General features: G+C 37.1%; 4 protein-coding genes and 2 pseudogenes across 4 annotated transcripts; 1 reads left to right on the forward strand and 5 right to left on the reverse strand.

Annotated features, from left to right (window-relative positions):
* The first annotated feature begins 6530 nt into the window (after window positions 1-6530).
* LOC102807742 (uncharacterized) lies at window positions 6531-8300 on the forward strand. Its single transcript, XM_006821716.2, has one exon. It carries the CDS (start codon window positions 6531-6533, stop codon window positions 8298-8300), a length of 1770 nt encoding a protein of 589 aa, XP_006821779.2.
* Window positions 8301-8709: 409 nt separating this feature from the next.
* Window positions 8710-9122, reverse strand: LOC100373065 (histone H3.3 type 2-like; annotated as a pseudogene).
* A 9838-nt stretch (window positions 9123-18960) lies between these two features.
* On the reverse strand, window positions 18961-19374 carry LOC144355620 (histone H3.3A-like). Its single transcript, XM_078010680.1, has one exon. It carries the CDS (start codon window positions 19372-19374, stop codon window positions 18961-18963), a length of 414 nt encoding a protein of 137 aa, XP_077866806.1.
* Window positions 19375-32231: 12857 nt separating this feature from the next.
* Window positions 32232-32645, reverse strand: LOC146740910 (histone H3.3 type 2-like; annotated as a pseudogene).
* A 5929-nt stretch (window positions 32646-38574) lies between these two features.
* Window positions 38575-38988, reverse strand: LOC100372430 (histone H3.3A-like). The gene has a single exon (XM_002736389.3). It carries the CDS (start codon window positions 38986-38988, stop codon window positions 38575-38577), a length of 414 nt encoding a protein of 137 aa, XP_002736435.3.
* Window positions 38989-42534: 3546 nt separating this feature from the next.
* LOC100313640 (kisspeptin receptor 1) lies at window positions 42535-55133 on the reverse strand. Its single transcript, NM_001168101.1, is given in 4 exon segments — window positions 42535-43679; window positions 44611-44746; window positions 46747-47167; window positions 55091-55133. Coding segments are annotated over 3 exon segments (1155 nt in total). The 5' UTR covers window positions 47116-47167; window positions 55091-55133; the 3' UTR covers window positions 42535-43029.
* Window positions 55134-72089: the final 16956 nt, after the last annotated feature.

Raw genomic sequence — 72089 nt, forward strand, 5'->3', positions numbered from 1 at the left:
CCATTGGTATTGATAATTCTATAATATAATAATGAATCATGTGTAGTCGTCGTTGGGGGCAATGCGTGGTTTCAATAATTAAAATACCGGACTTATCATCCGTTATTTCCGACACCTGTCACCACACTATTTACTAAACACAAAAACAACTAAACCTCAACACTTGGATCTGGTTAATAAAATTATCTAAAACAAGTCGATTGAAGGAAATTAAATTGAATTAACGTTACATTATAAACACTATTGTATCATATATGTGTACCAGCGCCGATATGACTACTTAAATTCAAGTCAAATCACTCAAAAATACCCAGTTTGTTCATACCGTGTCCATGTGTGGCGCAATAACCACTGCCCTTTAAGTATGTACAAATGTATAATTGTGTCCCTATATTAACGTACATTAGAAACTTGATGTGATGTCACTCCGGCTACAACATCCACCACCTCATCCCACCCTCCCTAACGGGCAGCACCATATTATCAGGTCGTGATACCAATATTAGTAAGTGGAAAGCCATGTATTGTCTAATGAGAATATCGCTGTAATTATATTTCTTATTTCTCATTTATTGTCTTTGGTAAAACTGTATCTGTGTCGCCATAATGATTCACGCACATTGCGTTGTCGTTAGTTCGCGAGTTGAATTACCACGACTTAAAAAATAACACCTACACACCGTCCATTCAAGCAGTGAATGCTTACCACCCATGTGGGCCACACTAGTGTATATACATGCAAACACGACGTGTGTACGATCATCGACAAATTTACGATGATAATAGTCACTCGGACAATGGCGAGCTATCGCGAACAGGTCACTGTGTACTACACTCTGTTTCACCGTAGCACAATGGGTTCTGGTAAGCGATAATATGTTTTATCTCTCAAATCAATCTCTCATTGGCTGGATTATTAATTTTATAAAATGCATTTTCCCTATAAATCGCGCTCTTTAGCAATGTGACTTTTTTGCGACGTCAAAATAAGATACATGCGGGTGAAAGCAATGTCGTTCAATCAACAATTGTGTTTTATGCAGACGTTCATCGTCTATAATACAGCCACATCTTTCAAAACCATAATCTGCATCGACCAACGCTTTAAATAGCCACAGTGACACCAAATAACTCCACCAAAGCGCTTTGTCACTAGAGGGCGCAACGTAATAAAGGCGTTAATGACACCAGTGACCTAACAACGTACATTCAACAAAGAATGATAAACCATACTTTCAAAACATTATGAATAGATATTAAATGAAAACATGGTGATCAATGGTGGCAATAATGTGCACACATAACAAAGGTATAATAATTGGAGCTCTAATGATAGTTCAACTATTTCTGTTCAAACTGTAGTAGATTGGAAGTAGAGCGGTAGTAATATATCTGTAGCGATTCGGACGTCTATTAATGATACTGTAAAGGGGTTAATTATTCACTGGGTTTTAATGGTAAATCAGCGAAATTTAAATCCAGTGACAATTAGACATTTTACAGTAACTTAAATTTTGTTGACGAGCATTTGATATTCACAGCGTTCAAAGGTTCAAGTTGAATCACTAGGGTATTAAATCCATGTCCATATCACTATCTCCACTCGTCGCGCACTGCACAAACAGAATGATAAAACAAGCATGGGAAGAGGAAGGGATGTGCACGTGCACAATCCGGGTAATCATGTTTCAGAAACTTCAGCAGTTTGTTCTGAGCCGGGTAAACAAAAACAACAACGCTACGTCACGGTGAAAGTCACATGGTATAACTGTTATTTGTTAACTAATAATACCATCGGTCATCATTTCTCAGTACTCCACTGATTACTTGGCGTAACAATTTGCCATAATCTTTGCCACGCGCATTCTGATTATCCACAATTTCCTAACGAATGTTTGGCGAGATTTAACGCATCACGTTAAATTTGCTTTCCTTCTGGACTCGTCGCCGCTCACGACGGTTCAGAACGATGTAAATCACATTATATAAAAACAAACTACCTGATTTTTATTTCATAAAATTGTATCTAAGACCCCCAAAACATTATATTCTCGACATTGTGTGTGTCAGTTTGAAACCGGCGTCTAACACATTTAGTTTTGTTTTCTTTTCTTTTCTTTTGCTATTTTTCGTACCGGGGAAATGCGCTTCATATGGTAACAAATGGGAAATGCAAATGTGTGTCTTAGAGACCAGAAGCAATATCTTTTAGGGGGTTACATCACTAACTGTAAAACTGTCATTATAATAATAATAAACGTTTGAGAGACTTTAGATTTGATGTGGTACGCAAATAAACCGTCGTGACTCGTATCAATACGTAAAAATAAACCGTCCGTAATTTGTGTTATTTTTAAACCTAAAAATTGTCGCGAATTAAGGATTTTTTTCACCAATTTGTTATACTTCTAATACAAACACCCACCATGCTTGGTGCTGTATGGTTCCACAAATGTGTCTGATTTCAAGTTATAATCCGTCAAGTTGTCAAAGCTTTCCTTCATATATGCGTAATAATTCTCATGGTGAACGATTCATATTCATATTCATATTTTTTCAAATAGTAAGCTTTGGTATTGTACCATTACTATTTATGTATTGTACAATGGTAGATATTTCACATTAGCACCTGCCATTGATGAGCCATGGTAGAACTAATGTATTTATTGGTTACAAAGCCGAAGCCTATAGAGGTATTTCAAAATATTGTGCAATCAGGTCACGTGATTCAGCTTATAGAGAGAGTTAGTTGTCTGACAGCAGATAAGACTTGACTAAGACATTGATAGTCTAGACACCGGTTATTGTACGTTTGAGTTTGCCCATTTAGCTAATGCCTGATGACAAACAAGTGCAAATACGACGATTATTCATTACAGTCACCCGGACAATGGTGAGATGTCGTGCACACATTATCGTGTACTACATGCTAACTATTTCACCGTAAGACAATAAAGCCACATTGGAAGGTGTTTATCGACCTTCCTACCGACCTAGGCTGCGGTATTTTTTTTCGAGATAGGTTTATTATAATGTTGCCAAACCTATCAAATTCTCCGCAAAGAAATACAATGTACAGTACAAAATATGCTAGTTTCTGGGCATGTTAGACTTTACCCCAGACGCACCCAGAACGCGCCGTTGCAGTTTGGTTTGGTTTTTCTCAATTTTGATCGTTTTATATATTCTTGCTTCAATTGCTACAAACTACGGGGAAATAATGATGATATAGAATAATAGCCATGACCACGTTTAAGTAATGTATATCACTCGGCATTGCACAATTCACTGCGTGTAAGTCGCAAATTGTGAGAGGTGCGCATGCGCGAGTGAATGAGTTATCGAAGCCGATCGGCTCCACAAGAATTGAATAATTATACAGGAATATCTCTCCAACATCAAAGTTTGAATGCAGTATGGCGAGTAACAGGTCTAGCAGCAAAGAGAAAGAGAGAAAACTCGATCAGATGATACAAGCAACGGGGAGAACAGCAAGAAGGAACACACCTGACCGGGAAAAAGATAAAGATGGCGGACAGACAGGCGACATTGATGTGATGTTGGACCTACCCACTGATCAAAAAGTAACGATTATTTTGAAAAAGATATTCGAAATTAAATCAGAGGTAGAAAAGATAGAGCCATTAGCTCGGAAGATTGAAGAAATAGAAGGGAAAGTTTCGGATATCGAGAAATCAGTTGAAAACGCGCACGAGAAAATAGAAGAAGGGATGAAAGACGCCGCTATGAAAACAGAAGTGATGGAACTAAGACAACAACTCAAGGAAACTGAAATAGAAATAAAGAAGATGAAATGGAAACAAGACGATCAGGAAAATCGAGGAAGAAGAGTCAACATAAACTTCAGAAATATACCAGAAGGAGCGGGAAAAGGAAGCAACGGAAGTGTGGACTTTATACGTAAATTTATAGTGGAGCACATGGGAATTGAAGAGGCGGCAAATGTAGCAATACAGAGGGCGCACAGAGACCCGCCATTTTTGGATGCAACGAGAAGAAACGTAGCAAGAAACCGACCCATAAAGGTAGCCTTCGTAAGTGCAGGAGAAGCAAGGAACATACTAATGGCGGCACCACGAAAATTGCGAAACCACCCATACAAGGGAAATCACATTTTTGTAACTGATGATGTGAGCGCTGTGGTACAAGCTGAACGTAGGCGGCTGGTTGAGTACAAAAAGTTATTCAAAGCTAAAAATCCTGATAAAACCTGCTTCGTAGCATAGAGGATCCCAGCCACATTAATGGTCGAAGACGCCCAAGGAAAGCTTCAACCCATGACAGTCAAAGACATTTAAGTAAAGGTACTCTCTTTCCATATGTATATACCGGTAATTAACGGTACAGGACTTGAGACTGCCCAGTTGAGGAGACTCTAAACTGAACAAATCGAAATCAAATTGTTTGTGGAGTTGGTTGGCACCTGATTGCGACTCCCCCTTATCCTTTCTGTGCTTTGGGTAGTAGTATGTCAAGATGTGCCTTCCTGTTTGTTATTTCAATATTCATTTTGTGTTTTTATTACTCCTTATTTAATTTTGTTATGGTCATAAAATGGGCAAAGGGTAAACAGATGGTGGGACACTGCAAACGAGGTGTAATGTACAATATACATGTTAATATATGGAAATTAATGTACTAACATTTAATGCTAGGGGATTACGAGAGTATAACAAAAGGAAAAAAATGTCTATTTGGTTAAACAGAAAAAAAGCTAATCTGATTTTCCTACAAGAAACACATAGTGTACCGAGGGACGAAATGTTTTGGTCCATGCAATTTAAAGGGCAATGCTGGTTTGCCCATGGAACAGGGTCCAGCAGGGGTGTTATGGTGATAGCCAGGAATCTAAATTTATCTATTAAGAAATGCGTACATGATCCAAATGGAAGGTATGTTCTGCTCCATGCCGTGATTGATGAAAAACCTTACATAATTTTAAATACTTATGCGCCAAACCAAGAAATAGATCACAGTAAATTTGTATCAGAAATTCGCCAGTTGCTACTAGACAACTTATTTGAACCTGAAAGTGCAATTATCTGGGGAGGTGATTTAAACTGTGTCCTTGATATTAGTTGGGATAGAGATGGAGGGAATCCTAAAAGTTGGAAAAAATCTATTGATATCATAAATGACATTATGTAACATTTTAACATGGTAGACATTTGGAGGTTATATAATCCAAACCAAAAAAGATTCACATGGCGAAGAAGGAAGCCATATGTTATACAGAGTAGACTTGATTATATTTTGATTGGGGATAATATACAAAATGATGTGGATAAAATAGAAATAATTCCAGGTATTCAATCAGACCACTCCGCAGTCCAACTTAAATTAAAATTTACACAAACTAGACGCGGTCCGTCCCATTGGAAATTTAATGCGAGTCTCACACAGGATGAAATGTATGTGAATAGTATAAATGAAAAAATTAAGAATTGGATGGAAGATATAAAAGGAAAAAATCCAGGCCTCATCTGGGACTATGTTAAATTTAAAATAAGAGAGTTTTCAATTAAATACAGTAAGAAACAAGCTAAAAATCGTAAAGAGAAGACAAAAGAATATGAAAACAAAGTTAAAAGTCTGGAAGAAAAATGCTCAGAGGCGCCGAATGAAATAAATTTTAATGAACTAGAGGAAGCCAAAATGGAGTTGGATAAAGAATACAACTACATCACAGAGGGGCAAATTTTACGATCAAGGACTAACTGGTTTGAAAAGGGGGAGAGAAATAATAAGTACTTTCTTAATTTAATAAAAATAAACACAAGCAAATCATCAATTAAAAAAATTAAGAAAAATGATATAATTATAGAAAATCAAAAGGATATCCACTGTGAAATTAAAACCTTTTATGAAAACCTTTACAAAGAAAAAGTTAACAAATCGAATGTTAAATGATTTCCTAAATGACAAGGTACCTAATCTGAATGAAAGGTCGAAAGCACATTGCGAGGGCCTGTTCTCTAAAGGGGAAATTCATACAATCTTAAATACACTGCCAAAAAACAAAAGTCCGGGTAACGATGGTCTGACATCGGATTTCTATAAAACCTTCTGGCCTTCTGTGGGACAATTGGTGGTTGATTCACTCAATTTTGCGTTTGAAAAGGGACAATTCTCACCTTCGCAACGACAGGGAATAATAACCTTAATAGAAAAACCAGGAAGGGACCATCGGCTCCTTAAAAACTGGCGCCCAATAACTTTATTAAATGTAGACATGAAATTAGCTTCCAAATGCTTAGCAAAGCGAATTGAAAAGGTATTACCGGAAATAATAGGCCCAACACAAGTTGCGTTTGTAAAAAACGGCAAAGTAGGTGATTACATTCGGCTAATTGATGAAATCTATAACTATACAGAGGAGCAGAATTTGCCAGCCATATTAATGGCAGTGGACTTCGAAAAAGCCTTTGACATGGTTAATTGGAGTTTTTTTACTGAAAGTCTTGCACAATTTTGGCTTTGGAGAAAGTTTTATAAAATGGGTAAAAACAATGTACACCAATGTTGAAAGTAGCGTAATAAATAATGGCTACGGCACAGGTTACTTCTCAGTCCAAAGAGGTGTACGGCAGGGGGACCCACTGTCACCAGCCCTCTTTATCTTGGTACTGGAAATCCTGCTCATCAGTATACGGGGTAACAGAAATATTGCTGGCATCACCATAGCAGGAAAGGAGGTCAAAGAATCTGCATTCGCGGATGACATGACATGTTTTCTATCCAATAGTGAATCAGTTGACAATTTAATGCAGGTGTTGAAAAAGTTCCATGAATGTAGTGGGTTAAAAATTAACAGGGATAAAACTGAGGCAGTCTGGTTGGGAAAATGGAAAAACAAAAATGAGGAAAAGTTTGGGGTCAAATGGCCCACCTCGCCTATCAAAATTGTGGGAGTACATTTTTCGTATGACAAAGAAGAAATGCAAAAGATAAACATTGAAAAACCATTAAATAATTTGAGGAAAGTTTTAAATCAGTGGAAAAGCAGAAAACTGTCAATATTTGGAAAAACTCAAATTATCAAAACGTTTGGATTATCCCAGTTTACTTATATTCTGGCAAATACGTATGTTAAAAATGGTGTCTTAAAAGAGGTGCACAAAATAGTATATAATTTCATATGGGAAGGAGTTGATCGTATTGCAAGGAAAACCATGATAGGCGGGGTGGGCAAAGGGGGTATAGGAATGGTAGACTTGTATGTAACAAAGAAAATACAAAGAATATTATGGCTAAAGCATACAATAAGCAAGGAGACAGATCACCCCTGGAAATATTTTGTGAAAGAAAAATTAAACAAACTAGGGGGAGATATGTTATTAAAATGTAACTATTCCACCAGACTGCTTCCAGTGAAATTTTCGGCATTCATGACAGATTGTTTAGATACATGGGCAGAAAACAAAGGTATGCAAGACAACATGGATCAGGTTCTCTGGAACAACAAATTAATTTTGATAGGCGGAAAATCAATATTTTACCAAAACATGTATGATTCAGGAATTAGATTTATCTCGGATTTGTATATTGATGGTATACTGAAACCATGGAATGAATACAAAGAGAAGGGCCTATCGCTTATTGATAAACTAAAATGGATTGGAATATGCAATACTGTTCCGGATGAACTGAAACATTGTCAAGTACTAGAAAATAGGGAAACAACTATCGTTATAAAAAACAAGCAAATTTTGTTGGAAGACTTGACCAAAAATATGCTTAAAACAGAATTCATTAGCAAAATTGTTGTGAAACCAATAAGTGAATGTTCTTTAGAGAGAAAACTTAATCTGGAAATTGAATGGAAGGAAATGTATAAAATGATTACAAGGTTATCAATTGACACAAAATCCAGAGAATTTCATTTCAAGTTATTACATAACATACTGTATACAAATGACCATTTACACAAAGTAAATCCAGAACGCTTCCCTGAATACCAATGTACTTTCTGTAACGAATATAGTGAAACATATGAACACCTTTTTATGACATGTAAATTTACTGAATCCCTCTGGCATGATGTTATCAAGGAACTGGGAAGACTACTGAAAATTATAGAAGTACCTGGTAAACTTTGTGTGATACTAGGGGACCCGGAGTACGATTGGCCGGTAAACTTTGTTTGCTCACTGATCAGAAACCACATATACTACTCAAAATGGAAGAAACAGAAACCTAACTATGCAAATTTTATTAATTTACTTAAACATCATTTTCAAATTGAGAAGTGGTCTTCCCTGATACCATATTTAAAGTAACATCTTCATATGGATTACTTGAAGTGCTTTTAAATGTGTATTCATGAAATGTATTGTAAGCCCAAGAAAATAAATAAGTTACAAAAAAAAAAAAAAAAAAGTCGCAAATTGTGCAATATGACGCCGTCATGTACGCAACTTTGGAGAGGGTTATTGCTTAGTGTTACATATATCACAATGATATTATCATGTACCAGATTCCTCATAATGCCTCAAAATTATGCCATAAATTATTTCTAAATTTATTTAAATGACCCACGATAGCTATACTGATGTGTTGTGGGAATTCGTTTAGTATTGGGGAAGTGTTACGGTAGTTCCCTTTTTGGAGGGTGTGGTGGCTCTGAAAAGAGCCGTTTTGTTCGGTTGGTTGGCAGGAATGACATGGTATTGTCAGGTCTGTCGTTGGTTAAGCCCGTTCGCCTCTGATACGACGAGCTAGCTGCATGTCCTTTGGCATGATGGTGACACGTTTTGCGTGGATAGCGCAAAGGTTACAATCTTCAAACAGGCCAACCAAGTAAGCTTCGCTGGCTTCCTGTAAAGCGCCGATCGCTGCTGACTGAAATCGAAGATCAGTTTAAAAATCCTGAGCAATTCTCGAACTAGGCGTTGGAATGGTAGCTTACGGATCAGCAATTCTGTGCTCTTCTGATAACGACGGATTTCACGAAGAGCGACGGTACCCGGCCTGTAACGATGGGGTTTCTTGACTCCACCCGTCGAAGCAGGTGCACTCTTACGAGCGGCCTTGGTTGCCAACTGCTTGCGTGGAGCCTTTCCACCAGTAGATTTACGTGCGGTTTGCTTGGTACGAGCCATTTTACGCAGTTTGCTCTCGGCTGAGTTCAAAATGTGAATTGCAGTTTTAAGCCAATATTTATACGGCAAAGATGAATACAATTGCTGTCACGTGATCATACTGGGGATTACATTGGCCAACCAGCGGGCTTCAAGGAAAACATATTCTATGTCAATGGTACTCTTTTACACATTTGTGGAAACGAACCCCCAACCAGGGAGGGCATTAACAACCAACATTGTATTATGACGTCACAGTCAATGGAATGTCATCAAAGACCATCCACAGCATGAACATATTTTTTTTTCAATTTTCACTCAGTAACAATTACAATTATATTTTTTCATCTCTGTTACTGAGAACCCAACAATTGACAGATCTATGCGTAGTCAACACTGTAACTAACTAAATGAGTTTTAAAATCTCTCAATGGGAATGGTCTAAGTTTGTGCAATGCGGAATTTACTCCAATCTTTTGGGATTAATGGCTCGATCGTGATAACGAAAAAGTAGCACGATGAGTGGGTTACTCAGGCTGAAATGATTTGTAATTCATTACAGCAATTTTGTCCAGATCTAGGGTCTAGTTTTGATTAGGATTTGTTAATTTCTTTTTAATGATTGTCACTGTAAGAGGTTAATATTTTTTACAAGTTTAGTGTGTATGACATTGTTCCTATAATTACGTGCATGAGGAACTTGATGCGATGTCATACAAGTTTCTACCCTCCTCCGGCGGACATCACGGAAATATCAGATCGTAATACCAATCTTAGTCAGTAAAAAGCCATGTATTGCCTAATGAGAATATCGCTGTAATTATATTTCTTATTTCTCATTTATTGTCTTTGGTAAAACTGTGTCTGTGTCGCAATAACGATTCACGCACATTGCGTTGTCGTTAGTTCGCGAGTTGAATTACCACGACTTAATTAATAACACCTACACAACGTCCATTCAAGCAGTGAATGCTTACCACCCATGTGGGCCACGCCAGTGTATATACATGCAAACACGACGTGTGTACGATCATCGACAAATTTACGATGATAATAGTCACTCGGACAATGGCGAGCTATCGCGAACAAGTCACTGTGTACTAAACGCTAACTGTTTCACCGTATTATAATGAAGCAACGATGGGGGGTGCCGGTAGCGCGATAATATGCATTTATCGTCCCTATCTCTCAAATCAACCTCTCATTGGCTGGATTATTAATTGTATTTCCTATAAATCGCGCTCTTTTAGCGATGGGACGTTTTCGCGACGTAAAAATGAGACACATGCGGATGAAAGCAATGTCGTTCAATCGACAACTGTATTTTGTTAAGCAGACGTTCATCGTCTATAATACAGCCACATCTTTTAAAACCATAATCTGCATCGACCAACGCTTTAAATAGCCGCAGTGACACCAAATTACTCCACCAAAGCGCTTTGTCGCTAGAGGGCGCAACATAATAAAGGCGTAATTGCACCAGTGATCCAACAATGTAATTAAACAAAAATTTGATAAACCATACTTGCAAAAACATTATGAATAGATATTAAATGAAAACATGGTGATTAATGGTGGCAATAATGTGCACACGTAACAAAGGTTGGTGTCGCGTTGAAGTGCAATTATTTCAGTTCCAACTGCAGAAAGTACAGCGGTAATAACTTATATATCGGTAGCAATTCGGACGTCTTTTAATAAAAACTTAAATTGTTTTCAAGGAGCATTTCATATTCACACGTTCAAAGGTTCAAGTTGAATAACTTGCATGGCGATTAAATCCATGTCCATATCACCATCTCTACTCGTCGCGTACTGCACAAACAGAATGATAAACTTTGAAACAAGCATGGGAAGCGGAAGGGGTGTGCACGTGCACAATCCGGGTAATCGTGTTTTAGAAACTTTATCAGTTTGTGTATCTAGTTCTGAGCCGGGTAAATAAAAACATACTGTTATTTGTTAACTAATAATATCATCGGTCATCATTTCTCAGTACTCCACTGATTACTTGGCGTAATGATTTCTCATAATCTTTGCCACACACATTCTGATTATCCACAACTCCCTAACGAATGTTTGACGAGATTTGACGCATCACGTTTCATTTGCTTTCCTTCTGGACTCGTCGCCGCGCAAGATGGTTCAGAATACTCCTAATACAAACACCCACTATGCTGTATGGTTCCACAAACGTGTCTGATTTATTATCCGTCAAGTTGTCAAAGCTATCCTTCATATAGGCGTAATAATTCTAAGTTAAACGATTCATATTCATATTCATATTTTGTCAAATAGTAAGCGTTGGTATTGTACCATTACTATTTATGTATTGTACAATGGTAGATATTTCACGATAGCACCTGCCATTGATGAACCATGGTACAACCATGTATTTATTGATTACAAAGCCGAAGCCTATACAGGTATTTCAAAATATTGTTCAATCGGGTCACGTGATTCAGCTTATATAGAGAGTTAGTTGTCTGACAGCACATACGACTACACTAAGACACTGATAGTCTAGACACCGGTTATTGTACGTTTGGGTTTGGCCATTTAGCTAATGCCTGATTACTAAGAGTACAAACAAACCGACTCCTGTATAAATATCTACAGTTACAAAAAACATAGTTCTGTCAGTACTGTGTTGAAGAGTCGACACTCTAATAAAATGTCCAATTTGTTACACATTTAGATCGAGTGTCGCTAAGTCTAATATCATGCCAAAGCTAGGTACAATTCTCATTGGCCAATTCAAAACAGCCGTCCAAGCCCATACTACCATGACCGTTCAGCGCCCTCACAGGCGAAACACTGCAAATTATTCAACAGCAACAGAGTGAGTTCGACAACTCTGTGATTGATAACCCTCTTCTATTAATAATTGTCAAATTTCTCACGTATCTAACGTATTCACTCATTTGAACCATATTTTTGTTTTTAATATACGATATTGTGTGTGCAAAAATTGACTGACAAGGGATTTTGTCCGCGCAGTGATGCCAACCGTGTAATTGGTTAAATCTCCAAACGATTTATAAAAAACATGTCCATTTATTACATTATCTACACATTTATACATATCTGTTTACATGTGACATTCAAATATTTGATCATATTTATAAATAGTGAATAACATATGTATATGTGCATATTGTACAATCGTTAGCAGGCGATGTGCTACTTATATTGAGCTCCGTGGGTTGCATCGGTGTGACTCAACAACATGACGAAATCCGTCTCGATATCGGGTTTGTATAGAAAGAGGGCGTCCTCATTGAAGCGCTCTAATTGTGAACGAGAAAGGACTGTCGCTACGGTTCGTATGTGTTACATCATTTGGAATACGAGCGTTTCTGTGCAAATGTGAGAATCGATTTTTATTGAAGTGTCCTTCACAGCACAGTCACTCTCCTGGTAGAATGACTGTGTTCACAGTATCGTAGTGTACTGTACTATCTGAGTGCATACTTTGAGGTATTCTCGTAATAACCTCATATTCTAATAATTTTAAATACTTTCCCATCAATGTTGTTTTTTTAATAACTTATAATATAGGCCTTCCCTCCATACCCTGTCAAAAGCCTTGGCAAAAGCTACGAAACATACATCTTGAATTTATCTGAATTCGATAGTATGGATAGAAAGCTATAGGTGTCCTCGCTAAGAGGCATATACAGTAAATGCGGGGGCAGCTATGGAAGGTAGGATTAAACTTAGGATTAGGGGATACAATAGAATGTGATCCACATAGAAATGATCAGAGTTGTTGAACAAATGATAACTACGGCAGAGGCGACGGCACAAAATTTTTTATGGAGGAGTGAGATCTGCTCATCAACCCTCGCGCCTGAAAATGTTGAAAACTAGACGCTCTCAGGCTGAAATTGCCATCCCCTGAATTGGTGGGGGGCAATTTTGCTAACACAAGGGTTTCATCTTGATTTTCGAGGGGGCGACCGTCCCCCCTGTGCCGCCACAACTGTACGGTATGCATACATGCATAAATGGCAACTAGATCTGTTGTTTTCCGGACAGCTTAAAATTCCTTTTCAAGAACAGTTTTAGATAATACTGGTGACTTTATTAAACGAATGTAAGTTTAGGAATAAATCGACAACTCTATGTTGTTGTACATGTAAGAGCTAATTCTGGTCTGTCATACATGTACCAAAAATGTTTTCGATTATTATGCAGGCGTTTGATCTCAGACTGCATTACAGCAACCGCTTAACATGTGTGCAGTTCAAAGTAGTACAGTAAATAGGTTATACAGCAGTAAAATCGCAGACAAACGAGTGTACGCATTTTCCATTATCGACCCTGTTGCTCAAATATTACGATTAAATGCTCCCACTTACTATGAATGAATGAAATCTACTCCGACTCAATCAATCATACTCGGCCATATTACTGATTAGAAATATCCAATATATGTAATGCCTTTGCCGTACCCCCTAAGCTAGTAAATAAATGTTACCTGAAGTTCGTACAAACTTTGCAAGATTAACAGAGTAATGGAAGCTAGAACAGCGATTAAAGTGAAGGCATCGTCAGTAAAGAATTGAAAAACACTGCAGATCGGTATTGTACATAATATAAATATTAACAACTTGATACTTCAATCACAATCTCTTTATTTCGTACTGTGGCCATTGGCCTTATGTACAGATACAAATAAATACATAATAAATTATATTGGAATGGTCGCTGAAACAAGTAAAGAAAAACAAATATAAAATCATAATACATAACATTTGCATTAGTAAGTGTTCTCTCCAAGCATAAGTTGTCGTACTTGAAAACTATAAAATATAAATTTACCAAGGTTTAATTGTATATATGGGGTTTGATTCTGAAATAATGAAATAAACTTTATCTCTGTAGGTGGGGAGTAGTAATACTGTGCAATAAACTTCAACCTTAGGGAGTTATATTTGGGACAAACTAATGTAAAGTGGTATTCGTCCTCAATTACACTACAGCCAAAAGGACACAACCTCTGGTTACGTGGAGTACCACTGGCCCTACCCTTTTCAATTTGTAGTACATGGGACGAGATCCTTAATCTACATAAAGCATTTCTGTATATTGCAGAAGATTGACCAATATTTCTGAGATATTTCTCACATGTTAATTCATGTTTCACCTTACAATAAGTTACAAGTTTGGGACTTCTATTAATTTCAGAGCTCCAATCTTGTCTGGAAATATCAAAGCACCTCTGTTTAAACAGTTCCAGAAATACAATAGAATTACTTACATATTGGTCAATCCAAATATCTCCAAAACCATATTTATAGAGAAGATTTTTAACTGTCAAAGCCCAGCAGATAGTACCTGCTCCTGTCATATTAAGTTGAAATTTATACGATTCTTTTAAAATATGTGGAGAAACATCACTTATTAATTTTAAGCCAAAACGAATAATTTCAACATTTACATACACTCTAAGATAATGCCGACCCAATTCTCCCCTAACAGCGGAATTAGTGGCAACAAAACTAACACTTAGCAAAATTTATTGTGTATTCCACATCATTAATATCAGAATGTGTGCTCCAAATAGCACTACCGTAGAGGAGAATTGGGAGGATTTTACAATCAAATATACGAAAAACATCAGGCGGCACATCACCCAGATTCTGTAACTTTTTTCCCAAACAAAAAAGTGCTTTACTAGCCTGTTGAGAAACATATTTTTGTGCCTGGTACCACTTTCCAGAACTGGAAAGTATAACCCCTAAATAATTATATTTTGAAACATTTTCAATGCTTTCACCCTTCCAAAACCATTTTTCACTGTTTTTTAAACGACCCCCTTTCCGAAAAACAATAATTTTAGTTTTCTTAAGGTTCAATGTAAGTCTCCACTTTGAACAATAGTCTGCCAAATTATTCAATAATCGTTGTAAACGAATAGGTGTACTACTAAACAGAGCCAGGTCATCTGCATACAATAGGTAACACAATTTCAAAGCACACAGGTAAACTACAGTTTCATGACCTTGTTGAAAAGTTCTATGAAGATCATTAATGTAGAAACAAAATAAAAGAGGTGAAATCACAGAGCCCTGTTGCAAACCCATATTAATATTAAAGTAGTTAGTTACCCCAAGGGAGTTTTCACTGCTGCCTTTACATGCTGGTACATTGAATATAAGGAATTAAATAATTTGACTTTGAGACCGGTTTTCGATAATTTGTAAAACAATGAGCTATTATGTACCCTATCGAAGGCCTTCTCATAGTCTACAAATGCACAATAGAAACGACCTTTTAACTGAAAGACATATTTGTCCACAAGAGTACGTAAAATGAAAACATTATCTAATGTGCTTCTATGTTTCTGGAAACCACTTTGTTCTTCCACAATTTCATTAGAATGTTTTAACCAGGTATTTAACCTATTACTTAATATACTTGTATAAATTTTACTTATGACGTTTAATAACATAATACTCCTATAATTACCAGGGTCATCCTTGTTTCCCTTCTTGTATACAGGCGATATTAATTCCCTACCCCATTCATCAGGAAAGATTCCCTGGTCAAATACCTTGTTATATAAAACAAATAACATTTCATGGATTTCTATGGGAGCATTTTTCCAAAATTCTGTGGGTATGCCATCTGGTCCTGGTGCTTTATTTGTCTTTAATTTACTTAAATTTTCCCTAATTTCATCCAAAGAAATAGGCCTATCAAATTCAGAAACATTAAATTCGGTATTTAACACCACATTATCTTCTAAATCATCCATGTAGTTTTTGATTGATGCGAAAAACTCTTTTTGATTTTCGTCCTCTATCAAGGTTAGTGGGTTAAATAAATCATTAAAATAGTTAAACCATTCAACCTCTGATATACTGTCTGGCACATTGGGCCTATTAGATTTCAAACTCTTCCAAAATTGTTTTGAATTAGGTTGTATCGCCATTTTTTAAAAATTCATCACGTTTTTTTCTTTGATAATTCGTTTTCTTATCACGAACTAGTTGCCTGTATGAGTATTTAGACTGCAAATAATAGTCTAAGGTAGCCTGACTTCTACTATTTCTGAAACGATTCAATGCTTGATTTACTTCTCATTTAGTAGTACAAAATTCCTTGTCAAACCAGGAGTTAAAATATGACCTGCCAACATAATTAGGTTTGTGCATCATATGTGTATTACAAGCATATATAATATCAACTAAATTATTTGCAGCTTTACTTACATTTCCCTGCCTAATATTATCATGAAAATCATGGCGCATCCCCTCAACGTGTTGTAAATTAATATTATTATAATACTTTGGTTTTCCCTTGGTGTCCCACCTTAGTTTAGTAGTAGAATAATTGACACTATGCTGGAAGTCATTGACATTCGCAGAATTGGAAACATAAGCAAGTGATATAGCAAACTCAAGTGGCATATGATCAGAATCAACCCGGGCTCCAACTGTAAATACATTGAACAATGGAAACGCATTTGGAAATGACAAAACATAGTCAACAACACTTGCCCCAACCTCTGAAATAAAAGTAAAATTTCCACTACCAGTGTTTTTTATAAACCCTACCATTCACAATTCTAAGGACAGTGCTAATGCAAAAATCCAGAAGTTCACTACCATATTTATTGATCTTATTACCCATCGACGCCCTTAAAGGTATATCATTACTTTGCTCTAAATCATCTATTGGCAAATACATTGTATTTAGATCAACACTATCACCATAGTTACCAGTTCTACTATTTAAGTCGCCTACAATTATGACATTACAACCAAATTTTGCAGAATATACAATCAGATCTTTTTCTAATTGATCAAAGTATTTTTCATGTGCAAATATTGAACCCTCGGGAGGTATGTACACTGTTGCAAATACTAGTATTGTTTGATCATTGCTTATAATCCTAGACCAAACACAATATGGATATTTAGAAATATGCTTGATTTTAAATTGACCTGTGTTCTTTTTACGAAAAAACACAGAAATTCCACCAGAGGCTCTTCCATATTTTTTCTTTTTTAGACCACTAACATGTAGTTCCTCATACCCTTCAATCTTAAAATCAAATACTTGATACTTCAATAAGAATACAAATATTGTTAGATTATGCGGCAATCAATTTCAACAGAAAATAAGAGGACACTTTTGAAGTCGAGAACACTTTTGAATGTAACCACGCCCTCAACTTGTTATTCCGTAAATATACGTATGTCATATTTATTTAATAAATAACGTGTAGTCGTCGTTGGGGGCAATACGTGGTTTCAATAATTAGAATACCGGACTTATGATCGGTTATTTCCGACACCTGCCACCACACTATTTACTAAACACAAAAATAACTAAACATCAACACTTCGATCTAGTTAATAACATTAACCTAAAAACAAATCGTTTGAAGGGAATTAAATTGAATTAACATTAAATTATTGTATTATATATGTGTACCAGCTCTGGTGACTACTTTGAAACTTCACGTCAAATCACTCAAAATTACCCAGTTTGTTCATATCTTACCCATGCGTGGCGCAACAACCACCGCCCTTTAAGTATCAAATGTATAATTGTGTCCCTATATTAACGTACATTAGAAACTTGATGTGATGTCACTCCGGTTACAACATCCACCACCTCATCCCACCCTCCCTAACGGGCAGCACCATAGTATCAGGTCGTGATACCAATATTAGTAAGTGGAAAGCCATGTATTGCCTAATGAGATTATCGCTGTAATTATATTTTTCATTTCTCCTTTATTGTCTTTCGTAAAACTGTATCTGTGTCGCCATAATGATTCACGCACATTGCGTTGTCGTTAGTTTGTGAGTCGAAATACGACGACCGAGTTAATAACACCTACACAAAGTCCATTCAAGCAGTGAATGCTTACCACCTATGTGGGCCACGCTCGTATATATACGTGCAAATACGACGATTATTGATTACACTCACCTGGACAATGGTGAGATGTCGTGAACACATTATCGTGTACTACATGCTAACTATTTCACCGTAAGACAATAAAGCCACGTTGGAAGGTGTTTATCGACCTCATCGTCCAAATCAAGTCATGGTAAATAGATCATAATCGACCGTTATCCATGGGTCATAGTTTCGAAGTTATGCCCTATGTAAATGATTACTAAACGATTGAGTGGAGCGTTGGGTGCAGTATTTTTTTCGAAATAGCTTTATTATAATGTCGCCATATCTATCAAATTCTCCACAAAAAATACAATTTGAACACGAACTTAATTTCAACAACGGCATGTTAAAATTTACTCTGGCCTCGGTATATCTCAAATGGAAAAATGCTAGTTTCTGGGCACATTATACTTTACCCCGGAAGCACCCAAAACGCGCCGTTGCAGTTTGATTTTGTTTTTCGCAATTTTGTTCGTTTTATTGCTATTTTCAACGCTAAAAACTATGAGGAAATAATGATAATATAATACAATAGCAATGATTATGTTATGTTAAGTAACGTATATCACTTGGCAATGGACAAGTCACTGCGTGTAAGTCGCAAACAGTGCATTATGACCTTGTGGTGTACGCAACTTTGGCGACGGTTATTGCTTACATTTATCACAACGTTATTATTGTGTATCAGACTCCTCATAATGCCTCAAAATTATGCCATAAATTATTTCTAAATTTATTTCCATTAAATCTTTCTAAACGAGTGAAACAAATGACCCACGATCATAGCTATACTGATGTGTTGTGGGAATTCGTTTAGTATTGGGGAAGTGTTACGCTAGTTCCCTTTTTGGAGGGTGTGGTGGCTCTGAAAAGAGCCGGTTTGTTCGGTTGGTTGATAGGACTGACAAGGTATTGCCAGGTCTGTCGTTGGTTAAGCTCGTTCGCCTCTGATACGACGAGCTAGCTGCATGTCCTTTGGCATGATGGTGACACGTTGTGCGTGGATAGCGCAAAGGTTACAATCTTCAAACAGGCCAACCAAGTAAGCTTCGCTGGCTTCCTGTAAAGCGCCGATCGCTGCTGACTGAAATCGAAGATCAGTTTTAAAATCCTGAGCAATTTCTCGAACTAGGCGTTGGAATGGTAGCTTACGGATCAGCAATTCTGTGCTCTTCTGATAACGACGGATTTCACGAAGAGCGACGGTACCCGGCCTGTAACGATGGGGTTTCTTGACTCCACCCGTCGAAGCAGGTGCACTCTTACGAGCGGCCTTGGTTGCCAACTGCTTGCGTGGAGCCTTTCCACCAGTAGATTTACGTGCGGTTTGCTTGGTACGAGCCATTTTACTCAGTTTGCTCTTGGCTGAGTTCAAAATGTGAATTGCAGTTTTAAGCCAACATTTATACGGCAAAGATGAATGCAATAGCAGTCACGTGATCATATTGGGGATTACATTGGCCAACCAGCGGCCTTCAAGAAAAACACATTCTATGTCAATGGTACCATTTTACACATTTGTGAATACGAACCCCCAACCAGGAAGGGCATTATCAACCACCATGTTATTATGACGTCACAGTCAATGGGATGTCATCCACAACATGAACGTATTTTTTTTCTTTCAATTTTTCACTCAGTAAAAATTACAATTATATATTTTCATCTCTGATACTGAGAACCCAACGATTGACAGATCTATGCGTCACATAGTCAACACTGTAATTGACTAAATGAGTTTTAAAATGTTGTAAATGGGAATGGATTAAGTTTGTGCAAAGAGGAATTTACTCCAATCTTCTGGGATTAATGGCTCGATCGTGATAACGAAAAACTAGCACGATAAGTGGGTTACTGAAATGATTTGCAATTTATTACAGCAATTTTGTCCAGATCTAGGGTCTAGTTTTGATTAGGATTTGTTAATTTCTTTTTAATGACTGTCACTCTAAGCGGTTAATATTTTTCTTTGAAGCAGAACGCAAGTGTCAAATTTGTTACAAAATGTGTAATTTATAATTGAGTATTACAAGTTTAGTGTGTATTACATTGTTCCTATAATTACGTGCATGAGGAACTTGATGTGATGTCATACGAGTTACTACCTTCCTCCGGCGGACATCACCTAAATATCAGGTCGTAATACCAATCTCAGTCAGTGAAAAGCCATGTATTGCCTAATCAGAATATCGCTGTAATTATATTTCTTATTTCTCATTTATTATCTTTGGTAAAACTGTGTCTGTGTCGCAACAACGATTCACGCACATTGCGTTGTCGTTAGTTCGCGAGTTGAATTACCACGACTTAATTAATAACACATACACAAAGTCCATTCAAGCAGTGAATGATTACCATCCACGTGGGCCACGCTAGTGTATATACATGCAAACACGACGTGTGTACGATCATCGACAAATTTACGATGATAATAGTCACTCGGACAATGGCGAGCTATAGCGAACAACTGAAGTCACTGTGTACTACACGCTAACTGTTTCACCGTATCATAATGAAGCAACGATGGGGGGTGCTGCTAGCGCGATAATATGCATTTATCGACCCCATCTCTCAAATCAACCTCTTATTGGCTGGATTATTAATTGTATAAATTGCATTTTTTCTATAAATCGCGCTCTTTTAGCGATGGAACGTTTTCGCGACGTAAAAATGAGACACATGCGGATGAATGCAATGTCGTTCAATCGACACCTGTGTTTTGTTATGCAGACGTTAATCGTCTATAATACAGCCACATCTTTCAAAACCATAATCTGCATCGACGAACGATTTAAATAGTCACAGTGACACCAAATTACTCCACCAAAGCGACTTGTCGCTAGAGGGCGCAACATAATAAAGGCGTAATGACACCAGTGATCCAACAACGTACATTAAACAAAACTTTGATAAACCATACTTTCAAAACATTATGAATAGATATTAATTGAAAACATGTTGATTAATGGTGGCAATAATGTGCACACGTAACAAAGGTTGGAGTCGCGTTGGAGTTCAATTATTTCTATTCAAACTGCAGTAGATTGAAAGTACAGAGGTAATAACTTATATATCGGTAGCAATTCGGACGTCTTTTAATGAAAACTTAAATTGTTTTCAACGAGCATTTGATATTCACAGCGTTCAAAGGTTCAAGTTGAATAACTTGCATGGTGATTAAATCCATGTCCATATCACAATCTCTACTCGTCGCGTACTGCACAAACAGAATGATAAACTTTGAAACAAGTGTCATGAATTTGTTTTTGCGTATCTGTTGACCGACTTAATTAACTGATTATTAGCGAATTGCTGTGTTATGTCTGTCATCGTTTAGGTCTATTTGAAGTTTTGGACGGAACTTGGCTCAGTGGTTTGGAACTAATTACAAGATACCGTCGCTATTCTGACATCCATAGTTATTAATGTAGTGAACGATTAATCAAAAGATATGACGTATTCAGTACTTAGTGTGATTGGCTTTATGATTGAAGGTTACGCCCTAGAGTCTTTTTACTGCTTTGTAATTGGTTAGAGTTTTGAAAATGAATAAAGAGAGTTTGAGTTGGTCTTGGCGAATACTCCACGATAGACGCAGTCGAAGGCAGTCCTGGGCAGTCGAGAGTCCGAGAGAGTCCAGACGGAGTCCGAGAGAGTCCAGGGGCGAGCCTTGAGGCAGTCCAGTCTTGGGCGAGTCTTGGGTCAGCCTTGCGAGAGTCTTGGGGATTTTTTCCCCAGGGCGCTGTGTCTGATAGAGTGCTCGATTGATCGACTAAGACGAGAGCTGAAACGTATTCCGTTGTGTGTGTCTTATTTGACTGTAAAGTTAAAGTGACTTTCCCGATCCCGTACCTCAAGGGGACGTGATACAGAGACGAGACGAGTTCCCCCCCCTGAAAGTGTGGAAAACCCGAGAGAAAGAGAATTTACCCCTGATACGTGGTGTAAGAACCCTGGGCATTGCGTCTTACGCACATTGACATCCTGTGAAGAAAAGTGAAATGGCGAAGATGTGTCTTTCTTGTGAACCGAACTAACTAGCAGCGATGGCAGAGACGACTCGGAAACTGCGTTTGACGACTAACGACTTTACCCGAACGACACCGATGTACAACGCTGAAGAGATGAAGATTTCAGAACCCCTTCGGAAGGACCAGTACCGGATAGGACTGTATAATTAAGAATTGAGCGACATTAAAGACAAGAAGATGAAAGAACGACCCGGACTAACGCGATGACAAGAGAAGAGACGCTTATAGACTTTAACTTTAGCTATCTTTGTATTGCTTAGAGAACCGCTCGTTGGACACTGAAACTGACACTGTGTAACCATAGACCCTCTATGGGTCTATGGTGTAACTCAGGACGTTGAACTCTTTTCCAGAATCCTAACCCTATTGCTCAGTAATGTAATGTATTGCTTGCTTTTCCTATTGTTTTTACCGTTTCTTTGAGTGATGTCGAATTGTATGTTATGTAAGCGCCCAGATTTTTGTTTTGAACTGATATTTAGTGACGTGCGAGGTCCTTTATAACGATTTAAGCGCGTTTCAGTGGACAGGTATTTGCAACACAGTGTTTTGAGTCTTATGAAGTTTATAGTGTTTTTATGAGTTAATGAGTACGGATTATGATGGGGAGAGTGATGCCCCCACGTGAGTTTTTCAGAGTTTTGAGATTTGTCGAGTACAGAGATATCGACGTTTTAAGAGTTGTTTTTGTTTACGTGTTGTTTCCGGAATACTTCTGACGCTTTTTGAGTTGAGAGCACTTTGTAACGTTTTTAATGTCCTTTTGAGGTGAGAGTTTGGTGCGCTTATATACGTATTGTTTGATAACGCAAGCTTTTGTTCATGATTGACAGGTTTATGTAACTTAGTAGTTTCTATCGTTTTAGCCTTTTCGCCAGAGGAGTAATGTGTTATGAAAGCGAATTTGTCTTTGCATTCTGTTACCACGCCGTATGACTTTTTGATTAACGACTTGTGAGTTCAGTTGAAGTTTATAAGCATATATGACAGGAGTTTGATTAATAGCTTTTTACTCATTGTTTATTAGTTACCGCTTTGCAATGCTTTAACCGAGAGACGCATCCCTGGTAATCACGTGATCATGCTGTCGACTGCAGCGATTGGCTGATCGCTTGGTTACACCGCCACGCCTTAGTTTTTTTTTTGACCTTTGGATATAGAGTTTGTAACCTTAGTAACGGAGAAAGTGAAGCGACGGGTCAACTCAGCGGACCGTTTTGAGAAAAGTGAGTCGTTTGGTAGCCTTTCTTTTGTTTTTGATTTATAACCGTTGATATTTGTGACTTTATAACCATTGTATTTAGACTTTATAATCATTGTACTTAATTAGTGTTTTACTCTTTCGATTTATACCTTTTATTAGTATTGTATTTAACCTGTATGACGATGAGTAGAGGACGGTATCTTTGATTTGTGAACGTGCAATGCCAAGAGGCATATCTCAGTTTGGGTGAAGGGATGTGTCATGAATTTGTTTTTGCGTATCTGTTGACCGACTTAATTAACTGATTATTAGCGAATTGCTGTGTTATGTCTGTCATCGTTTAGGTCTATTTGAAGTTTTGGACGGAACTTGGCTCAGTGGTTTGGAACTAATTACAAGATACCGTCGCTATTCTGACATCCATAGTTATTAATGTAGTGAACGATTAATCAAAAGATATGACGTATTCAGTACTTAGTGTGATTGGCTTTATGATTGAAGGTTACGCCCTAGAGTCTTTTTACTGCTTTGTAATTGGTTAGAGTTTTGAAAATGAATAAAGAGAGTTTGAGTTGGTCTTGGCGAATACTCCACGATAGACGCAGTCGAAGGCAGTCCTGGGCAGTCGAGAGTCCGAGAGAGTCCAGACGGAGTCCGAGAGAGTCCAGGGGCGAGCCTTGAGGCAGTCCAGTCTTGGGCGAGTCTTGGGTCAGCCTTGCGAGAGTCTTGGGGATTTTTTCCCCAGGGCGCTGTGTCTGATAGAGTGCTCGATTGATCGACTAAGACGAGAGCTGAAACGTATTCCGTTGTGTGTGTCTTATTTGACTGTAAAGTTAAAGTGACTTTCCCGATCCCGTACCTCAAGGGGACGTGATACAGAGACGAGACGAGTTCCCCCCCCCCCTGACAAGTGTGGAGACCCCGAGAGAAGAGAATTTCCCCCTGATACAAGCATGGGAAGCAGAAGGGGTGTGCACGTACACAATCCGGGTAATCGTGTTTTAGAAAATGTATCAGTTTGTCTATTTAGTTCTGAGCCGGGTAAACAGAAACATACTGTTACTGTTAACTAATAATATCACCGGTCATCATTTCTCAGTACTCCATTGATTACTTGGCATATGGCATGTGAAAGTCACATGGTATACTGTTATTTGTTAACTAATAATATCATCGGTCATCATTTCTCAGTACTCCACTGATTACTTGGCGTAATGATTTCTCATAATCTTTGTCACACACATTCTGATTATCCACAATTCCCTAACGAATGTTTGGCGAGATTTGACGCATCACGTTTCATTTGCCTTCCTTCTGGACTCGTCGCAGCTCACGACGGTTCAGAACAATGTACATCACATTTTATAAAAATAAACTACCTGATTTTTATTTCATAAAGATGTATCTAAGACATCAAAAGATCATCAGATTCTCGACATTGCGTGCGTCAGTTTGAAACCGGCGTCTAATACATTTTGTTTTGTTTTTCTTTTTTCTTTATTACATTTTTTCGTACCGATGAAATGCGCTACGTACGGTTACAAATGGGAAATGTGAAAGTGTGTTTTAGTGACCAGAAGCAACATCTTTTAGGAGGTTACAACATTAACTGTAAAACTGTCATTATAACTTGAATAACAATAAATATTTGAAAAACTGTAAATTTGATGTGAAACGCAAATAAACCGTGACGTGGCTCATATCAATAGTACGTAACAATAAAGCGTCCATAATTTGTGCTACTTTTGAGCCTAAGAATTGTCGCGAGTTACCAATCTGTTATACTCCTAATACAAACACCCACCATGCTTGGTGTTGTATGGTTCCACAAACGTGTCTGATTTATAATCCGTCAAGTTGTCAAAACTTTCCTTCATATAGGCGTAATAATTCTCATGACAAACGATTCAACACAAAACCAAACACATATTGTCAAATAGTAAGCGTTGGTATTGTACAATTACTATTTATGTATTGTACAATGGTAGATATTTCACGATAGCACCTGTCATTGATGAACCATGGTACAACCATGTATTTATTGGTTACAAAGCCGAAGCCTATACAGGTACTTCAAAATATTGTTCAATCAGGTCACGTGATTCAGCTTATATAGAGAGTTAGTTGTCTGACAGCACATACGACTAGACTAAGACATTGATATTCTAAACACTGGTTATTGTACGTTTGGGTTTGGCCATTTAGCTAATGCCTGATGACAAACAAACCGACTCATGTATAAATATCTACAGTTACAAAAAAACATACTCTGTCAGTACTGTGTTGAAGAGTCGACACTCTGATAAAATGTTCAATTTGTTACACATTTAGATCGAGTGTCGCTAAGTCTAATATCATGCCAAAGCTAGGTACAATTCTCATTGGCCAATTCAAAACAGCCGTCCAAGCCCATTCTACCATGACCGTTCAGCGCTCTCACAGGCGAAACACTGCAAATTATTCAACAGCAACAGAGTGAGTTCGACAACTCTGTGATTGATAACCCTCTGCTATTAATAATTGTCAAATTTCTCACGTATCTAACGTATTCACTCATTTGAACCATATTTTTGTTTTTAATATACGATATTGTGTGTGCAAAAATTGACTGACAAGGGATTTTGTCCGCGCAGTGATGCCAACCGTGTAATTGCTTAAATCTCCAAACGATTTATAAAAAACATGTCCATTTATTACATTATCAACACATTTATACATATTTATTTACATGTGACATTCAAATATTTGATCATATTTATAAATAGTGAATAACATATGTATATGTGCATATTGTACAATCGTTAGCAGGCGATGTGCTACTTATATTGAGCTCCGTGGGTTGCACCGGTGTGACTCAACAACATGACGAAATCCGTCTCGATATCGGGATTGTATAGAAAGAAGGCGTCCTCATTGAAGCGCTCATTAACCCTCGCGCCTGAAAATGTTGAAAACTAGACGCTCTCAGGCTGAAATTGCCATCCCCTGAATTGGGGGGGGGTCAATTTTGCTAACACAAGGGTTTCATCTTGATTTTCGAGGGGGCGACCGTCCTCCCTGTGCCGCCACAACTGTACAGTATGCATACATGCATAAATGGCGACTAGATCTGTTGTTTTCCGGACAGCTTAAAATCCTTTTCAAGAACAGTTTTAGATAATACTGGTGACTTTATTAAACGAATGTAAGTTTAGGAATAAATCGACAACTCTATGTTGTTGTACATGTAAGAGCTAATTCTGGTCTGTCATACATGTACCAAAAATGTGTTCGATTATTATGCAGGCGTTTGATCTCAGACTGCATTACAGCAACCGCTTAACATGTGTGCAGTTCAAAGTAGTACAGTAAATAGGTTATACAGCAGTACAATCGCAGACAAACGAGTGTACACAATTTCCATTATCGACCCTATTACACAAATATTACGATTAAATGCTCCCACTTACTATGAATGAATGAAATCTACTCCGACTCAATCAATCATACTCGGCCATATTACTGATTAGAAATATCCAATATATGTGATGCCTTTGCCGTACCCCTTAAGCTAGTAAATAAATGTTACCTGAAGTTCGTACAAACTTTGCAAGATTAACAGAGTAATGGGAGCTAGAACAGCGATTAAAGTGAAGGCATCGTCAGTAAAGAATTGAAAAACACTGCAGATCGGTATTGTACATAATATAAATATTAACAACTTGATACTTCAATCACAATCTCTTTATTTCGTACTGTGGCCATTGGCCTTATGTACAGATACAAATAAATACATAATAAATTATATTGGAATGGTCGCTGAAACAAGTAAAGAAAAACAAATATAAAATCATAATACATAACATTTGCATTATTAAGTGTTCTCTCCAAACATAAGTTGTCGTACTTGAAAACTATAAAATATATATTTACCAAGGTTTAATTGTATATATGGGGTTTGATTCTGAAATAATGAAATAAACTTTATCTCTGTAGGTGGGGAGTAGTAATACTGTGCAATAAACTTCAACCTTAGGGAGTTATATTTAGGACAAACTAATGTAAAGTGGTATTCGTCCTCAATTACACTACAGCCAAAAGGACACAACCTCTGGTTACGTGGAGTACCACTGGCCCTACGTATACCCTTTTCAATTTGTAGTACATGGGACGAGATCCTTAATCTGCATAAAGCATTTCTGTATATTGCAGAAGATTGACCAATATTTGTAAGATATTTCTCACATGTTAATTCATGTTTCACCTTACAATAAGTTACAAGTTTGGGACTTCTATTAATTTCAGAGTTCCAATCTTGTCTGGAAATATCAAAGCACCTCTGTTTAAACAGTTCCAGAAATACAATAGAATTACTTACATATTGGTCAATCCAAATATGTCCAAAACCATATTTATAGAGAAGATTTTTAACTGTCAAAGCCCAGCAGATAGTACCTGCTCCTGCCATATTAAGTTGAAATTTATACGATTCTTTTAAAATATGTGGAGAAACATCACTTATTAATTTTAACCCAAAACGAATAATTTCAACATTTACATACACTCTAAGATAATGCCGACCCAATTCTTCCCTAACAGCGGAATTAGTGGCAACAAAACTAACACTTAGTAAATATTTGCAAAATTAATTGTGTACTCTCTCCACATCATTAATATCAGAATGTGTGCCCCAAATAGCACTATCGTAGAGGAGAATTGGGAGGATTTTACAATCAAATATACGAAAAGCAACATCAGGCGGTACATCACCCAGATTCTGTAACTTTTTTTTCCAAACAAAAGAGTGCTTTACTAGCCTGTTGAAAAACATATTTTTGTGCCTGGTACCACTTTCCAGAACTGGAAAGTATAACCCCCAAATAATTATATTTTGAAACAGTTTCAATGCTTTTACCCTTCCGAAACCATTTTTCACTGTTTTTTAAACGACCTCCTTTCCGCAAAACAATAATTTTAGTTTTCTTAAGGTTCAATGTAAGTCTCCACTTTGAACAATAGTCTGCCAAATTATTCAATAATCGTTGTAAACGAATAGGTGTACTACTAAACAGAGCCACGTCATATGCATACAATAGGTAACACAATTTCAAAGCACACAGGTAAACTACAGTTTCATGACCTTGTTGAAAAGTTCTATGAAGATCATTAATGTAGAAACAAAACAAAAGAGGTGAAATCACAGAGCCCTGTTGCAAACCCATATTAATATTAAAGTAGTTAGTTACCCCCCAGGGAGTTTTCACTGCTGCCTTTACATGCTGATACATTGAATATAAGGAATTAAATAATTTGCCTTTGAGACCGGTCTTCGATAATTTGTAAAACAATGAGCAATGGTGTACCCTATCGAAGGCCTTCTCATAGTCTACAAATGCACAATAGAAACGACCTTTTAACTGAAAGACATATTTTCCACAAGAGTACGTAAAATGAAAACATTATCTAATGTGCTTCAATGTTTCTGGAAACCACTTTGTTCTTCCACAATTTCATTATAATGTTTTAACCAGGTATTTAACTTATTACTTAATATATAAATTTTACTTATGACGTTTAATAACATAATACTCCTATAATTACCAGGGTCATCCTTGTTTCCCTTCTTGTATACAGGCGATATTAATTCCCTACCCCATTCATCAGGAAAGATTCCCTGGTCAAATACCTTGTTGTATAAAACAAATAACATTTCATGGATTTCTATGGGAGCATTTTTCCAAAATTCTGTGGGTATGCCATCTGGTCCTGGTGCTTTATTTGTCTTTAATTTACTTAAATTTTCCCTAATTTCATCCAAAGAAATAGGCCTATCAAATTCAGAAACATTAAATTCGGTATTTAACACCACATTATCTTCTAAATCATCCATGTAGTTTTTGATTGATGCGAAAAACTCTTTTTGATTTTCGTCCTCTATCAAGGTTAGAGGGTTAAATAAATCATTAAAATAGTTAAACCATTCAACCTCTGATATACTGTCTGGCACATTGGGCCTATTAGATTTCAAACTCTTCCAAAATTGTTTTGAATTAGGTTGTATCGCCATTTTTAAAAATTCATCGCGTTTTTTTCTTTGATAATTCGTTTTCTTATCACGAACTAGTTGCCTGTATGAGTATTTAGACTGCAAATAATAGTCTCAGGTAGCCTGACTTCTACAATTTCTGAAACGATTCAATGCTTGATTTACTTCTCTTTTAGTAGTACAACATTCCTTGTCAAACCAGGAGTTAAAATATGACCTGCCAACGTAATTAGGTTTGTGCATCATATGTGTATTACAAGTATATATAATATCAACTAAATTATTTGCAGCTTTACTTACATTTCCCTGCCTAATATTATCATGAAAATCATGGCGCATCCCCTCAACGTGTTGTAAATTAATATTATTATAATACTTTGGTTTTCCCTTGGTGTTCCACCTTACTTTAGTAGTAGAATAATTGACACTATGCTGGAAGTCATTGACATTCGCAGAATTGGAAACATAAGCAAGTGATATAGCAAATTCAAGTGGCATACGATCAGAATCAACCCGGGCTCCAACTGTAAATACATTGAACAATGGAAACGCATTTGGAAATGACAAAACATAGTCAACAATACTTGTCCCAACCTCTCAAATAAAAGTAAAATTTCCACTACCAGTGTTTTTATAAACCCTACCAATCACAATTCTAAGGCCAGTGCTAATGCAATAATCCAGAATTCACTACCATATTTATTGATCTCATTATCTTTCGACTCCCTTAAAGGTATATCATTACTTTGCTCTAAATCATCTATTGGCAAATACATTGTATTTAGATCAACACTATCACCATAGGTACCAGTTCTACTATTTAAGTCGCCTACAATTATGACATTACAACCAAATTTTGCAGAATATACAATCAGATCTTTTTTCTAATTGATCAAAGTATTTTTCATGTGCAAATATTGAACCCTCGGGAGGTCTGTACACTGTTGCAAATACTAGTATTGTTTGATCATTGCTTATAATTCTAGACCAAACACAGTATGGATCTTTAGAAATATGCTTGATTTTAAATTGACCTGTGTTCTTTTTACGAAAAAAACACAGAAATTCCACCAGAGGCTCTTCCATATTTTTTTCTTTTTTAGACCACTAACATGTAGTTCCTCATACCCTTCAATCTTAAAATCAAATACTTGATACTTCAATAAGAATACAAATATTGTTATATTATGCGGCAATCAATTTCAACGGAAAATAAGAGGACACTTTTGATGTCGAGAACACTTTTGAATGTGACCACGCCCTCAACTTGTTATTCTGTAAATATACGTATGTTATATTTATTTAATAAATAATGTGTCATCGTCGTTGGGGGCAATACGTGGTTTCAATAATTAGAATACCGGACTTATGATCGGTTATTTCCGACACCTGCCACCACACTATTTACTAAACACAAAAATAACTAAACGTCAACACTTCGATCTAGTTAATAATAATAACCTAAAAACAAATCGTTTGAAGGAAATTAAATTGAATTAAAATTAAATTATTGTATTATATATGTGTACCAGCGCTGGTGACTACTTTGAAACTTCACGTCAAATCACTCAAAATTACCCAGTTTGTTCATATCTTGCCCATGCGTGGCGCAACAACCACCGCCCTTTAAGTATAAAATGTATAATTGTGTCTCTATATTAACGTACATTAGAAACTTGATGTGATGTCACTCCGGCTACAACATCCACCACCTCATCCCACCCTCCCTAACGGGCAGCACCATATTATCAGGTCGTGATACCAATATTAGTAAGTGGAAAGCCATGTATTGCCTAATGAGAATATCGCTGTAATTATATTTTTCATTTCTCCTGTATTGTCTTTGGTAAAACTGTATCTGTGTCGCCATAATGATTCACGCACATTGCGTTGTCGTTAGTTTGTGAGTCGAAATACGAAGACCGAGTTAATAACACCTACACAAAGTCCATTCAAGCAGTGAATGCTTACCACCTATGTGGGCCACGCTAGTATATATACGTGCAAATACGACGATTATTGATTACACTCACCTGGACAATGGTGAGATGTCGTGAACACATTATCGTGTACTACATGCAAACTATTTCACCGTAAGACAATAAAGCCACGTTGGAAGGTGTTTATCGACCTCATCGTCCAAATCAAGTCATGGTAAATAGATCATAATCGACCGTTATCCATGGGTCATAGGTTCGAAGTTACGCCCTATGAATATGATTACTAAACCTGCACAATTGAGTGGTGCGTTGGGTGCAGTATTTTTTTCGAAATAGCTTTATTATAATGTCGCCATATCTATCAAATTCTCCACAAAAAATACAATTTGAACACGAACTTAATTTCAACTACGGCATGTTAAAATTTACTCTGGCCTCGGTATATCTCAAATGGAAAAATGCTAGTTTCTGGGCACATTATACTTTACCCCGGAAGCACCCAAAACGCGCCGTTGCAGTTTGATTTTGTTTTTCGCAATTTTGTTCGTTTTATTGCTATTTTCAACGCTAAAAACTATGAGGAAATAATGATAATATAATACAATAGCAATGATTATGTTATGTTAAGTAACGTATATCACTTGGCAATGGACAAGTCACTGCGTGTAAGTCGCAAAAAGTGCATTATGACCTTGTGGTGTACGCAACTTTGGCGACGGTTATTGCTTACATACATCACAACGTTATTATTGTGTATCAGGCTCCTCATAATGCCTCAAAATTATGCCATAAATTATTTCTCAATTTATTTCCATTAAATCTTTCTAAACGAGTGAAACAAATGACCCACGATAGCTATACTGATGTGTTGTGGGAATTCGTTTAGTATTGGGGAAGTGTTACGCTAGTTCCCTTTTTGGAGGGTGTGGTGGCTCTGAAAAGAGCCGTTTTGTTCCGATTTGGTTGATAGGACTGACAAGGTATTGCCAGGTCTGTCGTTAGTTAAGCCCGTTCGCCTCGGATACGACGAGCTAGCTGCATGTCCTTTGGCATGATGGTGACACGTTTTGCGTGGATAGCGCAAAGGTTACAATCTTCAAACAGGCCAACCAAGTAAGCTTCGCTGGCTTCCTGTAAAGCGCCGATCGCTGCTGACTGAAATCGAAGATCAGTTTTAAAATCCTGAGCAATTTCTCGAACTAGGCGTTGGAATGGTAGCTTACGGATCAGCAATTATGTGCTCTTCTGATAACGACGGATTTCACGAAGAGCGACGGTACCCGGCCTGTAACGATGGGCTTTCTTGACTCCACCCGTCGAAGCAGGTGCACTCTTACGAGCGGCCTTGGTTGCCAACTGCTTGCGTGGAGCCTTTCCACCAGTAAACTTACGTGCGATTTGCTTGGCACGAGCCATTTTACTCAGTTTGCTCTCGGCTGAGTTCAAAATGTGAAAACATGAACGTATTTTTTTTTCTTTCAATTTTTCACTCAGTAAAAATTACAATTATATATTTTCATCTCTGATACTGAGAACCCAACGATTGACAGATCTATGCGTCACATAGTCAACACTGTAACTAACTAAATGAGTTTTAAAATGTTGTAAATGGGAATGGATTAAGTTTGTGCAAAGAGGAATTTACTCCAATCTTCTGGGATTAATGGCTCGATCGTGATAACGAAAAAGTAGCACGATGAGTGGGTTACTGAAATGATTTGTAATTCATTACAGCAATTTTGTCCAGATCTAGGGTCTAGTTTTGATTAGGATTTGTTAATTTCTTTTTAATGACTGTCACTCTAAGCGGTTAATATTTTTCTTTGAAGCAGAACGCAAGTGTCAAATTTGTTACAAAATGTGTAATTTATAATTGAGTATTACAAGTTTAGTGTGTATGACATTGTTCCTATAATTACGTGCATGAGGAACTTGATGTGATGTCATACGAGTTACTACCCTCCTCCGGCGGACATCACCTAAATATCAGGTCGTAATACCAATCTCAGTCAGTAAAAAGCCATGTATTGCCTAATGAGAATATCGCTGTAATTATATTTCTTATTTCTCATTTATTGTCTTTGGTAAAACTGTGTCTGTGTCGCAATAATGATTCACGCACATTGCGTTGTCGTTAGTTCGCGAGTTGAATTACCACGACTTAATTAATAACACCTACACAACGTCCATTCAAGCAGTGAATGCTTACCACCCACGTGGGCCACGCTAGTGTATATACATGCAAACACGACGTGTGTACGATCATCGACAAATTTACGATGATAATAGTCACTCGGACAATAGCGAGCTATCGCGAACAAGTCACTGTGTACTACACGCTAACTGTTTCACCGTATCATAATGAAGCAACGATGGGGGTGCTGGTAGCGCGATAATATGCATTTATCGACCCCATCTCTCAAATCAACCTCTTATTGGCTGGATTATTAATTGTATAAATTGCATTTTTCCTAATAATCGCGCTCTGTTAGCGATGGGACGTTTCGCGACGTAAAAATGAGACACATGCGGATGAAAGCAATGTCGTTCAATCGACAACTGTGTTTTGTTATGCAGACGTTCATCGTCTATAATACAGCCACATCTTTCAAAACCATAATCTGCATCGACCAACGCTTTAAATAGCCACTGTGACACCAAATTACTCCACCAAAGCGCTTTGTCGCTAGAGGGCGCAAAATAATAAAGGCGTAATGACACCAGTGATCCAACAACGTACATTAAACAAAAATTTGATAAACCATACTTGCAAAAACATTATGATTAGATATTAAATGAAAACATTGTGATTAATGGCGGCAATAATGTGCACACGTAACAAAGGTTGGAGTCGCGTTTGAGTTCAATTATTTCTGTTCAAACTGCAGTAGATTGAAAGTACAGCGGTATAACTTATATATCGGTAGCATTCGGACGTCTTTTAATGATAACTTTAATTGTTTTCAACGAGCATTTGATATTCACAGCGCTCAAAGGTTCAAGTTGAATAACTTGCATGGCGATTAAATCCATGTTCATGTCACCATCTCTACTCGTCGCGTACTGCACAAACAGAATGATAAACTTTGAAACAAGCATGGGAAGCGGAAGGGGTGTGCACGTGCACAATCCGGGTAATCGTGTTTTAGAAACTTTATCAGTTTGTCTATCTAGTTCTGAGCCGGGTAAACACAAACACACTGTTACTGTTAACTAATAATATCACCGGTCATCATTTCTCAGTACTCCATTGATTACTTGGCATAACTATTTTTCATAATCTTTGCCACAAGCATGCTGATTATCCACAATTCCCTAACGAATGTTTGGCGAGATTTAACGCAGCACGTTTCATTTGCCTTCCCTCTGGACTCGTCGCAGCTCACGACGGTTCAGAACGATGTACATCACATTTTATAAAAATAAACTACCTGATTTTTATTTCATAAAGATGTATCTAAGACATCAAAAGATCATCAGATTCTCGACATTGCGTGCGTCAGTTTGAAACCGGCGTCTAATACATTTTGTTTTGTTTTTCTTTTTTCTTTATTACATTTTTTCGTACCGATGAAATGCGCTACGTACGGTTACAAATGGGAAATGTGAAAGTGTGTCTTAGAGACCAGAAGCAACATCTTTTAGGGGGTTACAACATTAACTGTAAAACTGTCATTATAACTTGAATAACAATAAATATTTGAGAAACTGTAAATTTGATGTGGAACGCAAATAAACCGTGACGTGGCTCATATCAATAGTACGTAACAATAAAGCGTCCATAATTTGTGCTACTTTTGAGCCTAAGAATTGTCGCGAGTTACCAATCTGTTATACTCCTAATACAAACACCCACCATGCTTGGTGTTGTATGGTTCCACAAACGTGTCTGATTTATAATCCGTCAAGTTGTCAAAGCTTTCCTTCACATAGGCGTAATAATTCTCATGACAAACGATTCAACACAAAACCAAACATATCTTGTCAAATAGTAAGCGTTGGTATTGTACAATTACTATTTATGTATTGTACAATGGTAGATATTTCACATTAGCACCTGCCATTGATGAACCATGGTACAACCATGTATTTATTGATTACAAAGCCGAAGCCTATACAGGTATTTCAAAATATTGTTCAATCAGGTCACGTGATTCAGCTTATAGAGAGTTAGTTGTCTGACAGCAGATAAGACTTGACTAAGACACTGATAGTCTAGACACCGGTTACTGTACGTTTGGGTTTGGCCATTTAGCTAATGCCTGATTACAAACATTGTTAGTTCGTTTTACGAGTAATCGACTCCTGTATAAATATCTACAGTTACAAAAAACATAGTTCTGTCAGTACTGTGTTGAAGAGTCGACACTCTGATAAAATGTCCAATTTGTTACACATTTAGATCGAGTGTCGCTAAGTCTAATATCATGCCAAAACTAGGTACAATTCTCATTGGCCAATTCAAAACAGCCGTCCAAGCCCATTCTGCCATGACCGTTCAGCGCCATCACAGGCGAAACACTGCAAATTATTCAACAGCAACAAAGTGAGTTCGGCAACTCTGTGTTTGATAACCCTCAGCTATTAATAATTGTCAAATTTCTCACGTATTCACTCATTTGAACGATATTTTTGTTTTTATACGATATTGTGTGTGCAAGAATTGACTGACAAGAGATTTTGTCCGCACAGTGATGCCAACCGTGTAATTGGTTAAATCTCCAAACGATTTATAAAAAACATGTCCATTTATTACATTATCTACACATTTATAAAAATCTTATATACATGTAACATTCAAATATTTGATCATATTAATAAATAGTGAATAACATATGTATGTGTGCATATTGTAGAATCGTTAGCAGGCCATGTGCTATTTTGTATTGAGCTCCGTTGCGTGACTCAACAACATGACGAAATCCGTCTTGATGTAGCGTTTGTATAGAAAGAAGGCGTCCCCATTGAAGCGCAATCATTATGAATGAGAAAGGACTGTCGATACGGCTCGTATATGTGTTACATCATTTGGAATACGAGCGTTACTGTGCAAATGTGAGAATCTATTTTTATTGACGTGTCCTTCACAGTGTGGACTGAGTGTACTGTACTGTCTGAGTGCATACTTTGAGGTATTCTCGTAATAACCTCATATTTTAATAATTTTAAATACTTTCCCATCAATGTTGTTTTTTAATAACTTATAATATAGGCCTTCCCTCCATACCCTGTCAAAAGCCGTGGCAAACGCTACGAAACATACATATCATTTTTGTTTGTTCTTGTTATATTTTTTAATCAAAGTATTCATATTGAATTTATCTGAATTCACTTGTATGGGTAGAAAGCTATAGGTGTCCTCGAGAAGGGGCATATACAGTAAATGCGAGGCAGCTAAGGAAGGTAGGGTTAAAGTTAGGATTAGAGGATACATTAGAATGTGTTCCATGTAGAAATGATCAGAGTTGTTGAACAGGCGATCACTACGACAGAGGCGGTGGCACAAAATGTTGCATGGATGGGCGAGGCGCGAGCTTACTAGGGGGAACCATTTTCCCCCTTAACATTGTGAACTCTAGACGCTAGTAATTGACATTTACTGCATTTTTAGCGGGCTATTTTGCTGACTCAAGGGGTTTCAGATTGACTTTCCAGAGTGCGACCATCCTCCCTGTGTCGCCGCAAATGTACGGTATGCATAAATTTATATATGCATAAATGGCGACTAGATCTGTTGTTTTCTTGACAGCTTCAAATTGTTTTTTCAAGAAACACGTATGTCATATTTGATTAATAAATAATGTGTCGTCGTCGTTGGGGGCAATACGTGGTTTCAATAATTAGAATACTAGACTTATGATCGGTTATTTCAGTCCGACACCTGCCACCACACTATTTACTGAACAAAAACAACTGAACCCCAAAACTTTGATCTAGTTAATAAAAATAACCTAAAAACAAGTCGATTTAAGGAAACTAAATTGAATTAACATTAAATTATTAACACTATTGTATTATATATGTGTACCAGCACCGGTGACTGCTTCAAAACTTAAAGTCAAATCACTCAAAATTACCCAGTTTGTTCATATCTTGCCCATGCGTGGCGCAGCGACCAACGCCCTTTAAGTACAAATGTATGAATGTGTCCATATAATAACGTAGAAACTTGATGTGATGTCACTCCAGCTACAACATTCACCACCTCAACCCACCGTCCCTGGCGGTCAGCACCATATTTCCATGTCGTGATACCAATCTTAGTAAGTGAAAGGCCATGTATTGCCTAATGAAAATATCGCTGTAATTATATTTCTCATTTCTCTTTCATTGTCTTTTGGTACAACTGTGTCTGTGGCGCCATAATGATTCACGCACATTGCGTTGTCGTTAGTGTGTGAGTCGAAATACGAAGACCGAATTAATAACACCTACACAACGTCCATTCAAGCAGTGAATGCTTACCACCTATGTGGGCCACGCTCGTATATATACGTGCAAATACGACGATTATTGATTACAGTCACCCGGACAATGGTGAGATGTCGTGAACACGTTATCGTGTACTACGTGCTAATTATTTCACCGTAAGACAATAAAGTCACGTTGGAAGGTGTTTATCGACGTCATCTTCCAAATAAAGTCACGGTAAATAGATCATAATCGACCGTTATTCATGGGTCATAGTTTCGAAGTTATGCCTTATGAATATGATTACCAAACCTGTGCAATGGAGTGGTGCGTAGGGTGCGGTATTTTTTTTCGAGATAGGTTTATTATAATGTTGCCAAACCTATCAAATTCTCCGCAAAGAAATACAATGTACAGTACAAAATATGCTAGTTTCTGGGCATGTTAGACTTTACCCCAGACGCACCCAGAACGCGCCGTTGCAGTTTGGTTTGGTTTTCTCAATTTTAATCGTTTTATTCTTGCTTCAATTGCTACAAACTACGGGGAAATAATGATGATATAGATTAATAGCCATGACCACGTTTAAGTAATGTATATCACTCGGCATTGCACAATTCTCTGCGTGTAAATCGCAAATTGTGCAATATGACGCCGTCATGTACGCAACTTTGAAGAGGGTTATTGCTTACATATATCACAATGTTATTATCGTGTTCCAGATTCCTCATTATGCCTCAAAATCATGCCATATTTTTTTTCTAAATTTATTTAAATGACCCACGATAGCTATACTGATGTGTTGTGGGAATACGTTTAGTATTGGGGAAGTGTTACGGTAGTTCCCTTTTTGGAGGGTGTGGTGGCTCTGAAAAGAGCCGTTTTGTTCGATTGGTTGATAGGACTGACATGGTATTGCCAGGTCTGTCGTTAGTTAAGCCCGTTCGCCTCTGATACGACGAGCTAGCTGCATGTCCTTTGGCATGATGGTGACACGTTTTGCGTGGATAGCGCAAAGGTTACAATCTTCAAACAGGCCAACCAAGTAAGCTTCGCTGGCTTCCTGTAAAGCGCCGATCGCTGCTGACTGAAATCGAAGATCAGTTTTAAAATCCTGAGCAATTTCTCGAACTAGGCGTTGGAATGGTAGCTTACGGATCAGCAATTCTGTGTTCTTCTGATAACGACGGATTTCACGAAGAGCGACGGTACCCGGTCTGTAACGATGGGGTTTCTTGACTCCACCCGTCGAAGCAGGTGCACTCTTACGAGCGGCCTTGGTTGCCAACTGCTTGCGTGGAGCCTTTCCACTGGTAGATTTACGTGCGGTTTGCTTGGTACGAGCCATTTTACTCAGTTTGCTCTCGGCTGAGTTCAGAATGTGAATTGCAGTTTTAAGCCAATATTTATACGGCAAAGATGAATACAATAGCTGTCACGTGATCATATTGGGGATTACATTGGCCAACCAGCGGGCTTCAAGAAAAACACATTCTATGTCAATGGTACCATTTTACACATTTACGGTGAAGACGAACCCCCAACCAGGAAGGGCATTATCAACCACCATTTTATTATGACGTCACAGTCAATGGGATGTCATCAAAGACCATCCACAGTATGAACATATTTTTTTTTCTTTCAATTTTTCACTCAGTAAAAATTACAATTATATATTTTCATCTCTGGTACTGAGAACCCAACGATTGACAGATCTATGCGTCACATAGTCAACACTGTAACTAACTAAATGTTGTAAATGGGAATGGTCTAAGTTTGTGCAAAGAGGAATTTACTCCAATCTTCTGGGATTAATGGCTCGATCGTGATAACGAAAAAGTAGCACGATGAGTGGGTTACTGAATTGATTTGTAATTCATTACAGCAATTTTGTCCAGATCTAGGGTCTAGTTTTGATTAGGATTTGTTAATTTCTTTTTAATGACTGTCACTCTAAGCGGTTAATATTTTACTTTGAAGCAGAACGCAAGTGTCAAATTTGTTACAAAATATGTAATTTATAATTGAGTATTACAAGTTTAGTGTGTATGACATTGTTCCTATAATTACGTGCATGAGGAACTTGATGTGATGTCATCCGAGTTACTACCCTCCTCCGGCGGACATCACCCGAATATCAGGTCGTAATACCAATCTCAGTCAGTAAAAAGCCATGTATTGCCTAATGAGAATATCGCTGTAATTATATGTCTTATTTCTCATTTATTGTCTTTGGTAAAACTGTGTCTATGTCGCAATAATGATTCACGCACATTGCGTTGTCGTTAGTTCGCGAGTGGAATTACCACGACTTAATTAATAACACCTACACAACGTCCATTCAAGCAGTGAATGCTTACCACCCATGTGAGCCACGCCAGTGTATATACATACAAACACGACGCGTGTACGATCATCGACAAATTTTCGATGATAATAGTCACTCGGACAATGGCGAGCTATCGCGAACAAGTCACTGTGTACTACACGCTAACTGTTTCACCGTATCATAATGAAGCAACGATGGGGGTGCTGGTAGCGCGATAATATGCATTTATCGACCCCATGTCTCAAATCAACCTCTTATTGGCTGGATTATTAATTGTATAAATTGCATTTTTCCTAATAATCGCGCTCTTTTAGCGATGGGACGTTTCGCGACGTAAAAATGAGACACATGCGGATGAAAGCAATGTCGTTCAATCGACATCTGTGTTTTGTTATGCAGACGTTCATCGTCTAAAATACATCCACATCTTTCAAAACCATAATCTGCATCGACCAACGCTTTAAATAGCCACTGTGACACCAAATTACTCCACCAAAGCGCTTTGTCGCTAGAGGGCGCAACATAATAAAGGCGTAATGACACCAGTGATCCAACAACGTACATTAAACAAAAATTTGATAAACCATACTTGCAAAAACATTATGAATAGATATTAAATGAAAACATTGTGATTAATGGCGGCAATAATGTGCACACGTAACAAAGGTTGGAGTCGCGTTTGAGTTCAATTATTTCTGTTCAAACTGCAGTAGATTGAAAGTACAGCGGTAATAACTTATATATCGGTAGCAATTCGGACGTCTTTTAATGATAACTTTAATTGTTTTCAACGAGCATTTGATATTCACGGCGTTCAAAGGTTCAAGTTGAATAACTTGCATGGCGATTAAATCCATGTTCATGTCACCATCTCTACTCGTCGCGTACTGCACAAACAGAATGATAAACTTTGAAACAAGCATGGGAAGCGGAAGGGGTGTGCACGTGCACAATCCGGGTAATCGTGTTTTAGAAACTTTATCAGTTTGTCTATCTAGTTCTGAGCCGGGTAAACAAAAACATACTGTTACTGTTAACTAATAATATCACCGGTCATCATTTCTCAGTACTCCATTGATTACTTGGCATAACTATTTTTCATAATCTTTGCCACACGCATGCTGATTATCCACAATTCCCTAACGAATGTAAGGCGAGATTTAACGCATCACGTTTCATTTGCTTTCTTTCTGAACTCGTCGCCGCTCACGACGGTTCAGAACGATGTACATCACATTTTATAAAAATAAACTACCTGATTTTTATTTCATAAAGATGTATCTAAGACCTCAAAAGATCAGATTCTCGACATTGCGTGCGTCAGTTTGAAACCGGCGTCTAATACATTTTTTTTGTTTTTCTTTTTTTTTGGTGCAATTTTTCGTACCGATGAAATGTGCTACGTACGGTTAGAAAAGGGAAATGTGAAAGTGTGTCTTAGAGACCAGAAGCAACATCTTTTAGAGGGTTACAACATTAACTGTAAAACTGTCATTATAACTTGAATAACAATAAATATTTGAAAAACTGTAAATTTGATGTGGAACGCAAATAAACCGTGACGTGGCTCATATCAATAGTACGTAACACTAAAGCGTCCATAATTTGTGCTACTTTTGAGCCTAAGAATTGTCGCGAATTACCAATCTGTTATACTCCTAATACAAACACCCACCATGCTTGGTGTTGTATGGTTCCACAAACGTGTCTGATTTATAATCCGTCAAAGTTGTCAAAGCTTTCCTTCACATAGGCGTAATAATTCTCATGACAAACGATTCAACACAAAACCAAACATATCTTGTCAAATAGTAAGCGTTGGTATTGTACCATTACTATTTATGTATTGTACAATGGTAGATATTTCACGATAGCACCTGCCATTGATGAACCATGGTACAACCATGTATTTATTGATTACAAAGCTGAAGCCTATACAGGTATTTCAATATATTGTTCAATCAGGTCACGTGATTCAGCTTATAGAGAGTTAGTTGTCTGACAGCGCATACGACTAGACTAAGACACTGATAGTCTAGACACCGGTTACTGTACGTTTGGGTTTGGCCGTTTAGCTAATGCCTGATTACAAACATTCTTAGTTTGTATTACGAGTAACCGACTCCTGTATAAATATCTACAGTTACAAAAAAACATAGTCTGTCAGTACTGTGTTGAAGAGTCGACACTCTGATAAAATGTCCAATTTGTTACACATTTAGATCGAGTATCGCTAAGTCTAATATCATGCCAAAGCTAGTTACAACTCTTAATGGCAAATTTAAAACAGCCGTCCAAGCCCATTCTAGCATGACCGTTCAGCGCCCTCACAGGCGAAACACTGCAAATTATTCAACAGCAACAGAGTGAGTTCGACAACTCTGTGATTGATAACCCTCTGCTATTAATAATTGTCAAATTCCTCACGTAACTCACGTATTCACTCATTTGAACCATGTTTTTGTTTATAATATACGGTATTGAGTGTGCATGAATTGAGTGGCGAGAGATAGTGTCCGCACAGTGATGCCATCTGTGTAATTGGTTAAATCTCCAAACGATTTATAAAAAAACATGTCTATTTATTACATTATCTACACATTTATACATATTTTATTTACAAGTGACATTCAAATATTTGATCATATTTATAAATAGTGAATAACATATGTATCTGTGCATATTGTAGAATTGTTCGCAGGCGGTGTCCGTCATACGGTGTCTTGCACCGGCGTGACTCAACAACATGACGAAATCCATCTCGATATAGGGTTCGTATAGAAAGAAGGCGTCCTCATTGAAGCGCGATGATTGTGAGCGAGAAAAGACTGCAAAGTGCACGACTTGTCGCTACGGTTCGCATGTGTTACATCATTTGGAATACGAGCGTTTATGTGCAAATGTGAGAATCGATTTTTATTGACGTGTCCTTGTGAGCGAGTGGAAAAGATGCGCCACACTCATTAGGCGGTAATCACATTGACTGAGACTGAATAATGCGGGAACACAGTATCGACGTAGTCCAGGAATCGCCACGTCATACGTTTCATTTCACTCTAATTAGTTCTCTGATCTGGAATTGGAACTCGATGGATGGACTTTGTTCGAATGCGTGACATTCATAGTATGTGTGCCGTTACCGTTGACAGTATTCATCGTGTGTGAATCCATTATTTTGTTTTTCCTGAAATTATGTAGGAATGCTTTCTTTAGAGACTTCCTGAAATTGTCCCCGAGAACGTTATATACGATTGGGTTGATGATAGAATTAAAATACACCAACGTATGTGCTAATATCCTTACTACTTTCAGTAACATTTTATTATCAGGGTCGGCGAATACCTCGTAGTTCCACCGGAAGAGTAAGTTCAGAACATGATTCGGAAGATGGCATACTGCGTAAAGAATGACCACCACTAAAACCATTCGTGTGATTTTTTTCTTCTGACGCACTGCCTGCTCGGACATGATCGCATCTTCTGTCGGTCCCGAGGTTCTCCATAGTCTCACGATCATGAGCATGTAGCACACGAATATCACCACCAGTGGCAAAAAATACGATAGCAGGGCGTACACTGTAACGTACACAGTATTGAAATTCGCTTTACTGTCGCTTGCAAAATATTCAATACAGAATGCATGGTCCCTGTCGAAGGCGTACACTTCAACGCGATAGAGGTACAGCGTAGGAGTCGTTATGGTATAGGAAACTATAAAAAAAAAACAAGGATCAGTGTTATATAGCAAATCTTGATATATTATCATTCTGTTGCCTGACAACTGGGTGGAAATTTGCAATAAAATGCAAAATTTAAATCAAATATAAGCCTTGCTTAACTTTATTTTCAACAACTTGAACAAGGAGAGTACAAACTGTAAATTGAAGTTGAATGAGTACCAAACACAAACCCAAAGCTAGTTAATGTGAAGGCAAATCGGATACTTTTCATTTGAATGTTTATTAGCTTTTTTGAACAAAGATCCTTGATCTGTTATCTTGAAAAAAACACAGTAGTGTATTATTTATTGCATAATAGAAACTTTTTTTCGTCAGAAAACATAGCAGCATTGGTTCTACGAGAAAACATCGGCACAGTGGTATTAAAACTACCTATACATACAGGTAAATTGAAGCCCCGCCCGTTAGATTTTTATTTATTTCCCCCAACGAAAACTGCTATATCTGTTACCAGTACTTTTTGTATTTTACAAATTGCCCTCTACTGTTTCCATCCAGATACAATATCAATGAATATACTTAAACAAAGCTAAACATATACAACATTAATACTCGTGTTTCCTTTTATATTGTATTTTTTCTTATTACATTGTATTTGAAAACAATGCTTCCGTGAAATTTGAAACACATAATACTATTGGAATAAGACAGTCAATAATAACGGACGTGATTTGGGATACGGCTCAAAATAATGTGAAATGTATTAGTGAACAAAGATTTTGCAAGGGGTGAACGATTATTTAGGCCGGGGTTGTCTCAAATTGGAATTATGAAATATAATTTAACAAAGTATCTGTACATAAACGACGACATGGTATATATCCAATTCCACAATAAATGATGTCTTTGAAGGATTCTACCCTGGCATGAATAACTATCCCAAACTAATTAAATATACTTACATATCCAAATCGATATATTGATGAGGACTGCCGCCCGTGGCGTTCTATATTTAATCGATCTGATAGGGTACACGATGGCATAGTAGCGATCTGCACTTATAACTGTTAACGTCAGACACGTGGCCTGCCACGAAGCCTGTTGAGAATCAGAAACAGATAAATATCAAGTAAATCGTTACTATGGATACGCCAATGTTGCAGCTATTCAGTTGCGGCCTCGGCCTCCACATAATATTTGGGAAAATTAGTAAAATTTGCCTTACAATATAGGTCAACTTTATGATGTATAATAGAAACACATATTTCATTGAGTAGGCTAAATATTATGCGAAATTTGCTATTTTTAGAACAGTTTCCACAGAACACAAAGATACAACTTTATTTCTTTGTTAATTTATTTTGTAAAACCCGAATCTTAAGATTAATCCAAGATAAAAAAAATAGTATTATGTGATTCATAAAACCCTATATCACCGTGACTACGCGCCATTATTGAAATATAGAGGAAGAAGTCTTCAACAAATGAAGCAATGCGAATTCACTAAACTTAATGTATTATACAGAAACATATTATCGAAAAATAAATAGTCTGGTTACTTCAATAATTCGGATTGTTTCAGATAGGACCAGGCTTTTCGTTTAAAGCGCCAGAAATGTAATGCTGCGCAGTTTTGGAAATGGGTCTCATGCGACGTGTACAAACCGTGTTCAAGTACACGTCGTTTCCATGACAACATTATAACCCAGTTGACGACGATACTGTATGTCATTTCACTAAAATCAGTATTTATCATACAAAAATCGATTGATAGTTATTCGTAACATAATTCATGTTCTTGGGCCGTTGTTATCACAATTATGCCAACTTTATTCCGTGCCCGGGCACCATCCGCTATGACAAGTATTATTAAACATGCCTTTTTAGCTAACATGTTATTTAAGCTAATTTTGCTAAATCGTAACTCCACTAAATCAAAAGATAGCTAATTTAAAATAAAGTGTCTTCTCGCAATAAGATTGTTGGCACTTGCTAGATTGAGATTCTGTTACTAGTAATTCCTGCATTGTGTCAAATTCTCAGAAATGGCATGTAGATATTTCAGAATGGTTTGCAGTATCTCACAAGTATGACGGTTACATATATAATATGCAGCATTTCAACACCGTATTGTATGGACACAAATATCATTATTATAACCATGGAGCTCATGCTATAACTATTCGGGTATCAGCATACAAACGCGGGAGGTTTCCATAGCAACGTATCCAGATCCAAGATAATCCTCCTTTGAAGTGATTACTGCACGCAGAGGATTATCAGTTTATTTCCTTCACACGCGATAAATGTCAAGAAAGACAGAACGTGGCATGAAGCCAGTCTTGTAGATTTAGGTGATGTATATCGCATAATATTGCTGGATTCTTTTTGAAATATTCCACTGTTTAGTTTCTGATAATCAAAGGTGCAGAATCAACAACAAAGTATAATGGACAAATTGGCAGCTTTATAAATATTAAGTTTTCTTTGAATTATAACGAGCCGACTGATCATTTTATGGTATCAACACGGCACTGATTACAAAACACAGTCCGCCATTCTGAGAAATCAATCAAAGAACATCATTGGTGGGTGGTTATTTCTGCCGATCGGTTCACACTTGCATAAGAAAAAATGTATAGACGATTACTTTTATGAGAACAACTGTCAAAATGATAGCTCATCACTCTATGTTTCATATTTCCGCTAGGTTTAGCAATGTACGTCAACTGTCAATTATATCATACCTGACCGTTGTTCACCGTGCTGCGGGAAGGGGTTATTTGGGTTTAGCATACACACTTATAGCGATGTCGATATTTCGTCGAGAGGTAAGTTAATAGAAATTGGAGTGTGTCAAATAAAGGGATTTTGTTTCCGTCGCCTGTCAGAGCAGGTATCTGCAACGTCGTTGACAATAATCTTTCAATCGTTGTCTCGGTGGAAATCAGTTCGTGTCATACAATACAAATACCAAAGACAGAATAAGTCTGTATACGAATGCACATTTTTTGAATGGGGTACCTTACATATTTTATTTCTCGTAATAAATATTTCAAGTATTTAAAAAAAAACGCTTAGTTTATATTTTTACATACCAGTTGTGTCCAAGCAACAAATCTACACATTGCGTCACCAAATACCCATGCAGTATGGAAGGCATATACACTAGAGGTAAAGGGTACGCATAGTAGCAGCACCGCAATGTCCGTGCATGCTAAGTTGACGATGTAATAGTTCGTAACTGTCCTCATGTGAGAATACTTGAAAACAACGATCACGATGAAAATGTTGCCAATCAGTCCAAGTAACGAGAATATCCCCCACACAGCGGGGACAACGACGGATTCGGGTCCAAGTTTGTATTCGTAGTCCGGATAGGAGTAGGAATACCATGAGTACGAATACGAGTAGTTATAACTGGCGTTCGAATCAACATAGTCAACATCACTGTCAGAGTCCGCCATCTTGTGAGGCTCCGTAAATCAGAATACCACTGTATCTGAACTACATCTGCATCTGCGGTGAATTGGAAAACAAATACGATGTTAGAATCTCCATATGTATTATATGACGCGTTTATCTGAACGACGTGATATTAAAACCTAGTAAGTACTCTGAAGAATGCTACCTTATTTGTTGCATCGGCGGTTGCATTGGTGCCAGTGGCAGTAGCTGGCATCGAGGGGCGTCATTACGACCCAATGTCAGTTATACTGCCGTAGGATAAAACACAATACCAGTACGGAAATTGCGTATCAGTTGCGCAAATCTTGTTGATCTCATTCCATAGTACCACTTGTAAAATAATCATATTTTAAAAAGTATCGTTTTATAAATCAAACTATACTCGCGCGAGTATGACGCTGCGGATGCCAATACGACACCGATGCGTTAAAAACTACTATATCCTCATACCAGGTATGGCGTAATGTCAGTAACTGTCTAGTAATCAAGTATATACCTGTACTATTACATTACAATAATTCAGCTAAGCGAGGATGAAAATGTGAAAAAAGAGTGTGCCTGATTGGCTATCCACCACCTAACAATGAGACCAATCAGGGAGAAGCTTGTTGGTCGACCGGTTTCGTCGACGTATCAAATTTTGATTTCTGTATATGCTTCGACTCAACTATTATAGTTTTTAGACTGACTGCCGATGCATTAAATTTCCAATCTCAGCGTGTGTCTGTGTACAACTGACATCAAAACCATAGACGCAATATGAGTAGCCATGGAGAGACGAATATATATACACAAATCACTGCTTAATACGTTCATAACGAGCCTGATTGGAAATGCAATTACGAGTAAAAAAACAATTAGAAGAGATTGCCTAGAGGGACCCACCCTCCTCATATATTCAGTATACTGTGCTGTATATCAAGGACTTGGTGAAACGTGACGTTTATTACAGGCTTATTCAGGGAAAGTTAATTTTAAAATAATTTGTATTTGAATGTGATAGTGTTTAAAGGGCGGTGGTCGCCGCGCCGCGTCACGTTCAACGTGGGATTCACGGCGACGTACACAACGCGTGTAAAACACATCGTCTGTTTACTTGGAATTCAAACACGCGCTGCGTTACGACAACCACCACCATTTAACGCGGGCATCGAGTTGGATTCGAAGACTAGTGGAAATAGTGTATGAATTATCATGTTTTACAGGGAATTATTGAATTATTCCCCAAACAAATACCAGTCACAAGGTCTCAAATACAACGCTGTCTTGACCTAGTACGCACTAGATATCTATGGTTTACGTTATCGTGGTTAAATCAGCGTCAATAAATTGCCTCATCACAAAAGCGTTTTTTATATGTTATGTATTGCAAATACACGAGGAATCATTCGATATACGGTGATATCCCGTCTTCAATCTACACAACTTGAGCTATGATTGTAGGTGTCATTGGATTATTCTGCAATTGGACAGAAATTATGAGTGATACGTCTACTATCACCCGGTGCAATATTGTGTGTGTTTCGGCTCCCTTGATGCGGTGGAATTTTCGTTGTGAATAAATTGGGTTGTAAATTAGTATTTTTTTATGGTTGGAAAAATAGTTTTAATAAGAAATCGTAAAATATGTCTCTCAGCTAGCCACATCGTAAATCATTTGTTTTACCTTGAATCAAACGGAGAAGTTTACAACATATTCGCCTTCCTTACTCGTCCAGTTATTGTGATTTTTCGTACAATTTGCATGATCCCCGGTAGATTAGACAAAATAATAAAAAATAAGTAAGTTGCCATGAAAACGTCACGGCATTCAGACTGTAATGTCCGTGGAACAACTTTATTAAAAACACGCACATTTATTTTTGTATTTTAAGATTTAATTTATCGAGGTTAACCCAATTAGCTAAATGCTAATCTAACTTAAGGCCCCAAAGATAATATACAGACAAATACGAATAAACAATTACAGATAAAAACGTATTTGAACTGCATAAACCATTTAGCGCAAGTACAATTTTGCAATTTGTTTGGTATCATATTAGTTCGAGAACGAACAGAAGTAGTGGTAATACTAAAACGGGAGGGTCGTCACCTGCGCACGCGCGGAAATCCCAAGTGACGAAAACAACACATGTTAAAACGCAAATGCTCATGGGTATTCGCTTGTTTGTAAACAATAACTATTCGTGTTATGAGCCGTTACTCAACTGTTATTTTACGATACAAGTACAGCATATTTAGTAGAAGATACATACTATCTACTACGGTTGGGTGCCTTTACAATTCCTGCCGCTTACTTCATATGGAAAAGTCAGACGTTATTACGTAGGTTCAACGTACTCGCAACCACCAGAATCTCATTAAATGTGTCCACTGCTTTTAACACTGTATCCCTGTTATACAATTGCTCTGGGACATATCGCTAACAGTACATAATGTCAAGTATTCAATTCATAGTTACCTGCCTATAACTGCTTCTAAAGTCTAATTAATACACGGCAACGTGTTTGCCTTGTGTCGCGTTATATAAGAATATATTCAGTAACGACATTGATATCAACCTACGTTTTAATTTGCACTTAAATACAAGGCTGGAAATGCTGGAAATTATATTAATAAAAAGTTCAGCGTGACACCTCAGTGTTGATTCTACTCTACTTAGTGAGAGACCCACGCAATCCCTTCCATTGTTTATTTACTTCGAATCAGAGTTCATAGTGGCCAATTTCAAAGTCCTCTGCATTGCAGTAGATTCACTGTAGTGGCCTCTCTTTCATGAAAGAGTTTATTTTAAGACTTAACATTTGTTGGCGCTCGACTCATTCCAACTGATTACCCACCTTATTATTTTATAACATCGACTGTGATTGATAGGTTCTCTTACTGAAATGCACATTTAACCAATCAGGGCAGTTTTTATGTATCACCGCTGCATTTGATCATAATCAAATGTTTTTTGATCTGTGCTTGGGGCTGAGTCTGTATAAAGTGCGTTATTACTTTTTGCTCGGGCGAACATAGCGCATCGGCATCGGCAGTAACATATTTTGTGCATACATTTTAGTGGACTCAAACTGAAGTGTATGTATGTACATAACATAACAAACTATGGGAATATTTCCACCAGTTAAACATAGTATACTATTGAGTATGTGAAAATGTTACGTCCAAAGACTAACATCAAATAAGGTATACGGGACATCGTTTTTCATTTTATTAATTCTCATATAAAGTATACCTGATGATCGAACGACATTTAAACGTGAATTTACGTGATTTCGAGTCCAGGAATGCACTTGTCAGCTCACGGCGGGCGACGGGTGTCACTACGAGCTGGTAAGCCCATGTGTGATGATGCATCGTAACGTAACAAGTTATATATTGCGTAACACGACATTTTTTTTTTTAATTAGATACCACTGAACACCCATCACTCAATATGAGTGTACTCACACTGAATAAAATGTTTGACTCACTCATACCGCCGATGCCGTAGATTGATGTACTTCCGCGAGGAGATTTTTTGCCGATGGCAAAAGTTCATCATCGGACAAGCACAGGCATCCACTTATAAATGCTATATGGCGTCATTAGTATATATCATGTCACCCGTGGTTCTAAAAAAGTGATTAATAACAACCGATCAATCAAAACAAAAACTCACACGTCACGCATTCGAAAAAAAAATCGGTAACCCCGTGCTCGACAAAGGTCGAATCGACCAATTGATTGAATAGGATCTCCGAACACCCATGCGTGCGTGTGTACATTTGTTTTCAGGAGAAGCGTTAATTGAATTTTAATTAAGAACGTCAGCGACAGCTTACACAAATGCAAACAAAATCGGAAATGTCTCTAGACACTAGTCTGATAGAACTAGACTAGATTTAAGAGCTAATAAATGTGTTGAAACAGGACCCTCGAGACGAATAAAAGGGATAATGATAATAAGTTAATTTGATTTGCGTGAGCAATGACATTCCTTCTGCGTCATTGTAGAACTTCACGGCCTGGCTCACTGCTTGCCGTAAAAGAGTGATCGATGGAACATTCTCAGTTTTCAATGGAGTAGGTCTTTTTAAATAAAATATTACTGCAGCTGTATTTAAAAAAAAGGTTTGTCGCTTTGAAATGTTTATAATTCAAATGTTGTTGTCTTAATCAAGAGGTTGCGATGAGACTTTTCTGCCGATTTTATCGTTTGAAAAGATTTTTCATTTTTTTTTTCATTAGAGGTGGGCCATTACATTGGAAACTCTAGGAGGGACGACGGGTAGAAAAACTGTGCTAAATATTGTTTTCTTCACTTTTGGTGGTTTTATTTTTTATTCCACTACGAATTTACCTGTAATTTGTTACACTATGTGATTTTTTTTCCTTAAGATCTAGACAAGCGTTTTATTTTTTCTGTTTTTGATCCCTGTTGGAATTTTATTCCAGGATATTTTCCGTGCGCATTTCTTTTATTTTCAATTCTGCTATCACGCGAGTTTCTAAATATCACGATATATTTTGTAGCCATATCTAATTCCCTCGTGCAAGACCAAAGTTTAGCATAGCGGTACATCGGGACAGATCGTATTTTATTCATTCTCATGTAATTACGTATCGTGAATGTTGTTAATTATAAATCAAAACAGTGCACACCAAGGCTAAATAACGACTTTTCCTGTAGGGCTTTTACGAACATTTAGTTGACTCACTGATTTTTGCTTTAATGTTGACATTTTCTTCAATTGATACGCCCTTCAGATGCAATACTTGATAATCGACGACGAATCATATGTTCATGCGCCAAGAGTTCACCCGGTACACACTGAGAAGCGGACTACTTTATTCAACACTTGTCTGAATTTGTCGTCTTCACGGAAATATAATACATACAATGATTTAATTGTTATGCATTAATTCATATTGGAAGTATCAATTAAGTCGGAAACTCCCTTTTCAATGAAGATTTCTGCAAATTATTTAACGATGTGTATTGTCACTGTCAACGACAGCTGAACGCAGACCGACAATCAATGTAATTGTTCAGACCAATGTTAAGATTCTATCTCAATGTTAAATATTAGTAAAAAGAGATATTATTATAATTTCAAATACCTTTTGGAAATATACATTTTAACATGATATAGATCAGTTTTCCTTAGATTGGCGGTCCACTCAAGGGAAACAACTATTTTGATGGCCGTTACCATGGCAAAATAGGCAGGAGTTTGTGTAAACTTGGTCTATTAACTAGAGTGTAGGTGAAACCAGCCAATCAAATAAGGTCAATCAATCACATAAAAGTTAATAGGTACAGACAGACATACAAACAGACACAAGCAATACTTACAAAAGTCCAACTTCTGAAATTTACTTTACGAACCTGCTTGTTAGAGTTGACAATTTAACAAACTTGAACGTTTCATTCATCTCAAGACTCAGTAAAACTCAATGTTTTATAGATTTAAACGTTTGAAAACTTGATGAACCTTGTTAAAATGTTGTTTTTTGGAAATATGGTGTTACGTGTAGTGTCGACCCAGTGGAAGCACTGATCACAACTCGAGAACAAAATAGTAATATTGGGAACAAACTCGGATATGTCCGAAATATGTCTGGCCACAAATTCGTTTTTTTCGGGCGTTGCCATGGCAACGATAGTGCTGGATTTTTCCAATTGCTTACACTTTATTGCAGATGTGACCTTCCTGTCAACTTTAAATAAAGTCGACCAGCGGCAGCCCAAAAAATAGAGAAAAGTTAAAACGCCGTTTCTGACGAAAGTTACGGGGTTGCTTTGCAACGAAGAAAACAAAATCAAAAACACAAATAGTAACTTCGAGCACACACTGAGCAAAGTAGAGAGTTTCATTTCAAGATTTGTTGGAGGAGACACATTTTGCGCGAAGGTAGGAAAAATCAGTTTTCGGCTGTTGCAACAGTAACGGTGGGCAGGTGCTGTTGTTGTTTTAGATTACCAAAATATGGCAGATAATTGAGCAAAGATATATTTTAGTTCATGGTAATCATGTGGGTTTTTTAGCCTCAGGTGATTTTCCCGATGAGTGAGCCATTCAGGTTTCTGTTCCTACCATTTTCTATTGACTATTGTATCGCCCCGGTGAATTACAATCAACGTTGTAACCATGTGTACGCTCTATTGCAACACGGTGATTCTCAGAAACACAATCTGACAAGTTGAGTACTAGGTGTGATCTGATGAATCCAGAGTGAACGAAAGAAAAATCGAACAAAGAAAACTAAGAGACTTAACCACTCAAATAAACCATACGGATATTGCTTCTGCTGGTATCCGCTAATTTAACTGACAGGTAACTAAACCATTTCCTCTTGCATCAAAATGTTTCAAAAAGCTGTATTGTTTATTTTTAAATCTCTCTATGTCTCAACAACACGACGCAGGACGATAATTGTTTTTTAATACGTTAAATTGTTACTAAGACGTCGCATAGCAACGAAGATCAACAGTTCACGACGTCTGGCAAATTGAAGCGATAAGAACCCTCTTACAGCGATCAAGCAGCAGAAGGTATTAATATGCGGTTTTGATTTCATGTGTTTTGCTTATAATTTTAAATTAAATCGGATAAATTTGTGTATGAATTTACCGTCTGCGCCCATCTAATACATCATGTAAATATTTACGTTGTCACACGTCTGCTAGTTTATTTTGGAAAATATTGTATTATTTACATACTGCAGTGATCCTATATAAGATACTAACTCTTATTCGAATGTGTTTATTAAAGGCTGCTCACGAAGACGTCGACTGGATTCTAGAGAACATTGTGTTGAATACTGTATTTAATTTTCATCCACGTAAAGTAGCCAAATTAAAGAATACAGTGTTTTCTAAGGATCACGGGAAGTGTATATTACTGAACTAATATAGTTACAGGACCCATGAGATACATAGATTAATACGCACGTTTTATTAAAATATTCGATAATGTAAAAGAAGCACATCACACCAATTTTATTTGTAGACATGTGTTTATTGTTCGGCGGTTCCGACAGCCAAAAGAGGAACCCGCCAAATATAATTCAAGATAAGTTAATACAAAAAAAAGTTAAAATGAAAGTTAAAATGGCAGCAGAGTTGGTGAGATATTAACAAAAAAGGAGACAAATAATACGGAGCAAGTTTACACATAATGAAGAGCTGGTCATAGCAGTACGAAATTCATTTGGCTTTTCGCAATTTGTTTTGATTTCGCAATACGCAACGTAGGCGAGGGGTATATGTAACCCCAATGCTAAATGATACTTTTCATTTCTTGTGTGGACAAAAACTGGTTGATCGAAAATACAATAACAATTATACAATACCAAAATATATATATTTAATTGAGTAGCTGGCCTGGTATCATAAATTTAAATATTGGTTATTTGAATTCACACATTTGATGAAACCAGTGTACCACATACTCGAGTATATACAAGTAATGCTAAAGATGGAAATGTTGTATTAAAATGTATATTTTATCGCATGAACTATATATATATATATATATATATATATATATATATATATATATATATATATATATATATACCTATTATGGAGGCCATGTATATACACACCCGTGACACCCGTTGCGGTAACATTAGATTAGATTTTAGTGCGGCAGACAGTACTGAGACGACCCTTATTTTTGTATGTAACCAAGTGCCTGCCGAGACAGTGCAAACAATGTTTGCAATCGGTTTCTCGCTACGTGTTTCAAGCACGCGAACACGTTGTTTATTTCTAGCTAGAAAACAGATATGCTGCGGTGCGTCAGATTACACGGGCAGCTTAGGGCGATACCCGCTACAGAGAGAAAGTGCTAGAACAGTAATGTATAACAAAGTATGTGTGTTGGGGTCTAATGTGGATATGCGTCGTTTCATTGCTGAATGCGCCCTGACACAGTCCATGTTTTGAACAAACACGTTGTCTTTCTCGTATTTCGCGCTTACCTGCATTAAAGCTGCCGGTGTGGTCTTTAACGTCAAATACCGCATAGATCGACGCTGGTGTGTAACTGGAAGTTAGTCAATGAATCCAATTCTATCGATGGGCCGACTGTTTTTATAATACGCACTTCCAATTTCGATCCGATTAATATCGACCGCGATTATTATTCCGAGCACGCGGTGTCCATTTGGCATCCAATAACCGGCCACTGATTGGACAATAAGCAACTGAATAGGCAGCACGGTTGTTATCGTGTTTATTCAATGAATATCGGGGTATTCGATGTAAAGCGTGATTCATGGTCCATTCATTGGCGAATGAAAATACCAAGATGTACATTTCAGCGACAAGCTTAAGGATTGTTTGTAAACAGAGTCTATTTCGAGAAATACGGTAACCTCTTTCCGGTCCGTGGCATACCAGTGTCACGAAGTCAAAATAACTTCCCCTCATTCAATACACGGGTTCTCATCTGGTTACAATCTTAAAGTTTAAATTTAGAATAGAAATGTTTGTTACTATCATCTTCTCGCCTTATAGTCGCGCCGTGGTCGCTCAAAAAGACTGGCGCCCGCCCAACGTAAAATGTGTGTCTCGTTTTGGATTCACCCAAACGCTCCAGTGTGACGAAACATTACTGCACATACACAACCCTGGGATGAGAATCATTACATATAGCAAGCTATCACGAACCCAGTGATGATCTCGACAGTTCGGAAAGAAACAACTCTGCAGTGACGTAGCAATATAACCCTTTTCACTACCGACTCACATACAAAAAAGCGCATCACGTGAATCAGGTTGGCCTCGGGTTGGACGTTGATGGTCGATTTCAATGTTTTCCATTCCCGACAGATATTCCTATGTTTTTCAGCAAAATAAGCACACACTTAACACATATATCACACACAGACTCATACTATGCCTTAATTGGAGACAAAATAAGTCAGCACACAATCAGGCCAATTAAAGATCATCGATTAGTAGTATACCTGATGTTGCAATGAATTGAGCCTTTATATTGTATTTGTAAAGTATTACTAGTGGTACAAAGGTACAATGAAGAGTGATTTGCATCCAATGAATTACGCGTGCCCATGAATACAAAACGACAGCTTAATACGGGAGTATGCTTCAATAGATAAGATAGACAAATGGGATGTTATATGTATGCCACGCACAAGTACGTCATAACAGTATAATACCAGATTAAAGACGTATGCTACTTAAAAGAACATTTATTTCACATGTGCAACATCATAGCAGTTGTCGTAAAACCATCCCAAATGTGACACGTAGTCAATTGAGCCATCTCAAACACGATGTCACTAGTTGACATGATCTTTCGAGTTAGACCATGACTACTCATAAGTTAACCATTATACAGCTATTGACTATACAGCAAACCTACCACAATTTAAGTATGTGATTTATGAGAGCAATGGTTACACATTCCGAAACGCTCATGTGCACGTGTACTGATTTGCGCATTGGTGACAAATGTACTAGGACTCTAAAGATGGTTTAGGGCAGTAGACTATTTGTTGATGATTTGTCTAAAGTACAAACTTTCTTAATATTGCTGTATGTTGTATTGCGTCGTAGATATAGGGAACAGTTTTTTGCGATGTCGCATACGAAGGAAAATGTATGAAAATCGGTGAATCAGATTTATTGCATATTTCACAAGTTATCCACTGTTGTGTGTTTTTCTGTATCGATGTATATTTACAAACTACTTCATAAATTATTATGTATGTCTTCTAATCTTAATTATAGGCCATTATGGATTTAGGTTGATTAAATATTTTTGAAATTATAATTATGAAAAATATGGGTGGCCCTGTATTTTAACTGAATGAGCCGAATATCTCATTAGTATGTAATTACAAATGGGCATCATACTATGACATTTACAATAATTTGACCCGGTTATCACGCACTCATGACAAATACATACAAAGACCTTTCCAATGATACAATACGTATTTAGCTCCCATAGCTGGTACCTAATTGCACACTGTCATGGACTATATGGCGTAGAATCTTATTAAGAATAATATGAAATAAATATTGATTGGTTTAAGCCAACACCACACGTTCTGTCAATATTATGACTAAACGAAATTGCTGAATATCAAACAACATAGTAATTTATTACAAAATTTATGTAACTGTTTATGTTTCATTCAACATTGGATCTAAGCTGAATATCGACTATGCACAATTATGGGGATTAAATAATGTATTACTTCGGGGACAAAAAGTGACAATTTACTTCAGCTTTTCATTTCAATGTTTATCAACTTAGGCACAAATCATTTTTAATATTTTGATATTGTGGCCTGGTATCATAGTTTTAAATATTGGTTATTTAAATACACACATTTGATGAAACGAATGTACCACATGCTCGATTCACAGTGTATACAAGTATTCTAAAACACATTTTCGGCATCGAATGTAATTTATAAAATCTTCAAAAAGTAGCATGTAATACATTAATAGTTGTACCGGAAACGTTTTTAGAGACTCTGTCACCTCAAGATGATAAAATGTATTCACACAACATACTACGTAATCCCACCCCCACCCACCTTCCTAGCCAAAAATGCAAACGTAACCTTTAAGACTGGAATCGACGAGTAGTAGTTAAATAAATCTGACCCTGCATCTAGTGGGTGTTATCACATAACAGTAATGATTGTTGAAAATCATGTCTTGTCGCGAATAAACATGTTCTCATCAATTACAAGTAATTTGGTGCCTGGTGTCATATGAATTTCGGAATTTCTATACTCGGGCGTGTAAACGTGCCCCACATCTAAATAAATCAGTCAACGGCATACTTAACATGCCTCTACATTCAAGAGTGGTCTTTAAGATATTCATTAACACTACTGCGGAAACATGTAAGGACATGGTTTTGCTTTCCTCAAAGTGTTGACGACATTTTAACTGTCTTTTGGTTCCAGCATTATCCCAGCTGTCTGCCTCTTCAATTGTCAGTTAAAACGTTATATTCGAATTACATTCACCATAGATGAAAATTAGGAATTTGTACTGTGTGAAGAAACGAGTGTGGTGATAACAAGTGAGATGATGGCAGGAAAAGATGCAAATTGTCCATAGATACCATAAAACATGGTTCATGGTTCGTATATTTAATGCGGCCGGACATGTTTTATTGTTGGGTCATCCACGAGACTGCCTGATTATTCAACACATTTGAATACGCATTATAATCCCTAAATAACCCGCGTAATTACCCAATAATTGGTATTATCGCGTTTCATATTGAAACAAAAATTGTATATTAGTCACCTCTCAGAATGTTCGGCCTTCCCTCAGCAACTATTTTTTTTGGAATTCGATTAATGTCTTTTTGTGTTTTGTATTTCTCGTAACAATTCTCTCTGTTTGTTACCCCCTCCATATAAAATACAATCCCCCCCCCTCCCCGAAAAGAGATTTTCTCCTTTCCACCTCCTTCGATAAGATACAGGCAAACATTCATATTACAAAACATTGTGTAAATGTGTAAAATGTATATGTGTAATAATCCTTTCATATATTTAACCCTTTGTGTTCATAACAACTATTTGACCCCGGTGTTTGAAGTACTAGCTGTTTATATATGTAATTAGAACGGAAATGACGAACTTGAATTTGCAACAAATACCTCAAAATCAGAAAACGCATACGTGTTCTATATGGGCGTTGTTCACATTCATCGCGCATTCTCGTGTTGACTGGCCCGTTGTGTTATACGAGTTACGTATTTGGATGTGGCGGCGTACATTGCGTGTTTGGTACCATAACATAAGCGATAATGCCACGCACATACACTCTAATTATAAAAAAAACCGGTTATCTATATCAGATCACGAGTATCACCAGGCTGTTAAGTTCCACTTCGCAAAGTCTTTTGTGATACACGATACGCATTAAAAAAATCCATCTTCGTTTATAATCGAGATAACGCTGTACAACCGTTGCTTGAATTTATACCTGAAACTAATTCCCAGTGTAATTGTTTCCAACAAAGCCACGTTAAAGTAGAAACGTGTAATCATTGTACTATATCGAGATATCTGATAAACAGAAACAGTGTACTTCGCATATACTACGCACAAAACACTGATAACATGGAATTACTTTTCTTTTTTGTTAATGGAAAGCCATACATAAGTTTAGCGATTTGATCGCAACGAATAACAATAAGGTCAAATGCATCGCTTCAGGAAACTGACATTAATTAAAGTTTTTACATTTTACATTTCGTGGTTGCTCAGTAAGTTCTTTCATTATTTTGGTACCGTAGAATACACTACGTTTGAATCAATGGACCGTATCGCGTACGGATACTATGCAATTCGTCGCAATTCAATTCCCCGAGAAATCATATATAATATCATACATTCTTGTCATATATTTTTTTTGCATACTTCTGACTTGTTCAGAACATATGTACGTAGAACTACCGGTCTTAATATAACGATAATATCATCTCGATATGTTAAACGCGATTACAAATTTTAATTTCCTCCACACCCGTCCATGCATACCACAGAGATGAAATGAGATAAAGAATTTATTATTTATCGGTAGTGTTCTCAGAAAATGTTAATATGCACGTAATGTTTATTATATCGCGTCAACATCTACATATTCCGATGAATAAACTATGTGATGAAATCAAATACCAATTTAAGAATTGCTGCACGGGCTCTAACCAATTTTACGCTTCAAGTACGTTAGTACGGCGACCCTAGAAGAACACAGCGTGCGAACGCTCGGTGAGTGCCCTTGAAGAAAGGTCTACACATACGTCAAGGATTTGATCATTGTTGACTTTATTCACCGTCTTATTAACAATGTTGAACTCATGAGTGAAAATATGGACATGGCAAATGTATGGACTGTGATTTCGGCGAGAGAATCAATAACAAAGTACATAGAGGTTTTATATTAAACCGCGAAACGATGCGAAGACTGCCACGAGGAAACACTTGTCACAGCCACTGTGACTGTTATTAATACAGCGATACAACCAGAAAAATAATAATAAAAAAAACACATATAAACGCCAAGATTGCGATTTCTTGCTGGCGGGTGAAAACACACTGCATATTTTGTCATATTCGTGTATATATTCATTTACACGGATTTGGTGTTTTCTGGATATGACAAAATAAACTTCGTTAATAAGTGAATATATCCGGACAGACATGAGTACCGTTTGAAATTTTCCGCTGCAAATAAGGTAATTTCAAAATCACTAAGTTACATTTGCACTTGTACAACTCGTTTCTTATAGAATTATAAGTTGCCGTCTATATTATTCGGTTCGTTTGTTGATCAGCGTAACATCTAAATCCTCACCTATGTTTGCTACGTGCGTTTCAGAATATGAACAACGGCATGTATCCCTTGTACTCAGCTGCCATAGGCAATGATTATTACCAGTGGTGAACTCATCTATTAAAAGTGCCTCTGAAAAAAGATTTGTAACTTCACTTGACGCCACGAGTTGACCTAAATGTCAGACTCGCCGCGCACGAGAAACGGAACACCAGTCAACTTTCCCCGCTGGGCGCGAAGACTGTCAGGTCACCGTGGCGTATTAGTCGAATTACATGATGCGGTTGAAGTCCTAATATGCCGAAGAGAGATCCGATATCAGTTTTCTTTTGAATGTAGAATTTTAATATACGCAATGCATTCTTATCCAGTGTAAGTTAACTACTGAACGCAGTGCTTAAGCGTTTTTGAAATGCTTCCGTGTTAAGGAGATTTAGTAAGATAATCGCCATATTCTTTGATTGAAGAAACGTACAAATCTATGCGTACAATACTAAATACTTACTAAATATGCCGACCATTCTCTGACCGGTATTTTTGTCAATACTCTACACCCCCCAATTGAACAACTAATAACATAATGACATTTTTTTTCTATTTTCAAAGAATGAATTAACGTCGGTAAATCTACGCAAATCGTTTTGACAGTTTGTGGATTGCCGATATTTGTCGATTCGCCCCTAGATACAAGTGCATTACCTTCTACACGCGTAAACGTCGAAAACAGATCAGAGCACAACACAAGTCAAGTTCAAGCCTGAAATTACAGCTATAATCTTGAAAGCACTTACATTTTATTGTAAGGTGATATGCTCTCACTAAAAGACGGTGCATTGTATAGTTTGACGCGTTATACATCTATTCAATGCAATATAATGATAACTACTCTTTCCGTATGTCATTTTCTCGAAGGCCTCTCGGGCAAACACTTTAAATTTAAATTGCTGTAACGTTCATACATTGCTAATTTGTTTTTCTTGAATGATAACGGTGTTAGTAACAAACAAATCTACTGCGATTTCAATTTCAACAAACGAAAACTCAACATTTTGAAATGTGTGATGAATATTCAATATTCGTTATGAGAAAGAGAAAGAGTAGTTGCCATAGATACAAGGGATATAAAGGCAACATAGAATGGCCATATATATGCATGGCAGTGTCAGATGATAAACACGATGTTGTACAATATTTTATCGACAAAAATTCAGTTTACTAATATTGAACACCAGTTCTATACAGCGGTTAAATGTTATCAGGACACTACTAATGAGCTTAATGTTAAAATTATGCCGTATTGTGAACCGTAATCACATAATCGAATTAATACATATCATGTTATTGTATTCATGCACGAACTGTACTAGTAGTTCGTGTTAAATCCAAACTTACCTAGTGTGCGATTCACGTTGGTGGCGATCAGAGCTCAATGTTATGCGTATGTAATTGTCATAATTATGACCAATTGCTCATATTATACAAACTCACGTGGAAGACATTCAGAACTAAGTGTTATGCGAGCCTAATCCTCTCAAATCCCATCACTCACTTCTCAATGGACAGATACAAACACGTCGGGTGCACAAAAAAACGCATGCAAAGCTTACCACAATTCACATACTAGTAGTATCCACATTTCACTCACCGACAAGTCTACAGTCTTTAACTAAAACCTTCACAAACAACAAATCTTCTATATACGCAGTGGCGAATTCCCCTCGTCCAACGCGGCAGCTGTAATTGAGGAATATGTTGACGCCAGCAGAATACTGTGAACAAACTTGCTCGTTATTGACATGTAGTGAAAGCCCCTCCGGTAGTCATATTTCCATCAGTAATTTGATCGATACGATCTGCAAGCGCGTATTACATACGACGGGTACGACAACCTAGAATTGACATTAGCTAATACATAATGGTGCGTGCTATTTATTTTGTATCAAAGTATTCGATGCAAGTAAACAATGTGACAATATTCTCTGTTCAATACCACTTAATCTTCGTGGATTCTTTCTCTACTCAACCTCAATTTTGGTCTAACCTTTTGTACTCCCACCCCCAGCCGTCTGCTCTAGATCACTCACGCATCAATTACGATATGTTGATATAGGGAATGTTTGATTGTTGATTACATGGTTCAGAATGGATATATGATGAAGTCATAACGACAAGAGGGCGTTGTTGTAAACACTGTAGACAGTTATGAACGCTGCCATATAATTAATTCTTATAGCTTATAAACATTTAGATCACTCATGTTTCTTCCTTGTTATTGGCAACAGTCGTACACTAGAACGATCATGTGTTTTAAACGCTTGAAAAAGAAGTTAGGAAAACGGGAACTGACGGAGAAACAGAAGCTTGATGGGTATTTTGAAAAGGACTAGGAATAAGACAAATGAGACGGAAGATAAATGAGGTCGGCGAACATTAGAGCGATGAGGAAGAAGATAACTGATACACGCAGCTGACACATCTCCAGTTTCAACATCTCACCTTTTGGGTGTGTGCGTTAATGGAAGTAAAGTGCATTCAATTTTGTTTAAAAGATGTCATGGATAAAACCCACTAAGGTATTTGGCGTCTGACACTATAACTGTTCGTAAATAGCTAAAGTGCACTCAATTTACCAGGCAAGACAATTCAATAGATAACAGCTAACGGCGCACAACTGTCATCATCATTTAATTGTTAATGTGTGTGTATGTGTAGAGCGACTGTGTCAGTACGCATATTCACTTTCCAACACATTTACGAAAACGAATAGCGAGGTTAGTGTGTTATTCGAATTGCTTTTACAGATTTAATAAGTCATTTAGGTTCTTAAAAATAGTAGATTTACGAAAGTTCTCAAACAAATATTGAGCCCAATGGGGTGTAATGGGGTAATGTCTACGGTGTAGTCGCTATTGGCGTGTGTTATATTTTGAAAACGTTGTTTAATTAAAATCCAACAGTTGTATGCGACTCTATGAACAATAAAAAGGGACATCTGTCTGTTTCAAGAACATTTATGTTAACATCATAGTGTTGCCATGGCAATCACAATACGTCTAAGGGTGACCAATCACTGTAATACTTGACACGATTCACCGTAGTAAATCATTACACGCCTCCTTCAGATAACAACTGTGATATTTTCAATAAATAATGAAACATTGTGGACGCGCAATTAATTCCTTTCTCCTCGTAAGGAAAAGCACAGCGCAGATGACGTCATGAGCGATTTAACAACATGCATTTCCATCATCCTGAGGCATTGATGAACAATTTAGTAAGTAAATCAACAGCTCAGAAGAAAACATATTGAAATTTCCGCTGAATTAAATTATGCATGATTGTTTTAGGAATGGAACTTAAATAGACCGTCTGCTATAAGACCTGTATTGTGTACACTTTCACATATTGTCACATGATAATCCAGTTACAAAGTATAAATAAATAAAATGACAGAATATATGTACTGCCAACAAATTGAGGTTATTCAACTAGACAAACATTAACAACGTGTGGCATATGGTTTATACTCTTCTGGTAGCAGAGCAATAATGGGTACATGACTGTTAGTAACACTAAACTTAAAATGCCTGAAATTGTAGGAATAAATGCAGTATTAGCTGGCATGGCGCTTGAATAAATGATCAGTACAGTAGGAAATCTAAATTATTAAACAAAATTAATGTGCGATGTGTATCTCGACATTACAGTTGTATAGTCTAAATGTCGGAGCTATTTTATTTATCAAGGTCATAGAATTTCTAGACATCTTATGCATAACGTAAATATTCTGTGTACGAGCGAATCTGTTACTTCGTAATTTCAGCAACGGTAGCACTGAGATTAAATGTGTTATCTTTTAAAGATTCCATGTATTTACTTTTGATGTGACTTTGGAAAGTGTGCTACAATAATTCTTATTTATTCGGATATCTATATGACTGCGTACGTGATGTTATTTAGTCGTTAAAGAGCGGTGGTCGTCGCACAGCGCGTGTTTGATTTTTATTTAAACAAACATAACGACAACCGCATTTTAAGTGAATACTTTTTTCCAGTTTATACAGAAAGCTTATCGATGCATTTAGGGTCAGCATTAGCGTTATTACTGTAATATAATAACGGGCGATGTTCAATGGACAAACCAGGCATTTCTAGTATTATATTAATTCGTTAGTTGTTTACTTATTGTAATAATTTTTGTTGAAGCGGGAGAGTCGTCACCTGCACAAGCGACGATAACAACACCTGCTAAAAACGCAAAGGCTCATGGGTAGATGTATGTTTGTAAACAATGACACGCTATGATCATGTGACGCATGCGCAGGTGACGACTCCCCCGCTTTAAGTGAACATATTTTCTGAAATAAAACTTAACCAACTCGAAATAAATCACGGGCGGGCGAAGCGCAGTTGAACTTTACGTGGGTAGTAATAACTCAGAATAGTATGATATAATTAAAAAAACAAACCATCAAATTGATTGACTTTATTTCTAAACGGTAATCGTCAACTTCATTGGTTACGAGGGTGAACATGTTTCGTAATATCAGGCCTTTGCGCACGTGCTATAGGGAAATTTTTACTCGTTTTCTTCTTAATCTTTGACTGAAGATTTGTTCATACGTGTAATACGTTGACAGCTTTGTTTTCTCATGATAACAGTGATACACCGCCCATTGAAGTGTCAAAAACAAACAAACCCGACTGCTGATATTTGTAAAAAGACACACACAGAAAGTCTAAAACACAATCGACAAAACATAGTAACGGAACTCAACTGCTAAAACGTGCACTACATAACATAAAAATGCTCAGTTAATTTTAGGAAGATTAAACAGGAATACAGCGGCCTTGAAAGCAATTAAATTGGTAACTAGTTTTCGTCTAGTTTCTCTTGTTTACGTTAACATGCCATCAATTACAAACAGCGCGTGTACACACTGAAAGATTTATCGAAATGCAAGTCATGACATTCTCACTGGTGAAGAAACGTGTGAAGAAATCTCGCGGCACTGGTAAAAAAGTGAAATACTGACGTGTATCTGCATTCTTAATATATGTCATGATCCCTGTGTTTACTGTAAACGCTTAGCTTTACACAAACCAACGATAGTGTTTTAGGATACATATTACAGCTGCAGATTTATAATATTTTCTTCAGCATATAAATGCAGATTCAGTAAATTTAGATTATTGGAATGTAATGTTGCGCAGTTTCACAAAATATTCCTAAAATATTAATTTATTTATTAATTTTTCATCCAATCAATTTGAGTAATCTTCGAATCGTGGACGATGCCAGATTGACAATGACATATTTGTATACACTTTAACTGCCATATTTATTTATTTACATTCCATTGCAAGGGAAAACGAGTGCATCAACGAGTGTTTACCATTTGTATCAAGCTTGTTTTTTTTTACACCGTACGTTTAAGGTTACATTCAAGTGAAAACTGTCACAACGAGTGAAAGGGGAAAACTGTACAACGTGACTTGAAAATAAATGTATGCAGTATATAAATGCAAAGTGCCCGTTTGCATGCTTGAAAAAAATGGATGTATATCTCCTATTGGATCTTAGTGGATTAAATAAATATATTGCTTCCCTCCTTGGTAGAGCTCGAAAAATTAACGAAAATTAGATTTTGCTTGACATGGTAAATTATCATGCGTAAAAACATAATTTATATCTATTTTAAATTAATTGTAGCAATTTTATCACACTCGCCTCTCTCTCTCTCTCTCTCTCTCTCCCTCTCTCTCTCTCTCCCTCTCAAAAAGTCTCGCAGCTATTTCGCTCTAAAAGATACCTTGGCGACCATTTTCAACTAAGGTGACACATTCGTTTAGTCTTAATCCCATCCCACATTTATGAGAGGCTTCAATATGCTAAGGTGGAATTACTTTTCTATCAAGAAGGTTGAAATACAAATACATATAACAGTCCAGTACAATGACAACAATATAATGCCACAAGCAATGGACGTACGCGTAAGAAGTGGTATGCATGATATGATAAAGTAGTGTTAAATGGATATACGAACACCATACATCGTGCACACAATTATTCTTAAGTCATTGTAATATAGTTGCATGCAGTGCCAAACGAATCATACTCAAACCAGAAGTTTCATAGTGATAACAAGTATATAACATTACGTGGGGATATAAAAACGTAATACACGTCGAACACCGCTGATTAAAAATCATAAATTATTATCGATTCTACGGAGCTGACTTGGATTACTTACGCAAATATATACGCAAGCTTTGCTATGAAGGCCACGGCAGTTCATTATCCGGATTTTAGATTGATTTGAGCACAAGCTTTGTAATAGTTGCCGTCTCCGAGTTTATCGGCGTCGTGTGATGTGAGATATTTCAAGAACGTGAGGTAATTATTTTAAAGCACTTAAGGTGCAACAGGCGTTTATACTCGTGGAGTTTGTCGGCAAAAAATGGTTTATAATATATTTTAATAAGATGTATTTTTTATATTTTAAAGATTTGCGTGGTACCGTACTCGTATTTCTCAATGTGACACCTTTTTACAAAAACAAATCGTTATTGATGTTAATAAAATACGAACAATCTTGAATAAATGGTTCGTTGCTTTACGTATTACTGCGCATACTAATCTTTCTAGTAATTCATGGATTATTAAATATTGTCTACCAGTTTTTTTATCCAAATTATTGAGATTGGGTATTTTGTTGATGAAAAATTGTAATTGCATAATAAACAGATGTGAATATTCTGGCATAGTAATCAGCTTCAATAAGCAACACCCAAATAGGCATTAAGTGAAACAAACTACAATGAAATATAAATATAATATTTGTATAAAAATTTGTAAATCCATGGTTACAGACACAATAATCGCATGCAATTAAGACCCAGCATCATTAAAATGGAACTCATCACTGATTGCCCATCTTCTCTAATGAAAATTGTTCTTTCCAACGTCCATTCCATTACAGTCTCTAATGATCCAGTGTGTCCTCCTCATATATTAAACGTTCGAGTAAACGTCACTTCCTCGTTAAGCAGTCTTTATAACAGCTCCGTTCGACAAATAGATATTTTTAAATAAGTTAATCATTCTTACTTCGAAAGGTAGATCCTAACGTTATTAGCCTTACAATCCTAGTAATCCCCTCGATGGGGGTCTATACTTTCCACGTCTGTGAAATGATTACTAGTAGTCGGTGCAAACGTCGAATATAGTAAGATCCGGAAAAAAGTCACGTATATTGAGTGAGCGATTACTTCTTAAAATAATTCTCATCTGTATTCATCTCGTGTCGTTAATTAGGAGAGATTATAACACGTTATTTCAAGAAAAACGTTTTGACTCTAAATGTTCAGCAATCAGTCAAGCAAGAATCCATTAATAAATAAAAGAAGCTATCTTCGTATTTAAAATGTCGTTTTCAGATAGAAGCAGTTGCATTGACATTGGCAGACTAAAAAAGAAATTGTGCATGGTCTACATTGCATGCATGGTCAGTGATTATTTTTACAAGATTGTTGGTAGTTTCAAAACAGTCTGCCTATTTGTTGCGTCTTTATGGTTTGTGTTCGTAGTCATCATTGTCGTTTTCTCTGTGGGTCAGGCATGTAGCTGAACATATTGCATAAAGAGTCATTTGAAACAATAAATCAGAAATGAAATATACCATTATGATAATTAAGTCATTTTGAGAAGCATTCTTATTAAACGTCCATTGTTTACTAGTAAAGTTGTGTTTAATTCAATATTAGGTAAAATTGTCATGTTTTCTTTATTTAAAGCGCGGTGGTCGTCGCGCTGCGCATGTGCGACATTTGAGTTGATGAACATTGATTTTCCCACAATCCAATGCGCTCTTCAAATGGAAATCACATGTATACGACTTGCACTGAATACCGCTGGTGACGCCTTCGATACCTTCCAATCACCTAAAAATTATCTAATTAAAGTTTGAAAATGTCTCAGTTTGCACTCGTTGGTCTGCGCAACAGTCAAAGTCGCCATCTTTGTTTATATGAGACCCATATATTTCGCGCATGCGTGGCGCGACAACTACCGCCTTTCTGTAAGAACGGGTGTTGGTCTAAACTTGCCATTGTAGGTCGGTTTAAACTAAATTGGCATGCAGTCGACTCATCGTATTCATGCGTGTTTTAAACCTGGCTTCACTTTAAAGCTGGCCTACAAGCCTCATGGGATTACTAAACACCCATCCAGCATCCTAATAGTAGTAGAGTGAATAATTAAGATTTAACAGGTAATATTGCTCTTGACTGACGGACACTAATCCACATACAAGAACAGACGAACCAACCCAAAATTTAAATTAAAAAAAAGTGTAATATCTAACACAAAATAAAGTTGTAAAGATGACTACTTATATAAACACAATGTATACACAACACAGGTACGTTTTTTTTTCTATTTTCATCACACTCAGAGCTTGGTCCTTGTTAATTATTGTGTTTGCATTATGTGTTGTCCGTATCTAAACACCAATTACACACACTGTGTTTTCTACCGCGAATCCTACGACTAACTTTTGTAAACTGAAGTCAAACATAGTTTTTTTGCATTTATCAATCAATCAACCAAGTTTTATTGTAAATCGCGATAGGGTCGTATAAAATGTGATGTACATAGGTTAGTGACCAACATCTATAACACGTATTACAACGTAACAGCTGACTCTAACACGATATACATTATATAATGCTCACTTATATGTACGTTAGGTTTAGTGATGTCCATGTACGTTGGGCTATGTTAAATCATACACACATGCCAATATGGGAATTATTTAGGAAATAAAGAACGATACTATTGCGTGTTAACAGGGCAAGCACGGGGATGTGTGCAGTAACTGCCGAGGTGCTGTCGAGCAGAGTAATAATGTGTGCAGTACGCTCGAAAAAAAAGGATGGCTAACAAGCACTTTGAGAATCGACGACGCTCACAATCAAATATCATGCGACGTTAAATATCTGGATGTCTTAGTCATTTAGTACTACACTCCGGTTTTATACCACTATTATCAAATTATCGTAAAAATGTCGAGCTGCGATTGGTGGTATATCCGGTGAGTCAATAAATACATTTCAGCACACATAAACTACAGTACTCGGTTTTCCAGACCTCAAAACTCATCATCATGAGTAACTATGAAAGCCTACTCACCTGCGATCTTTCGTCAACAGTCATTCTAAATCGTTTTTCAAGTTGCGTGCTGAATCATTTAACGATTAATATAGTATCTGTTTTCGAAACAAATACTTCATGATTTAGTCTTCTGACATTAGCTTCCCTTAGACGTGTCTGTAAGACAGTACCAGAGAAAGGCACAATCAGTGTCATGCAACATTACCATTCAATCCGATACGTTGAATAAATGCTCCGATAGAGACGGCCAAATTAAATTCTGCCCAAGGGTGAGATATGAGGCAGTGCCAACCACCGTTTGACCTTAAGGTGTACACACCCGGTAACCATCCAGCTACGCGTAAGCATTGCATGTAACAAGTGCTTCGTTGCCATGGTATCCGTACCTGCCAATCAAGAACGCGGCGGAATAATACTGCATTGTCAATTCACTAGACATGAGATTGTCTCGCTGTGAAAAACGAGGGATTTGCAATGTAACAGAGCACCAATGAAATGGTATTAGTTATGTTGCGGAACACACGTAAATAAAAAAAAACACCGCTGACAGATAAAAATAGAATGAGACAAAACAAAACAAAACAAAAGTGAATCGCTAAGCCAGTCGTGATTATTATCCCTGAAAACAGTCTTTACAACGCAAGGAGCTCGACAAAAATAGCACACAGCAAACCATTGACGTACATTGTTTTTAACAAGGCCAGTAGAGAATCACTGCACTGTGTTCTATTTATCTGTCCGCGTGTGCATTCACATTCCAATTTCCTCGCTAAGACGGCTTGACTAGGCCATGAATAGATAAAAAAAAATTTTGATATATGTAGATTTCATGATGATGATTACATAGTAATGATTGTCTTGATTAACTATTCAAAATAGCTGACGTTTCAGACAAAGTCCTTTTATCAGTTGGGGAGATACAATAATTTATATTATATTGTCGCCCCCCCCCTACAGGACTTTTCATTATGCACAAGGCGACCAAGCTTCTAATCACCCTGGTCTAATCCAACATTGTATTTGATTCTACTGTAATCGGTATTATTTTAATCAGTATATATCGCGTTAATTCTTTAAAAAAAACACAGTCGCGGTATTTAATTGAAAAATCGTTTTACTCATGCAAAACGTCATTGAAGAAAGTGTGACTGTTCGCCTGAAAACCATTATATCAACCCTATTGGATGCGTTTCAATTTCCATGCATCGAAGAGCAATGAACGAACCGGATGGTCTATTTACCGTAACCACCAAGTAGCGTCTATCCCCTAGGCAACAGTATAGATGGGAATCGTAGTGACGCGTGGATATTGTTTTACTATACCTGGACACTTTACGTCAGTGCCAGTTTGTTATTTGATTGGCGTCTTGTATTTGAGTGTTATCTTTCCGGGATATGGAGACTGGGCTGATATGAGCAAATGAAGAATGTGATCAACGTAATTATTATGTTTTGTTATTAGATGGACGAAAAATATTTCAATTTTATAGTCAATGAAAACGAGATGGATAAGTCAGCCTAATTGATTATATTCGAATTTAATATTCTGACGTTCAGTCAAAGGATTTAAATTACTTTCGTTTTGAGGCATTTTATGCAGTCATTATTAGTCCGCGCTTTACATTTTAGTCTGTCGTGGTTTTCTACTGTTATGAAATCTACATTTTCCCTCGTGGACAGTTTGAATGGTAATTGAAGACTTGTGGGACTTGTTTGATGCTTATTATCTATCCACGTATGCTTTTGAAATTTTCGAACTAAATACTCATTCCAACGCCTGTAAATATCAAGTTAATTGACTGATTGATGTATCAAACTCCTGAGTCTACCACAAAAAGCATTTTAAAATGGTAACGTTATACGTTCGTTCCTGTCGACATATCCTGTTCTCGTATAATTGTAGATAAAGCAACGTCTTGTCACGGAAAAGTTCTTATAGTGGTCACGACTGTTGCGTCTAGGTTTCCGTATTCACGCAATTTGAGCTCACACATATATCAAGACTCAGGGTCGCTTGAAAGTGCACTCAGTCGATGCGTAGCATGACAACAACGTATGATGCGGTATGAGGCGATATGATATGGTGCGAAGTCTGACATCGGCCACAAGTTACGTGGTTTTCAAGCCTGTCGTATTATTATTTATTAATTTATATCTGATACATTTCAATCACGACGTATTTTAATTTAATATTCATCTCGTACGTTATTAGTAAATACATATAAATAAACCGTGCTTGTAAGTTATACGGCCGTCCCAAAAAACCGAAGCCAAAACGCCAAATCTACTGATACGTCCGATCCCGTATAATGTAACGCACTGCGATGCCATGTGATGCGATATGATGTGGTACGATATACTATATTCATTGTTAAATACCCATGACCTTACTTAGTGAATATGTATTTTGCTAATATAGGGTAAGGCATAACGCAACGTCATCGTCCAAATAAGGTGTTGAA

The sequence above is a fragment of the Saccoglossus kowalevskii genome, chromosome 7 (assembly GCF_978046115.1).
Source record: "Saccoglossus kowalevskii chromosome 7, keSacKowa6.1, whole genome shotgun sequence".
In the NCBI taxonomy this organism is placed as follows: domain Eukaryota; kingdom Metazoa; phylum Hemichordata; class Enteropneusta; family Harrimaniidae; genus Saccoglossus; species Saccoglossus kowalevskii.

Bases quoted from the DNA above. Each gene is read 5' to 3' on its own strand.
- LOC102807742 (XM_006821716.2), top strand. From the start codon at position 6,531: ATGTACACCAATGTTGAAAGTAGCGTAATAAATAATGGCTACGGCACA.
- LOC144355620 (XM_078010680.1), bottom strand. From the start codon at position 19,374: ATGGCTCGTACCAAGCAAACCGCACGTAAATCTACTGGTGGAAAGGCT.
- LOC100372430 (XM_002736389.3), bottom strand. From the start codon at position 38,988: ATGGCTCGTACCAAGCAAACCGCACGTAAATCTACCAGTGGAAAGGCT.